This window comes from Panthera tigris, chromosome A3, assembly GCF_018350195.1.
Source record: "Panthera tigris isolate Pti1 chromosome A3, P.tigris_Pti1_mat1.1, whole genome shotgun sequence".
NCBI lineage: Eukaryota > Metazoa > Chordata > Mammalia > Carnivora > Felidae > Panthera > Panthera tigris.
In genome coordinates, this window is record NC_056662.1 from 101,706,224 (window position 1) to 101,767,171 (window position 60,948).

Sequence of the window (60,948 nt, forward strand, 5' to 3'; positions counted from 1 at the left end):
ATTCCACTACTGGGTATTTACTCAAAGAATATGAAAACAGTAATTCAAAAAGATATATGCACCCTTATGTTTATTGCAGCACTATTTACAATAGCCAAATTATGGAAGCAACCCAAGTGTCTATCTATATGAATGGACAAAGAAGATGTGAGGTATAAAGACGCAGACACACACACACACACACACACACACACACACACACATGATTATTACTAAGCCATAAAAAGAATGAGATCTTGCTATTTGCAACAACGTGGATAGATCTAGAGGGTACAATGCTAGGTGAAATGTCAGTGAAAGAAAGGCAAATACAGTATGATTTCACCCATATATGGAATTTAATAAACAAAACAAATTAGCAAAGAAAAAAGAGACAAACCAAAAAATAGACTCTTAACTATAGAGAAAAAAACTGGTGGTTACCAGAATGGAGGGTGGTGGGGAGATGAGTGAAATAGGTAAAGAATATTCAGAGTACACTTACCATGATGAGTATCAAATAATATATAGAATTATTGAATCACCATATTGTACACCTGAAACTAACATAATACGGTATGTTAATTATATTGGATTTTTTTAAAAAGCAGGAAGAAGAAAGAGACTATGCAAAGAGAAGGAAACCTAAAAAAAACTATTATGGATATCCACAGAGTAATAAGATAATAGGCCCATTGGTTGCATTTCTATACACCAAAAATGAAGCAGCAGAAAGAGAAATCAAGGAATTGATCCCATTTACAATTGCACCAAAACGCATAAAATACCTAGGAATAAACCTAACCAAAGAGTTGAAACATCTGTACATTGAAAACTATACAAAGCTTGTGAAAGAAACTGAAGAAGATCCAAAAAAATGGAAAAACATTCCATGCTCATTGATTGGAAGAACAAATATTGTTAAATGTCTATACTACCCAAAGCAGTCTATACATTCAATGCAATCCTATCAAAATAACACCAGCATTTTCCACAGAGCTAGAACAAACAATCCTAAAACTTACATGAAACCAGAAAAGACCCTGAACAGCCAAAGCAATCCTGAAAAAGAAAACCAAAGTTGGAGGTAACACAATTCCAGACTTCAAGCTGTACTACAAAGCTGTAATCATCAAGACAGTACGGTACTGGCACAAAAACAGACACATAGACCAATGGAACAGAACAGAGAACCCAGAAATGGACCCACAAACATATGGCCAACTAATCTTTGACAAAGCAGGAAAGAATATCCAATGAAATAAAGACAGTCTCTTCAGCAAATGGTATTGGGAAAATTGTACTGCAACATACAGAAGAATGAACCGGGACCACTTTCTTACACCATACACAAAAATAAACTCAAAATGGATGAAAGACCCCAATGTAAGACAGGAAAGCCATCAAAATCTAGAGGAGAAAACAGACAACAACCTCTTTGACCTCAGCTGCAGCAACTTCTTATTTGGCATGTCTCCAGAGGCAGGGGAAACAAAAGCAACAATGAAGAATTGGGACCTCATCAAGATAAAAAGCTTCTGCACAGTGAAGGAAACAATCAGCAAAACTAAAGGGCAACCAACAGAATAGGAGAAGATATTTGCAAATGACAAATCAGATAAAGGGTTAGTATCCAAAATCTATAAAGAATTTATCAAAGTCAACAACCAAAACCCAAATAATCCAATGAAGAAATGGGCAAAAGACATGAATAGACACCTTTCCAAAGAAGACATCCAGATGGCCAAAAGACACATGAAAAGATGCTCAACATCACTCATCATCAGGGAAATACAAATCAAAACCACAGTGAGATACCACCTCACACCTGTCAGAATAGCTAAAATTAACAACTCAGGCAACAACAGATGTTGGTGAGGATGCAGAGAAAGAGGAACCCTTTTGCAATGTTGGTGGGAATGCAAACTGGTGTAGCCACTCTGGAAAACAGTATGGAGGTTCCTCAAAAAAATTAAAAATTAGAACTACCCTATGACCCAGAAATTGCACTACTAGGTATTTATCCAAAGGGTAAAAAAATGCTGATTCAAAGAGGCACACACACCCCCATGTTTATAGCAACACTATCAACAATAGCCAAAGTATGGAAAGAGCCCAAGTGTCCATCAACTGATGAATGGATAAAGAAGATGTGCTATATAAACATACAATGTAATATTACTTGGCAATCAAAAAGAATGAAATCTTGCCATTTACAGCAACGTGGATAGAACTGGAGGGTGTTATGGTAAGTGAAACAAGTCAGTCAGAGAAAGATAAATAACATATGATTTCACTCATGTGTGGAATTTAAGTTACAAAATAGATGAACATAAGGGAAGGGAAACAAAAATAATATAAAAACAGAGAGGGAGACAAACCATAAGAGACTCTTTTTTTTATGTTTATTTATTTTTGTTTTTTTTAATTTTTTTTCAATATATGATATTTATTGTCAAATTGGTTTCCATACAACACCCAGTGCTCATCCCAAAAGGTGCCCTCCTCAATACCCATCAACCACCCTCCACTCCCTCCCACCCACCCCCCATCAACCCTCAGTTTGTTCTCAGTTTTTAAGAGTCTCTTATGTTTTGGCTCTCTCCCCCTCTAACCTCTTTTTTTTTTTTTCCTTCCCCTCCCCCATGGGTTTCTGTTACGTTTCTCAGGATCCACATAAGAGTGAAACCATATGGTATCTGTCTTTCTCTGTATGGCTTATTTCACTTAGCATCACACTCTCCAGTTCCATCCACCTTGCTACAAAGGGCCATATTTCGTTCTTTCTCATTGCCACGTAGTACTCCATTGTGTATATAAACCACAATTTCTTTATCCATTCATCAGTTGATGGACATTTAGGCTCTTTCCATAATTTGGCTATTGTTGAGAGAGCTGCTATAAACATTGGGGTACAAGTGCCCCATGCATCAGTACTCCTGTATCCCTTGGGTAAATTCCTAGCAGTGCTATTGCTGGGTCATAGAGTAGATCTATTTTTAATTTTTTGAGGAACCTCCACACTGTTTTCCAGAGCGGCTGCACCAATTTGCATTCCCACCAACAGTGCAAGAGGGTTCCCGTTTCTCCACATCCTCTCCAGCATCTATAGTCTCCTGATTTCTTCATTTTGGCCACTCTGACTGGCGTGAGGTGATATCTGAGTGTGGTTTTGATTTGTATTTCCCTGATAAGGAGTGACATTGAGCATTTATTCATGTGCCTGTTGGCTATCCGGAAGTCTTCTTTAGAAGAGTGTCTATTCATGTTTTCTGCCCATTTCTTCACTGGGTTATTTGTTTTCTGGGTGTGGAGTTTGGTGAGCTCTTTATAGATTCTGGATACTAGCCCTTTGTCCAATATGTCATTTGCAAATATCTTTTCCCATTCCGCTGGTTGCCTTTTAGTTTTGTTGGTTGTTTCCTTTGCTGTGCAGAAGCTTTTTATCCTCATAAGGTCCCGGTAGTTCATTTTTGCTTTTAATTCCCTTGACTTTGGGGATGTGTCAAGTAAGAAATTGCTACGACTGAGGTCAGAGAGGTCTTTTCCTCCTTTCTCCTCTAGGGTTTTGATGGTTTCCTGTCTCACATTCAGGTCCTTTATCCATTTTGAGTTTATTTTTGTGAATGGTGTGAGAAAGTGGTCTAGTTTCAACCTTCTGCATGTTGCTGTCCAGTTCTCCCAGCACCATTTGTGAAAGAGACTGTCTTTTTTCCATTGGATGTTCTTTCCGCTTTGTCAAAGATTAGTTGGCCATACGTTTGTGGGTCTAGTTCTGGGGTTTCTATTCTATTCCATAGGTCTATGTGTCTGTTTTTGTGCCAATACCATGCTGTCTTGATGATGACAGCTTTGTAGTACAGGCTAAAGTCTGGGATTGTGATGCCTCCTGCTTTGGTCTTCTTCTTCAAAATTACTTTGGCTACTCGGGGCCTTTTGTGGTTCCATATGAATTTTAGGATTGCTTGTTCTAGTTTCAAGAAGAATGCTGGTGCAATTTTGATTGGGATTTCATTGAATGTGTAGATAGCTTTGGGCTGTATTGACATTTTGACAATATTTATTCTTCCAATCCATGAGCAGGGAATGTCTTTCCATTTCTTTATATCTTCTTCAATTACCTTCATAAGCTTTCTATAGTTTTCAGCATACAGATCTTTTACATCTTTGGTTAGGATTTACTCCTAGGTATTTTATGCTTCTTGGTGCAATTGTGAATGGGATCAGTTTCCTTATTTGTCTTTCTGTTGCTTCATTGTTAGTGTGTAAGAATGCAACTGATTTCTGTACATTGATTTTGTATCCTGTGACTTTGCTCAATTCATGTATCAGTTCTAGCAGACTTTTGGTGGAGTCTATCGGATTTTCCATGTATAATATCATGTCATCTGCAAAAAGCAAAAGCTTGACTTCATCTTTGCCAATTTTGATGCCTTTGATTTCCTTTTGTTGTCTGATTGCTGATGCTAGAACTTCCAACACTATGTTAAACAACAGCGGTGAGAGTGGACATCCCTGTCGTGTTCCTGATCTCAGGGAAAAAGCTCTCAGTTTTTCCTCACTGAGGATGATGTTAGCTGTGGGCGTTTCATAAATGGCTTTTATGATCTTTAAGTATGTTCCTTCTATCCCGACTTTCTCGAGGGTTTTTATTGAGAAAGGGTGCTGAATTTTGTCAAATGCCTTTTCTGCATTGATTGACAGGATCATATGGTTCTTATCTTTTCTTTTATTAATGTGATGTATCACGTTGATTGATTTGCAAATGTGGAACCAGCCCTGCATCCCAGGAATGAATCCCACTTGATCATGGTGAATAATTCTTTTTATATGCTGTTGAATTCGATTTGCTGGTATCTTATTGAGAATTTCTGCATCCATATTCATCAGGGATATTGGCCTGTAGTTCTCTTTTTTACTGGGTCTCTGTCTGGTTTAGGAATCAAAGTAATACTGGCTTCATAGAATGAGTCTGGAAGTTTTCCTTCCCTTTCTATTTCTTGGAATAGCTTGAGAAGGATAGGTATTATCTCTGCCTTAAACATCTGGTAGAACTCCCCTGGGAAGCCATCTGGTCCTGGACTCTTATTTGTTGGGAGATTTTTGATAACCGATTCAATTTCTTCACTGGTTATGGGTCTGTTCAAGCTTTCTATTTCCTCCTGATACAGTTTTGGAAGAGTGTGGGTGTTTAGGAATTTTTCCATTTCTTCCAGGTTGTCCAATTTGTTGGCATATAATTTTTCATAGTATTCCCTGATAATTGTTTGTATCTCTGAGGGATTGGTTGTAATTATTCCATTTTCATTCATGATTTTATCTATTTGGGTCATCTCCCTTTTCTTTTTGAGAAGCCTGGCTAGAGGTTTGTCAATTTTGTTTATTTTTTCAAAAAACCAACTCTTGGTTTCGTTGATCTGCTCTACAGTTTTTTTAGATTCTATATTGTTTATTTCTGCTCTGATCTTTATTATTTCTCTTCTTCTGCTGGGTTTAGGCTGCCTTTGCTGTTCTGCTTCTATTTCCTTTAGGTGTGCTGTTAGATTTTGTATTTGGGATTTTTCTTGTTTCTTGAGATAGGCCTGGATTGCAATGTATTTTCCTCTCAGGACTGCCTTCACTGTGTCCCAAAGCGTTTGGATTGTTGTATTTCCATTTTCATTTGTTTCCATATTTTTTTTTAATTTCTGCTCTAATTGCCTGGTTGACCCACTCATTGTTTAGTAGGGTGTTCTTTAACCTCCATGTTTTTGGAGGTTTTCCAGACTTTTCCCTGTGGTTGATTTCAAGCTTCATAGCATTGTGGTCTGAAAGTATGCAGGGTATGATTTCAATTCTTGTATACATATGAAGGGCTGTTTTGTGACCCAGTATATGATCTATCTTGGAGAATGTTCCATGTGCACTCGAGAAGAAAGTATATTCTGTTGCTTTGGGATGCAGACTTCTAAATATATCTGTCAAGACCATCTGATCCAATGTATCATTCAGGGCCCTTGTTTCTTTACTGACCGTGTGTCTAGATGATCTATTCATTTCTGTAAGTGGAGTGTTAAAGTCCACTGCAATTACCACATTCTTATCAATAAGGTTGCTTATGTTTGTGAGTAATTGTTTTATATATTTGGGGGCTCCCGTATTCGGCGCATAGACATTTATAATTGTTAGCTCTTCCTGATGGATAGACCCTGTGATTATTATATAATGCCCTTTTTCATCTCTTGTTATAGCCTTTAATTTAAAGTCTAGTTTGTCTGATATAAGTATGGCTACTCCAGCTTTCTTTTGACTTCCAGTAGCATGATAAATAGTTCTCCATCCCCTCACTCTCAATCTGAAGGTGTCCTCAGGTCTAAAATGAGTCTCTTGTACACAGCAAATAGATGGGTCTTGTTTTTTTATCCATTCTGATACCCTATGTCTTTTGGTTGGCGCATTTAGTCCATTTACATTCAGTGTTATTATAGAAAGATATGGGTTTAGAGTCATTGTGATGTCTGTATGATTTATGCTTGTAGCAATGTCTCTGGTACTTTGTCTCACAGGATCCCCCTTAGGATCTCTTGTAGGGCTGGTTTAGTGGTGACAAATTCCTTCAGTTTTTGTTTGTTTGGGAAGACCTTTATCTCTCCTTCTATTCTAAATGACAGACTTGCTGGATAAAGGATTCTCGGCTGCATATTTTTCCTGTTCATAACATTGAAGATCTCGTGCCAATCCTTTCTGGCCTGCCAAGTTTCAGAAGAGAGATCGGTCACAAGTCTTATAGGTCTTCCTTTATATGTTAGAGCACATTTATCCCTCGCTGCTTTCAGAATTTTCTCTTTTTGTATTTTGCCAGTTTCACTATGATATGTCATGCAGAAGATCGATTCAAGTACGTCTGAAGGGAGTTCTTTGTGCCTTTTGGATTTCAATGCCTTTTTCCTTCCCCAGATCAGGGAAGTTCTCAGCTATTATTTCTTCAAGTACACCTTCAGCACCTTTCCCTCTCTCTTCCTCCTCTGGAATACCAATTATGTGTATATTATTTCTCTTTAGTGCATCACTTAGTTCTCTAATTTTCCCCTCATACTCCTGGATTTTTTTCTCTCTCTTTTTCTCAGCTTCTTTTTCCATAATTTTATCTTCTAGTTCACCTATTCTCTCCTCTGCCTCTTCAATCTGAGCCATGGTCATTTCCATTTTATTTTGTAGCTCGTTTATCGCATTTTTTGCTCCTCCTGACAGTTCCTTAGTCCCTTGATCTCTGTAGCATTAGATTCTCTGCTGTCCTCTATACTGTTTTCAAGCCCAGCGATTAATTTTATGACTATTATTCTAAGTTCACTTTCTATTTATATTGTTTAAATCCCTTTTGATCAGTTCGTTAGCTGTTGTTATTTCCTGGAGATTCTTTTGAGGGGAATTCTTCCGTTTGGTTATTTTGGATAGTTCCTGGAGTGGTGCGGAACTGCAGGGCACTCCCCCTGTGCTTGAATAACTCGCGTTGGTGGGTGGGGCCACAGTCAGACCTGATGTCTGCCCCCAGCCCACCGCTGGGGACACAGTCAGACTGGTGTGTGCCTTCTCTTTCCCTCTCCTAGGGGCGGGATTCACTGTGGGGTGGCATGGCCCGTCTGGGCTACTTGCACACTGCCAGGCTTGTGGTGCTGGGGATCTGGCGTATTAGCTGGGGTAGACAGGCAAGGTGCATGGGACGGGAGGGGCAGGCTCAGCTCGCTTCTCCTTGGGTGATCCGCTTCAGGAGGGGCCCTGCAGCAGCAGGAGGGAGTCAGGCCCACCGTCGGAGGTGTGGGTCCGCAGAAGCACAGCATTGGATGTTTGTGCGGTGCCAGCAAGTTCCCTGGCGGGAACTGGTTCCCTTTGGGATTTTGGCTGGGGGATGGGCGAAGGAGATGGCGCTGGCGGGCGCCTTTGTTCCCCGCCAAGCTGAGCTCTGTCATCCGGGGCTCAACAACTCTCCCTCCCATTGTCCTCCAGCCTTCCCGCTCTCTGAGCAGAGCTGTTAACTTATAACCTTCCAGATGTTAAGTCCCGTTCGCTGTCCAAACACACTCCGTCCGGCCCCTCCGCTTTTGCAAGCCAGATTCGGGGTCTCTGCTTGGCCAGCCGCCCCTCCGCCCCGGCTCCCTCCCGCCAGTCCGTGGAGCGTGCACCGCCTCTCCGCCCTTCCTACCCTCTTCCGTGGGCCTCTCGTCTGCGCTTGGCTCCGGAGACTCCGTTCTGCTAGTCTTCTGGCAGTTTTCTGGGTTATTTAGGCAGGTGTAGGTGGAATCTAAGTGATCAGTAGGACGCGGTGAGCCCAGCCATCTTCCCCCTCCTGTTTCAACCATAAGAGACTCTTAAATACAGAGAACAAACTGAGGGTTGCTGGAAGGGTGTTGGGGGAGGGGTGGGCTAATGGGCAATGGGCAGTAAGGAGGACACTTGTTGGGATAAGCACAGGGTGTTATATGTAAGTAATGAATCACTAAATTCAATTCCTGAAATCATTATTACACTATAAGTTAACTTGGATTTAAATTTTCAAAAATAATAAATTTAAAAAATAATACTAAAAAAATAATAATAAGATAATAGACCCAAGAAACAAGAGCAAAATACTATGGGGGAGAGAGGAAGGAGAATATTCAAAGAACAAGAAAATATGATAAGAGAAATGAAAACTTAATAAAAGAGTTGGAGATAATATTAAGCAAATCTCCCAGAAAGTAATCCAAAAGCATAAAGATAGGATAGAACCAATAAGAATATTAGAGGACAGGTTCAAGAGAATAAAAAGGTGAAAATAGAGATTCCAGAGAAAAGGCAAGGATGGAAAAAAACTGAGAGAAAAGGCACTTAATCAAATAATTAACAAAGTTTTCAGAACTTGAAAAACAAGAATTTTCAGATTGTAATGAAATATAGTGAATAATGAATGAAAAAGACCCCCATCATGAGATTTCAGAACACTGGAGATATAAAATATTCCAGATAGAAAACAACAGTCACATGGAAATATTTGGGTATTTGAATGGCATCAGACTTCTCAGCAACAATATTGGAGGCTAGAAGAAAATGAAGCAATGCCTTCAAAATCATAAGGGAAAACTAACTTCAACTTAGAATTCTTTTTTTTTTTTTAATGTTTACTTACTTTTGAGAGAGACAGAGACACAGCGTGAGCAGGGGAGGGGGAGAGAGAGAGGGAGACACAGAATCCAAAGCAGGCTCCAGGCTCTGAGCTGTCAGCACAGAGCCCGATGCAGGGCTCGAACTCACAGACCTGAGCCAAAGTTGGGCACTGAACCGACTGAGCCACCCAAGCCCCCAGCCTAGAATTCTTTGTCCAGCCAAACATTAGCCTGCCATGCACACACATGTGAAGCAAATGTGACAAAACATTGAGGACATTGTCTGAGGAAGATGAGTATGCAGATGTTCATTGTGCTATTCTTTAGACTTATCTGTGTGTTTGAAAATTTTCGTGATAAAATGGATGAGGAGAGGGCAGAAGGAAGAAGAACACAATTTCACACTTAATTCAAAGTTTCTCACCTTCCCCTGCTCAGCCTGACCTATGGCTCTAGGAAGGGAAAAATGTCTATTCCTTCACTCTTTCCTCCTTCCCCTCCATCTTCTACCCTACCTCCCCTGACCCGGAATCTAGGAATAGGCAGTGGGAAATGGAGAAAGCCTTCCATATCTGGGACTTGCCAGAGAGACCAAGCCTCCTCAGGGGGTGGGAGTATCCTGCTGAGGTCTAAGTGGTACTGGTGCTTGGATACAACTTGTCCAAGCAGGTCAGACGAGTGGATGGGGCAAGCAGCAGGAAGTCATTCACTGGCATGAGCTGATCTGTATGCAGGGGTGGGAGAACTTGCAGAGGAATCAGCCATGAGAAAACAGTGTGGCATCCTTCTTTAGTAGATGCCTTTGTTGTGGTGCCTGGGTGGCTCAGTCAGTTAAGTGACCGACTCTTGTTTTCGACTCAGGTCATGATCTCACGGTCACTGAACCCTGCATGGGGCTCTTCTGCACTAACAGCGCCGAGCCTGCTTGGGATTCCGTCTCCCTCTTTGCCCCTTCCCTTCTCTCTCTCTCTCTCTCTCTCTCTCAAAATAAATAAACTTTAAAAAAGCTAAATTTTAGGGGCACCTGGGTGGCTCAGTCAGTTAAGCATCAGACTCCAGCTCAGGTCATGATCTCACAGTTTGTGAGTTTGAGCCCCACATCAGGTGAGCTCAAGCCCTACTTTGGGTGAGCCTCACTTGTCTCTCTCTCTCTCTCCAACCTTCAAGGGTTTGCACTCTCTTTCTCTCTCTCTCTCTGCCCCTTGCTCACTTGTGCCCTCTTAATTAATTTTAGCAGATGTCTTTGCTCAGGCACAGGAAATCACAGAGGAAGGAGGCTTATAGGAGTTATTTCACCAGAGACTCTGTGACCCATGGATGTAAGAGTACCCAGGACACAGAGGAAGGCAGTAGGGATGCATTCTTTCCTCTTCAACACAAACGCAGAATAGCCCTGGTGCCAGTACACCTACACACAGCCCCTCTGGGAGACAGGCCTCTGGTGAAGACATCAGCCTTCTCGGTTGGTCCCTGCAGCAAAGCCAGTGTTGTGCCCAAAGCATCACAGGTAGCTCAAAGCAGCAACAAGGGCGGCACCATGTGAGTACCAGCTGCCAGACTGGTTTATATGTGAGACAGCCTCAGAGAACTCAGCGATAAGCCAGGTAAGATCTGCAGGATGAGCCTCCGAGGTCCTGGTCATAAGGGAACAGGGGCCAGGGAAGCTGGAGCGAACTGTTACTACACTTCCTTTACATCCACACAGTTGTGAGGCCCACAGAGTCTTGTTATTTTTCTATGAATAGTCTTTTAGCAAAAACTGCACAAATTGAAATTGTACGATGTGATCATTGTGACAAAAGCATATACCCATGAATGAACATATCCATTACCCCCAAAAGTTTCCTCATACCCCTGTACAACCTCCCCTCCCCATCCCTGCACCCCAACATCAGACAACTACTAGTGCTTTCTGTCCCATAGATGAGTTTGCATTTTCTAGAATTTCATATAAATGAAATCATACAGTGTGTACTCCTTCATGCCGGGTTTCTTTCAGCATAACTATTTTGAGATTCATCCATATTGTTGCATGTATCATTAGTCCATTCCTTTTTATTGCTGAACAGTATTCCATTGTATGAATGTACCATAGTTTGTTTGTTCATTCACTTGTTGATGACATTGAGTTGTTTCCTTTTTAGTAATGACACATAAAGTTGCCATGAATATTCCTGTAGGAATATTTGCATAAAAACATGCTTTTATTCCTTGTGGGTAAATAAAAACCTGGCAATGGAAGGGCTAGCCCGTATGGTAGCTATATGTTTAACTTTTTAAGAAACTAACAAAGTGGGGGTGCCTGGGTGGCTCAGTCAGTTGGGAGGTCGACTTTAGCTCAGGTCATGATCTCATGATTTGTGAGTTTGAGCCCTGCATCGAGCTCTGTGCTGCTGACAGCTTGGAGCCTGCTTCAGATTCTGTACCTCCCTCTCTCTCTGCCCCTCCCCCGCTCACACTCTTTGTCTGTCTCTCTCAAAAATAAATAAACATTAGAAAAAAATTTTTAAAAAAAGAGGGGCGCCTGGGGGGGCTCAGTCGGTTAAGCGTCTGACTTCGGCTCAGATCATGATCTCACGGTTTGTAAGTTCGAGCCCCATGTCAGGCTCTGTGCTGACAGATCAGAGTCTAGACCGTGCTTCGGATTCTGTGTCTCGTTCTCTCTCTGCCCCTCTCCCACTTGTGCTCTGTCTCTCAAAAATAAATAAATGAAAAAAAAAATTTTTTAATAAAAGAAAAGAAACTATCAAACTATTTCCCAAAGTGTTTGTACCATTTTGCATTCCTACTAGCAGTGTATAAAAGTCCTAGATCTCTTCTATCCTCATCAACACTTGGTATGGTCAGTCTTTCTCATTACAGACACTCTTAGAGGTGTATAAGGAGGCCCAGAGAGTCTAGAGTTACATTGGTATCTTCTTCAGCACCCAGAACAGTGCCAATCATGGAGGAAAAACCTGTTTTTTGATTGATCAGAATTTTACAGTAAATGGAATCAGTTACAAGCTGGTTTGGCCGGGCCTTATCTCTGGAGACAAGCTTGCTGAGGATTTAAAAGAAGAAAAATCTGGTTTACCTCTGCTCCACTAGAGAGCCACTAAGGCCCAATCCATGAGAAGTAGAGGTCAGCCCACCCTGTCCTTTACACCCGAAGTACTTGCAAGTCCACTGTATTTCAGGAGGGCCCGGGGCTCACTGACCCTGCACTGTAGAGAGTGACTAGCTCAATGAGGGGTCTAAGAAGAAACAAGCTGGGTGAGGAACAGGTAGAGAAGACTCAGGGGAGCACATAACAGACGTCTCACATTCCTGAGGGGCTCTCCTACAGTACCAGAACATCTTTGCAACTTTGAGGGCATACCTTGGATAAACAGATGGGACTCACAGAGTAGCTCATAGCTTTTGGTCCACCAGAGGAAGAACATCAGCTCTCCAGCTGCAGAGGGGGCTGCTTCACAAAGTTACAAGAGTCCCCTCTCTCAAATCAGCCTCGTCTTTGCAGAAATGCAACCGACGGTACTCTCATACCCTGAGGAAGAGGTGGGACTAGGAAAATAGCTCCTAAATTCTAGAAAGTAGGTCAGGCTCATACTAGGAGTTTTCTAAAGTCTTCATTTAATGAAACTGAAGAGTTGAAACAGAAAATGCTAAATTAGTCTTTAACAGAGATTGCATTAAGGCAACCCAAGTGGACGGCGATAAAGTTCTAGGGCCTGGCTCAATTATAGTGGTGACAGCTGGGTCAGAAGATTTCCCAGAATATTAAGTAATGCTGAGCATGAGGCCAGCTCAGATGGAGAGAGAAAAACTGGAAGGACTTTGTACAGGGGTCTACTACCCAACAGCCACGAAGGTATCCAATAAAAAGAGAAGCTCACTTCCCACCCTTGCCACCTTCAAGAGTCCAGAAGAGAATATTCCTAAGGCCAGAGGAAGCTCTCTTCATAAAAGTTTCACAGAAAATTGGGAAAGACATTTTTTAAATGTTTTCAATGTTTTTTAAATGTTTGCAACATGTTTTAAATGTTTTGCTTATTGTGACAAAAGTAATATATGTTTGTTGTAGACATTTTTTAAAATAAGGAAGATCACAAATAAGAAAATGAAAACATCTGTGATCCCACTACCAAAATATTTCTGTTGTTGACATACTGGTGGATATAGAACCGGTCTTTTTGGTTTTTATAAAATGGAATCATAACACATATACTGCTCAGTAACTGAAATGCAGACCAAAGTGGAAAAAAAAATATTTACTTCATTTGTGTCAATTGGTTTACATTATTATTTTATGAAGAGCTCTTAAAAGCTAACAATAAAAGTTGAACTCCTTTAATTAAAAAGGTAAAAGTCATTAACAGGAAATTAATGAAATGTTTTTTAGAGTGAAAATAGCCAGCACTGATGGAAGGGTGGAGAAGCAGGCACTTTCACACAATGCTGGTAGCAATGTAAAAAGACACAATCTTCCTGGAGGGCGATTTGGCAATAGGGTACCATACACTTGGGACCCTCAATTCCCCTTTTAGAAATTCATCCTAAGGAAATTTATCCCCAGGATTAGATAAATTTGCTTTTATTTTCTTGTGTTAATTTTATTTCTTTTTTTTCCCCCTATGTTTAAGCCTTTTATTTATTTGGAATTTAATTTGGTATGAAGAAGAAAATGTAATCTTTTAATTTTTTTTATTTTTCCAAATGGTTCACTGGTTCCCAAACACTACTTATTAATCAATCCACACTTTCTGATTTTACATAGCGGAGTTTGGCTTTAAAATGTAATCCACTGCCTCTCGGGCTGCATTTGAGGAAATCCTGTTTCTTCCCTCAGACCCATGAGACAGTGAATATGTCACTTCCCCTTTTTTCACTTTGTTTCTACGAATTCCTTCTTTCCAAAGTCTGCGAGGCCACTAGTTCAGTTCTCTAGAAATTTCCAGGGCCCGAACAAAGCAGAACTAACTAATATGGGGAAATCTGGGAAATGTTTACCTATTCAGTTAAGTTTATCCTATATGGTGACTCAAACTATCCACAGACTAAATCATCCTTTTCCTCCCCAAACCATTTCCTCCTCTAGATTTCTCTATTTCTATTGTCTCGATGTCATCCTAGAGTCTTCTTTCTGCTCTCCTGAGCACCCAGGACGTATCACATCAGTTCTTCCTTTCCCGTACGGGCCTCTCAGGTCCATTCCCTCTGTGGCACCCCATAGCTGCTTCCCTCAGCCCAGGCTCTCCTCGGAGTCTGTCACCAGGAGGAGCAGACCAATCTTCCAGATTCACTCATTTCCTGGACTAATCCATTAAGCTCACCACAGTGAGAATCTTTAGCATCACGTCAGTACTCTGCTCAAAACACTCGAGGTGTTCCTTGTTGCTCATAAATGAAAGTCTAGACATCACACACTAGGCGAGGCCCACTGCAATTTGATCCCACCCCACCTACCTCTCCAATCTTTTCCTATTCCAACATAGCGTTCCGTCTCTTAAATATTACACTAAATGTTTCTTTCCTCTTCTATTTCTAGTCTGAACAGGGTTTAAGGATATTTATTCAAGTATTGAACAAAGTGTTATACTGCCTGATCTTAATTTTGTAAATTGTAAATCTCATTGCACCTTAATGCCCACGCATTTGCTTTTCTCAGTGGGTCAGCAGTGCTCCTAAAAGCAAAATTCCCAGGCCCAAAGTAAAGCCATGCTTTTTTCCAAGCTCATCTTTTAAAAGACATAAATATCTGCAAGTTGCGCCACATTAAGTCCTGGAAATTTTGCATCAAAGATTTACCAGATCACTTTCCTCCAAGTCAAGAAGGATCTGGGGGCACAACAGGACACTGGATGATTCAAAATAAAGTGCTGAAACAAGGTCAGAAGAAGCTGGAAGGAGCAACGAGGTGAGCCCCAAGTGAGCCAGCCATGTTCCTGGCTGCACTGGCAAGGGTGCACCACACCAACTGCATCTCCACATGGATGGACCAGCGCAGTCAGCTGTCTTGACTCCCAGGACACCACATTCCACATTTCTTCCCGACATGCCTGGCCTCTTCCCGGTCACCCTGACTGCCACTCCTGGGTGCACACATGCTGACTGGTGGGTGTGCTTCACTTCCACACCCAGCCCTGGGCCTCTCACCGACTCCCAAGATGTCCATGCCTCTTCCAAGCTCCAAATTCATGCATGTAGGTCCCATGGGATTTGCCTCATGGGATCCTCACAAGCCACACCATTTTCTCCAATTCTGCCAGCATTTCTCTCAGAAAATTGTGCTTCAGTATTCCTCATTGCTGCTTCCAGGATACATAGAACTTAAATATCCATCTAAGGGGGTGCACTTTTCTTTGAGCCGTCTATATTCCTCATGCCCCACCTCTAACCAATCACCAAGTTGTGATGATTCCACACTTCTCATAATTCCAATGTATCCACTCCCCTCCATCTCCACTGCCACAAGTCCAAAGCCATCCTCATTTCTCACCCAGACAGTTCATTAGCCTTCTCCCCAGATTTGCTCTCTCCTCTTTAGAATCCAGACAGATCTTTTTATTTGTTTTAAGTTATCTATTTATTTATTTTGAGAGAGAGAAAGAGAGGGAGAGCACAAATGGGGGGGAGGGAGGGAGGGGGAGAGAGAGAGAGAGAGAGAATTCCAAGCAGGCTCCACACTGTAGTGCATAACCGAATGTGGGGCTCGAACCCACGAACCACAATATCATGACCTGAGCCGAATCCAAGAGTCAGATGTTTAATCGACTGATCCACCCAGGTGCCCCTCCAGACAGATCTTTTAAAAACACAAAACTAAGTTTGCCACTTCCCTGCTTAAAACACTTCAAAACTGCCTTCGGAATAAATCCAATGTCCTTAATCTGTTTACAGGTTGCCTATGACCCAGCTATGCCTACCTCTTGAGCAGTACCTCCTACCATTTTGCCCCTCAGTCTCTAGGCTTCTGCCACACTGGCCCTTTTTAGTTTCTCTAATACCACCAATAAACTACCTTTGGGGCCTATGCACATGCAGCTCTCATTGACTGAGACACAAATCTCTTTCCCTACATCTACCTGCACCTTCATCTGGCTAAATCTTACCCTTCCCATCCATGATGTTGCTTTCTCAGAGAGACTCATTGTGACCTTTCAGACTAGATTAGGTTCTCCTCCCTGCCTCCACCCCCCGCGTATATCTCTACAGCATCCCACACTACCCTTTTCTTAAAAACCACCACAACTATGATTATATGTGCTTCTCCACTAGCACAGATGTTCTGTGAGGTTCAGAACTGGTTTGTCTCAATCACCACTCAGTTCTTGGCTCCAAGAATGTTTCTGGATCAAGGAGCACCATCTTCTATGAATGACTGCGTGAACTGATAATCCTTAATAATTATTCCAGTCTCATATAACCACTACAGACAAGCTTTCATTCTACTTAGAATTCCTTTAACTATAACCTGATTTTTGGTTAGCCACATTTGAAATTGCCTGCAGCAAATCTGTTTTTCGTTCTATGCCAAGGAGGGGCCTGGACCAGCAGAGTAAAGAAAGGTCTAAATTCCAAAGATAGCAGAGAGGGGATAAATCCCAAAGGGGACACAGTCTAAGCAAAGATATAGAATCAGGAGAATGTTGGACATTTGCGGAGAAAGGAAACTAACACTAAATTAAACACTCTCACAAACACAACCTCATTTAATCCTTCCTAAACCCTATGGAGTAAGAATCATTAGTCCAGCTTTATAGATGAGGCAACCAAAGTTCTAAAAGCTAAGCAACTTGCCCAAGGCCACACAATAGGAGACACTGACATGAAATGCTATGCCTTATGCCTTTACTCATCCTATTTCCTCAGCCTGGAATATCCATTCTCCACTATCTCTTCAAACCTACCTCTTCAAGTCACACCTAAAATGCAATCTCCATGAATTCCTCCCTAATTCTCTGTGTTAGCTTTAGCCACTCGCTTCCCATCTGTCTGTTCTGCCTCTATTATAGGACTTTGCCCTACAGTCATCTGCACAGATCTTCCCCACAAGTTGAAAGCTTATTAAGGGTAAGTGAGGTTCTTTGCCACCTCCCTCCCACGGCTTCTAACACAATGCCTCACAGTGAAGCAGATTCCCAAGCTGGCTTCAGGAAGGTTTCATTCAACTCTGCTCTGTGGGAACTCCTGCTCTCCTCTGCACCCCAGGTCCTGAGTCCAGGCCCTCTCAGTCTGCTCTTCCTCTCCCAGGGGAGCTACAGTGCCTTTGAGCAATGCTGAGGGGGATATGATGACCTACTGGGAACTGCACTAAGATCCCATGGAGGGCAGAGTGCAAAAACAAGAAAGTTAAGATCACGTTTCTTCCTCGGATGTTCTTTTTTTTTTTTCATCAAAATACTCCAAAACTGGTCTAGCCTCTTGACTCTTAAGGGTAATCAAGGCCCCAGATGATCCTTTATCTACATCAAGCCTGAGTCCTCATCAATGGAGTAAAACTGTCATTTCCTTCTAATTTATCAGCAACTGTTATATATTTCTGTATTAGAAATGGAACTTGTTTCTATTTATACTCAGAGTGACAAATCAAATTGGCCAGTGAAGTAATGAAAAAGCATGTACTCATTTGTAACGCAACTATACATGTGACAGAGAAAGACTCTACAAAAGAATAGTAAGGAATGAATCTAGGAAGGTCCTTATGTAACCAAACATAACACTTCAGGAGCACAGAGGTAGCATTGAAAGGGCGGGCCTACGACGGCCGACTCCATCTTGTTCTGTGTCCTTCACCTTGACCACACCTCCTCCCCTTGAGTAACTCCCCCCCCCCCCTCACCTGCCTAACAGGACTCGGACCCTTCCCCAGCCAATCGGCTGAGGCCATAGCCATTACCTCACCAACTGCCCCTAGGCCCCAATAAAACCTTTGTCCTTTTGAAACGCGCTCTCTCCCCGGTATCTCACCGCTGCGTCGGTGCAGGTACGGGATTGAGCTCGAGCTAGCTCGAATAAAGGCTCTTTTGCTTTTGCATCGGACTCGGCTCCCTGGCGGTATTTGGGGATCACGAATTCTGGGCATAACAGCATGAAGCAGACCATGGTCATGTTCGGGGTAGTCATGAAGTATGGAATGAACAGCAACAGCTGGAAAAATCCCAGTAGTCATCCAGTCCAACCTCTTCTTCTCTTTATAGACAAGGAAAGCTCTGAGACATGTAATAATGTCATAGGTCACACAACAAGTGGTTAGGGTCAAAGCCAGATCCAAGTCTCTTGCTTTTCTTGCTTTTCCAACCACCCTGTGTGCCACACTTGCCATTTCCTGCCCTGTGCCACAGTTGCTCTAATTAGGGGCCCATCCTCCCAGCAGCCAGGAATTCATACCAAAAGGAGGGAGGAGAGAACCATGCATACGCTTTGCTATTGATTATTTGTATGCAAATAAGTCAGCTTCACATTATAATGATGTTTATATTGATGCTTATTAAAAAATGCTTCAAAAAACTATAAAGCACCATATAAATGTTAGATGTTTAATGTAATTGTTATGAGATTTCTATCTGGGATGTTAGCTCAACAGTTTATCACTGGCCGTTTTATTTTCACAGCTAACATATCTTTCTATCTGGAAGCAGAATTTGGCCAAAATGAAAGCATCTGATTAGGTTCTTGATTCACCTTATCTGAAAATTCATCTCCCAGAGAGTGGAGAATGTTATAAGAGGACTACCAATCCAGACACATTTCTGTACAAGAAGGAATCAATTCTGTGAAAGAGGAATTTTGAGATAAAGTGCATGTCACCTTGGAGTCTGTAATAGAGAAGGGAAAGATAGTTATTCATAGTAGTAGTCACAATAGGTCAGGTTATACCACAGTAACAAATTCTGATATCTCAGTGACTTCACACAATTAAGGATCTGTTTCTCATTCATGCAAAGTCAAATGCAGGTTGTTCTAGTCTCTTGCATTTGCAACCACACCTCATCCATTTGTAGCCACACCGTCTGGGATATGTGACTTCCAAAATTGCTGCATCAAAGGAAGTTGGAGATGACAGAAGCACTCACTGGCCCTTGATTGCATAAGCCTAGAAGTAAAACACATCACGTAGCACTTCCTGCTCACAGTGCTTTGGCCAAAAAAATCACGTGTCCCTAATCCAACTGCAAGGGAGACTAGGAAATGACGACAGATATTTACCAAGTAATCCCACAAATGGATTTTTGGTAAGTAGAGCCTACCACATACATGTTCCCCAGATTTTAGCAAAGCAAGTACTGAAATGCTCAGAGTATCCCATTTGTATAAAAACAAGTGTATATATGCCTTGAAAAAAGAAAGAATGAAAGAAAATACATCAAAATAGTAATAGTGAATACCTCTGCTTATTTAATTATTTATGGGTTTTATTTTCTTTTTATATTCTGTATATTTCCCTAGCAATATTTAATAATCATGTTTTAGAATCCAAAACAAGTAATCCAAGTTTGTTTTTTTTTAATTGTGAAACAAGTTCAGACCAGAAACAATTATGACTCCATGAGGAAAAAGACTCAAAAGAAAAGGGAATTTCTTTACAGTGCCCTTCTGATTAGACAATCACAATTAGCCAGCAAGAAGAATAAAGTGAGACGGGCATGGACTTGACACAGGAAGCACTCTGATGAACTCTGATTTTAAAGTGCACCTGTGAAGGGGCACCTGGGTGGCTCAGTCGGTTAAGCGGCCGACTTCGGCTCAGGTCATGATCTCACGGTCCGTGAGTTCGAGCCCCGCGTCAGGCTCTGTGCTGACAGCTCAGAGCCTGGAGCCTGTTTCGGAGTCTGTGTCTCCCTCTCTCTGACCCTCCCCCATTCATGCTCTGTCTCTCCCCGTCTCAAAAATAAAACGTTAAAAAATAATAATAACTAAATAAAGTGCATCTGTGAAAGACCAAAAGAAGGGCACAGTGCCAACGGAGAAGGCAAAGAGGGGGCACAGCCCTATGGGCCACCATCCCAAGAGAAAAGAGAAAGGGACTTTAGAAACAACAACAACAACAACAAAGCACATAAATTAGGGAACAAAACAGCTAAGGCAAAGAGAGGGAATCACAGCCTAATGGGGATTTGGCAGCTCAACATGAAGCTGTCCCTTCCTGCTACAGGTTTGTGCCAACTTGAATTCCTCTATTACAGCCACAACCATCCTCTGCTCCCTGAGTTGCCAGAGCACTTGTCCAAAGTTTACCCAAAGTTGAATGGGTAAAGACCTTAGTGAGCTCTACACAGGACCCTGATTGTCTAGCTCTTACCGCCCTTCCCATCCTCATCTTGCCACTTCCACTGCCCCTGCCTCTCTGAGCTCCAGCCTCAAAGCTCTACTTTCACTTATTTGACCCCACAACCTTTGCTCAGCCTAGAATTTTCCCTCCTCCCTCCCCACTGAACTGCCCACTCCCAGTCTAAGACTAGCTTCTTTGTTCATGGCCTTACTAAACTTATCTCAGCTTATCTGCTTATTTAGGGGATTATTGTTGAATGCTTTCACTGGTTGTGTTCACTTGAATGAGGTTTCATTCTTTTTAGCTCCTTTTTTTACTTTTAGGTGAGAAGTCATGGGAGACCTTGTTTCTTCAGCTTTCCCCTCTTTACTGAGAAGCCAGTGTCACTAGGTAGTCTGGCATTTTGAACTAGAAATTACGAAATGGAGTTTTCATCTTCATTCCCACACTCACACAAACTCTCCATGTGACCTTGCAGCCCTGACACTTCCTCTCTCTCAGCCTGTTTGCACTTTTATAACGTAAGAGTTTAACCTAGATAGTGTCTCCGGTGCATCCCTCAATATATCTTTCTAGGTCCTTCAATAGACTAACAAGACAAGGCAGAAAAACTTAGAAATTAAAAAGAGCAAAGAAAAGGAAGATGTCACACTAAAAAAAAAGAGACAGCCCATAGTTGCTTGAGTCAAGGCTCTGAATCTCATTTCTGCAATTTGGTAACCTCGAAATCTTACACAGATTGGTTGGTTAATCTCCCTGGACTTTGACTTCCTCTTCTGTAAAATGTGATAAGAATACCTACCTCACAGGTTTGATGAGAGGATTAAATGAGATACTGTATTATAATACCAGAAGGCTATGTTATATGTTAGGTCCTTTCCTCCTGCTTACTGTCATGGAATTTAAAAGCAGGTTATAATTAAATAGGCCATGAGTTAAGACAAAAGGCTCAATTGCTTCTGTACATAATGGTTTATGCATACTTTATTCCTCTGAAGAGGCTTTCTACAACCTAAAAACAAATCACTGCATCCCCTGAAAATTCACAGGGAAGAGTCATGCTTATTTTTTCATTCAAGCAATTCTGTCAGATGCAACTACCTGCAATGATTTTAAAGTTGGTCCCAAAGATGTTTATAGATGTTTCTTATCTTCATGGTACAATGGCAAGAACATGGCTAAAGTCCATATCCAGACTCCACCACTGACCATGTGCTCAACTATGTTGATCACTTTCACCGTTTTCCTATATGTCACAGAACCAAATACGTCTCATTGGAGGAGAAGGGGAGAGGGCCAGGAGATATTTCAAACCATTTCTTTTTTCATCTTTTTTTTCTTTGAAACGAAAAAATCTTAGAATCAATAAATTACAGGGTGTTTGAGGCTGGAAAGACCTTTAAAGATGATCTTTTTCAGCCCCATTGCTTGGTGTTTGGTGGAAGTAAGAGGGATGAGCACCTAAATGCCGTGGAAAGAGAAGACTGGACTTGGAACAGAAAAGTGAGTTAGAGTGCTGGCTCTGCCTGTTTTGTGACTGTAGGTTGGCCACTCAACCTTTTCAGGGCCCTCAACTGTGAAAAGGGACAGTAATCACTACATCTGTGGGTAAAGTGTGGGGCCAATGAGACAACGCAAGTGAGAGCTCTTTGTGAAGTATAAAACAGTTTTCAAATGAAAAGCACCACCATGACTCTTTGGACTCACAGACTCCAGGCTTCTAAAACGTATCCACTCACCTGCCAAAAGATATCATCTCATCTTGCATACTTAATTTTGTGAATCCTGGAAGAAAAATGCTGATCTAACAAAGACTCTGGCACAGAATAAGTACAGAATAAATTTCTTTTTTCTGAATGATGTAAGTGAAAATGACTAAAGAAGAGTTTTTGAAGCCTCCTCAGGGTCAAGAGATGGGTACTTAAAGCCCCAAGGTCCCCGTCACAGGACAGCCCCCCTAAACTCCCAGGCTCCCTCCCTAGGAGGATGATCTGGTGGTCAGACTTACTTACAAGTCAGTCTTGGTACACGCAAACAGAAAAGTAAGTTCCCCCCAAAAAGTGAGGACTTCTTACTCTCTAAACCTCACCCACTTTGTTCTTCCTTTAAAAGCCAGTTTCCGGGGCGCCTGGGTGGCTCGGTCGGTTACGCGTCCGACTCCGGCTCAGGTCATGATCTCGTGGTCCATGAGTTTGAGCCCCGCGTCGGGCTCTGTGCGGACAATTCAGAGCCTGGAGCCTGTTTCAGATTCTGTGTCTCCCTCTCTCTCTGCCCCTCCCCTGTTCATGCTCTGTCTCTCTCTGTCTCAAAAATAAATAAACGTTAAAAGAAAAAAAAAATTTTTTTTAAATAAATAAATAAAAGCCAGTTTCCAAAAAAGGTCATAGGAAGGAAAAAGTTAAGTGAAACTTCAATCTGAATTGGCTGTCTAGAAACTGGGCCATTCTCATTGTCTACAACAGAGGAGGGGCATAGGACAGGATGGGCGTTACCACTAATGGTAGAACCAAGGATGTTTTCCTGGATTACCAAACAAGTGCTATACGTTACTCCCAGAAACTAAATATCTGCAGGGTTTCAAGCGAGGTCTTCACCTGAAAATGTCCTCCCTGTTGAAGTTTTCAAGCCAATATTTTCATAAGAACTATATTTCCTTCAGTGAACGAAAGCGTTACAATGATGACTATACAGCTTCCCAAATGACAGAGCCATCATTAACATTGTTACTATTTTTGTTTAGTTGCATCTCCATAGCAGTCCACACTCACAGTGTGCTTTGCAATTGTTTCTTAGTAATAGTCCTCACAAGATCTCCAGGAGGCAGAGGGAATAACCAGGACTGTGTTGCCTGAAGGAGAACCACAGATGTAGAGAATTGGCTACCGTCACCATTCAAAGAAGGATCCATCCTGAGACACCCAAGATCTGCCCCAGTCTGGTCCTAAATTTACATTGCCTACATCCAGGACACATCAGTTCTGTGGCTCTTGTTTATAGCTATTGTGACACCGGGTCTATGACCAAGAGGATCTGGACAGGCAATAGAATCAGAATCAGAGATTCTGCACTTAGGATAGACCTTAATGATCATGTAAACCAACTCCATTACTTACCATGAAACGAGACCAGAGAAAACATTTTATCCAACTCACACAAGCCACCTTCCTCCCAGTTCTGAGCTGTTTTGCCTTTTCATGCCACGTTACTTGGCAGTGCCTCGTCTTTCTCTCTTTACCTTTTGCTCCCCTTCTCTACCCTCTTTTTCCATCCATTTTCTTTATTTAAAACTTACATGGCTTGGGGCGCCTGGGTGGCTCAGTCTGTTGAGCGTCCGACTTCAGCTCAGGTCATGATCTTGTGGTCTGTGGGTTCGAGCCCAGCGTCGGCCTTTGTGCTGACAGCTCAGAGCCTGGAGCCTGCTTCGGATTCTGTGTCTTCCTCTCTCTCTGACCCTCCCCTGTTCGTGCTCTGTCTCTCTCTGTCTCAAAAATAAATAAACGTTTAAAAAACAAAACAAAACAAAATAAAACAAAACTTACATGGCTTAAGCTCCAACCAGGATACCTTCAACATTTATCTGCCAAGAATGTGGTGTTCTATCACCTGAACCGGGCCAGTCTCAGGATACCCGAAAAGTCTTTGATAATAACAGCCAGGCAACACTGATGTAGTGTCGTAGCTGAGTCCCCTCCCCTTCCCTCAACCTCCATTCTCAAATCCAGCCACCAGCTTTTGGCCGGGGCCTTGCCCATATTTCCTGAGTCACACTCCTTAGGTTAATTCTAGAAAAGATCAAACTTCTCTTTGGGCCCTGATGGAGGGGCACTTTGCTATAACATGGCCAGTGCAGAGAGTTCTCTCCTAAAGCTGTCACTTTGGTAGGAAATGGGTTAACGGTATTCAGAGGAGTAAGAAGATTAAGACTTCTGTGGGTATCATTTTTCTCTCCCCTACCCTGCCCCAACCAGGAGGCTGTCTCCTGACACTGAGAATGATTTATGCCTATTCAACCAAACCTCCCTCTCCAGAAGAGACAGATCATCTTCTCTCAGAGCCAACCCTCATCTGCCAGAGGCTGCCAAGCATTCCATCAATTCATACTCAGCCCTGAGGTACAAAAAAACAAATTTAGCTAAAACACAAGCCACAGCTCCCAAGCTCCTTTCCAACTCCAGCCATCTAGAAGTCTGATTTTAGGAGTTCTCCCCTCCTCCCCACCGTACGTTTTTACATTTCCTGCCCTTCTTCCCTTTTTCTAAGACCGCATGCTTACAACTGTTCAGAACAAAGCAATAAATAAATGAAACTTATTAGTTTCATTGAATTAGTTCAATAAATGAAACTTCTCTAACTTAAACCAAGTTAGAAACTCCCGGAATCTCTACAAGCAACACTACTACCAAGTACGCAGTGTGTCAGTATTTTGGCCAGTTTCCCGTTAAAGGAACATAAAAAACATACAAAACAATTCTTCCCTGTAAATTCCCCGGGTGACGCACACAGACCACGCCTACTTCAAGAAGACAAAAGGCCAAGAAGCCTGACAAGGGCCAAGTCTCCAGGCAGAGAGGGAGTCATTTCATTGGCGCTTGAATCAGCAAAGGTATTGTCCTTATCACATCTTTGACTTTTAAAATATAGTTTGCTTTTCTTCTTGGCTGTTGTCTCTCAAACCGCCTTCTCTGAAGATTAAGCCTCTTCCTTCCTTTCTTCCTTGGTTTGGTGTGTGAGTTAGAATCACAGTCAGATTTCAGAGAAGAATTCTTCCTGTTGATGGGGAACTGAGGGAATTGGCTTCATATGAGGGCACTGGTGAGAACAGCTGAGCCTTCCTTTGGAGGGAATCTGGACTACCAAACTATTAGGAGAAAACTGGAAATTTCCAACTCTCTCTCTTGCATCTATGCAAGGCAAATACCTCATTCTTGTGGGGGGTTTTTCTTTAATTTATCCAAGTTTTCATTGAATGCCTACTGTGTACAGTGTATTGGGTTGGGCACATAAAACTACCAAGTTTCTAAAAGAAGTTAATAATCCAGTAGAGGAGGCAGATACGTTTGCAAATAACTCAAGGGAGTGAAAAGAAGAATGGGGAAAATGCTGACTGTGGGCTAAGTCATTCATTAGGTTTCTCAAGAAGCACAAAGCACAGGTGGCTCCCTTTTCTGGCATTTGGTTCAGTGGCTGCTAGGCTGACGGCCACTGGTATTCTCTGTTGCAGAAGTCAAGATGGCCAAAGTTCCTGACCTCTTTGAAGACCTGAAGAACTGTTACAGGTAGGAAATCAATTCTATCTCTTATGATTTAATGAAGGGATCCAGGTACATGAGAATCCACCTCAGAGTTAACAGTAAGTAGCATGGAGCCCGACTGGCAAAAGTATAGAGATGTGTCCTACTGCTGAAGTCAGGGCAGGTTCAGTGAAGATCCAGAAACAGTAGGTACCCCACATGTTAAACTAAGATGGCACTAACAGGGAGGCCACCTTTTCAGAAAAACTATTTTTACAGTCTGCTGTGTCTTAGTGAATTTCAACATCTACTTAGACACAGCCTCAGTCAAGTTCACATGCTCTGATACAGTATTGGGTTTTCATGGACTGCCAGAGAGAAAAACCATTCTCAGGAAAACTTCTGGATCTCAATCTGGAACAGGCAATGGCTAAACAGCAATTTTAGCATGTGAATGCACATACACAGTCTAACCTCATTCAGACATAAGAGTAGGGTAAGTGAATAAAATTTAAAGAATACTTTAAACAAACATGGTATTCCCATTACCTGTTAATATACACTAACACAAACTAGGCTATCAAAATGTTGCTATACTAGTTCCCAAGTATAAACTATTAAATTTATTTTAGTGAACACATGAAAGCAATGTGTAACACATGACCTATTTGGCTAAAATTAAAATAAGGTGCCTCGAAAGCATTTCTTTTTTGAGGAGGTTAACATTTTTCCCTGAAATTCAACTAGAACTCTTCAATTTGTTAGCCAAGGCCCATTTTTATAGACAAAGTTCAAGGCCTGTCCCGATGATTACTAATTCCAAATTAGTGAGTCACAAATTACTGTATACATGTACGTAAATGTATAGAAGTCCTTAATTTTCTTAGATGACAGTAATGACCAGGTGTCTGTTACCCAAAGCTAATGTGGTCATTAAAATACATTGCCTGGTGACTGCAGTGATGTAAAACACAGAATTACATTCTCATTATCTTGTTTGGCAGTGAAAATGAAGAATACAATTCTGAAGTTGACCATCTCACTCTGAATCAGGTAAGAAAATGATGTAATTCTTATGGGATTGCTATTCTTTTTTTTTAAGTTTATTTATTTTTGTTTTGTGTGTGTGAGAGAGAGAGACAGAGAGAGAGAGAGCAGGGGAGGAGCAGAGAGAGAGAGAAACCATCCCAGAAAATAAAAATAGATCATACTAAGAGTTAACCACTGCCACCACTATGGTATGTTCCTTAAAGTCTCTTCTAGGTACATACACACATAAGAACAATTATTAGGATTATATCATATATAATTTTATATTCAGCTTTTTTCACTAGCAATACATCAAGGGCATTCCAGAGTACCGTGAACTATGAGATCACGACCTGAGTCAAAACCAAGAGCTGGAGGCTTAACCAGCTGAGCCACCCAGATGGCTCACAGGATTGCCATTCTTATGCAGTATTTTTTCTACCAGAACAAAACAGCAATAACTTGAATCCTCGATGTTTTGGTTTCACCCTTACTAGAGGTTCAGAGACCTGCAACTCTCCCTCCTAAGTGAGATCAACTGCCTCTCTACACTGACAGTTGATGGCACTGTCCATTCTCAACAGACTTTCCTAGGGAAAGGTGGGAGGGAGGTAGAAAAAGAGGAGAGTTTGGGGAGGGAGGGAAGAAGAGAGGGAAGCGGGGAGAAGACTGATGAAATAGAGACCCTTCCACCAAGTCTACTGAATACAACTTCTACTGAAAGGGATCTCATCCTATGACCATATGCAGCCCCTCAGTTTCCATGTTCCTTCCTCATAGAAATCCTTCTATGATGCAAGCTATGACCCACTTCATGAGGACTGTACAGATAAATTTATGTCTCCGAGTACTTCTGAAACCTCCAAGACATCCCAGCTTACCCTCAAGGAGAGTGTAGTGATGGTGGTAGCCAATGGGAAGATTCTGAAGAAGAGGCGGTTGAGTTTAAATCAATTCCTCACTGCTGATGACCTGGAAGCCATTGCAAACGAAGTAGAAGAAGGTAAGAAGTCAAGTGCAAATAATATCTTTGTTTTCCATTTTTAAGAACCTGGAGACAACAGAGCACAGGAGAAAATAAAACCTAGAATCAGTAACAAGAGGGCAACCAGGCATTAGTCTGGTAACTACAAGGAAGGAGAAGATACTTTCATCCTTCTCCAGTAGGGAGGGAGCAGCAGTGGTCTGAGTCTATAGAATACTTCCTCATGGGCTTATAGATAAAGGTCATGTAGCTTTTATCCTTATGGCAGAAAGCTGTCATATACTGTTAGTAGGTGACTATTTACAAGCTACATTCCTCCAGATAATAACTCTGCCCCCATTGGGCAAGTCACTTAACCTTTCTGTGCTTCAGTTTCCTCTACTGTAAAATGGAGATGATCAGAGTCCCTACTTGTTAAAATTAAATGAGTCAATACTTGCAAGCTGCTGGACTAGAATAATGCCTGGCATGGAAATACCCACTAAATGTTAGGTATTGCCATTACCCCTACTCCTATTCCTCCTACTTACTACTACCTTTGTTAATACTACCAATACTGCTAATTGATTAATGGCTGCATTATCTCTACACTTTATGACAATCTTACATTCTCGTTTGACAGATGAGGAAACTAAGCTCAGTTAGGTAAGTCACACAGTGTGTAAGCGGGAGAGCTTTAAACCAAATTCAGTTCTGATTATAACACTTAGGACTATTCTCCCACGCGTCTACTATACAAACCTCTACATGAAACATCAGCCCAATATTTTTCAGATAATAGCTTTTTAAGATAACAGGTAAACCCTAATACACATTCAGCCAGAAAACTGGAAGATACAAGAAAATGTAAAACAGAAAATAAAAATAGTTCATGCTAAGAGTTTACCACTGCCACCACTATGGTATGTTCCTTAAAGTCTCTCCTAGGTACATACACACATATGAACAATTATTAGGATTATATCATATACAATTTTATATCCAGCTTTTTTCACTTAGCAATATATCAAGGGCATTCTAGAGTACCAATTTTTCAACATTATAAGTAATATAACAATGAACATCCATATCGATAAATCGTCATTTTTTTTTTTACTTTTTTTAAAAAAGTTTACTTATTTATTTGGAGAGAGAGAGAGCAGGGGAGGGGCAGAGAGAGGGAGAAAGAGAGAATCCCAAGCGGGCTCTGTGCTGTCAGCACAGAACCCGACATGGGGCTCAAACTCATGAACCATGAAATAATAACCTGAGCCGAAACAGTTGGATGCTTAACTGACTAAGCCACCCAGAAGCCCCAGTAAATCTTTGTTTTTATCACTATTTATTTCCTTGGAATAGATTACTAGATGTAAACTTACTCAGAGCCATGAGGATTTGTGAAGCTACTGATATATCCACTATTCAGAAAGGGGGGTAGACATTTAGACCTGCATGTCCAGTGACATAGAATTCTTAACATATTCATTTTTTCTCAGAGTATATTCATTTGAAAAATATAGATGGTGAATGTTAGCAGTCTTCCTGGTTTCTTAGAAACCTCCAAACAACCAAAATGAAAATACTTCACAAATGATCTCTTTTTAAAAAAAAACACTGCCTAAGGAGTTGAAGTTTAAAAAGAAATAAGTAATCACAAAGATAATCCTAGAACCAACTCCGCTGACTGGGTGGCTTCACTTCTCTCTGTTTCTTCATCTGGATTGGAATATTCTTAATGTCTCTTCCATAGCTACTTTTGATGCTTGTATTAGAGTAGAAATATCATCTGTGTTTGTACAAAGACATCAATCTGAGCTTGTGATAATGGTTTTAGAAATCATGAAGCCCAGATCAGTAGCACCCAACTTCTATAGCAGTGAAAAATACAACTATCAGAAGATCATCAAATCCCAATTCATCCTGAATGACAACCTCAGTCAAAGTGTAATTCGAAAAGCAGGGGGAAAATACCTCGCAGCCGCTGCATTACAGAATCTGGATGATGCAGGTAAGTGGGCACTGAGTAGTAAGCTTTCTGATGTAGTATCTCTTAGATAGTCTTCTCCTCAGTTTTAAAGATAAGGAAACTGACTCCCAGAAATATGAAATGACTTACCCACAGTTACCCAGAAGCCAATGAGGGGCAATCACTCTCCATTAGAAAGCCTGCTGATCAAACTGAGAAATAAGCACCAACTAAAAAGAGTCATCATCTCTGATAACATAACTGTGAAGCGAAACATCCAATAAGCTGGGAATATTTTGGGGAGGATGAAACTTAGTGTCCAAGAAACTTAGCCACACAAATCCAATTTCCATGTTGTACATATTTTAGCTTCAGGACATGTCATCGGCATACAAAATTATTTTCAGAGCTCCACACGGGCTACTTGGCAATAAACAAACGGGGCTCCTTCTAATTGGACATACTTCAGAAAACATACTTTCCACTCAGACATTTACAAATTATTTTGTGTTCTATTTTCCTACTTAATATTATCTCATGTAATCTTCCCACATATTGAAATAGTATATATATTTGCCATTTTAATGGCACTGGAATATTCAATCATGTTGCTATGCTGGTCCCTTAGGTTTGCTCCAAGTAATTCTATTGCAAAGATTATTGTATATATAATTTTTCCCTAGGAGGTTATTTCTTTGGAGCATATCCCAAAAAAGGAACTCTTAGGTTCCTAGGGGTGAATAATTATCCAACTCTTATTAAGCACTGTTCTCTGAGGAAAACAACTACTTTTCACTAGCACTAGTAACATGATCGTATCAGCTTCCTCAAACCCCTCCACTTTAGGTTATAATGAACTCATGGGCTCACAAGTTGAAGGGTCTTGTCCCTCTAATGTAATTACAAGAGATTCAACAAATAGCCCCCAAGCATTCATTCAACATAGAAAATTCTGAAGACATCAACCAAGTATTTACCTGTCCAGTAAAAGCGGCAGACATTGTGAAGGATACAAAGATCTATGGAATTTCATTCTGGTGTTTACATCAGAGTTGGGGACCTAACTACACACACACACACACACACACACACACACACACACACACACACACATACACACACACACACAATTTACATAACATGGGATTTTATTCAAGTACAATGGATTTACTTTCTTTTTTGGCTTTTTTCTTTGCCAGTGAAATTTGACATGGGGGCTTATACATCAAAAGAAGATTCTAAACTTCCTGTGACTCTCAGAATCTCAAAAACTCGACTGTTTGTGAGTGCTCAAAATGAAGATGAGCCTGTATTGCTAAAGGTCAGTCGTCCTCAGTCTCCAATTGACCTCCATTTACATCCCATATGTTTGTGACTGATTCCAATAGACAGACACCCCTAGCACGGTGGCACAGTCCTCTTCTCTTCCTACCACAGTTTCCACCTGTCCACCTGCCCCTACCTGCTACTTCTCACCTATCCCCAGAGGCGCTTCTACGCAGGCCTTATGAGAAGGTAAAAATGGCAAGAGTGAATAAAAGGGAAATTACCTTCTTCCTTCTTTTTCCTTACCCTACCTGATCCTAGTCACTTCCCATCCCAGGGCATCCATTTATTCTATCCATCTTGAACTCTACCATCTGAGCTATATGATGGTAGGCCTTAGGACAATGGGGCCTGCTTCTAAGAAACTCAAAAAAGCCAACTAGGAGCAGACAGTATGAATCACCTGCCATTGGGCACAAGCAAAAATCTGGGAGCCAAGACTGAAACCCTGGCCTTTGACTCTATTGCCTCTCTCTCTTCATGGGTGCCAGCATTATCCCTCATCCCAGCCCCATCTCCACTACCACCTTTCCCTCAAGCATACAGACACACACACACCCACGATAGCCTTTAGATGTTTTCTCCACTGATAAGAGGTGACTCTTATTTAGTAAATGTATAATGCAAACCCCCAACTCCAACCAGGATTTTTGTGGGTGCATGTATTTCTCCACGTGGGTTAAGTGAGGTAAAAATGATATCTACAGACGAGGGCAGTATCTTCCTTCATGAATTCATTCAACAGGCATCATTTATTGAGAGCCTTCTATTTTTCAAACATAGTGCCAACAGCTACGTAGACCGTGGTGAGCCAAAATCCCTAGCCTTATAGAAGTTGGTCTTCTGGGGGACACAGACAGTAGACAAGCCAAAAAAACAGCAAAAAGTAAAAGATGCTGTAAAGCAAATGAAAAGGGTGCTGAGATAGAGAAAAATGGGAGAGTACTCTTTACATAGGGAGGCAAGAGCAGAGCTCCCTGTGAGATCTGATAGGAGCATGCCTTGCAAGGGGGCAGGTAAACATGGGCATTCTAAACAGAGGGATCTGAGTGCATCTGGGCTCTATACCTTCAAGAGTTTAAAGGCCACCTTCAGAGACCAGAAGGAACATTGTAGAACTGAGGCACTGTGAGAAGGAGGAAAGATAAGCGGAGGCTAGTGTTTGTGGAGCCTTGCATTTGGGTTTCATTTGAGGTACAATGAAAAGTCATTAAAAGGTTTCAAATAGGGAAGTGTCCCGACCTCACTTATATTTTCTAAACTAGAGAATAGATCACCAAGAAGGCAATGAAGAAAGCACAAAGCTCAAATAGGAGGTAATAATAACAATCATGGAACTGGGGGTGGTGAGGCAGATAAAAAGAAGTAGACAGAAACGGTTATGTTTCAGAGATAGAAGCAACAGGAGGTAGGAGAGAAAATACATTTACTTAGATGGGGAAAAAGTAGGAGAGGAATGGGTTTGGGAAATAAATTCCTTGTTGGCATTGAAAACCCCAAGGAAACCTCAAAAGGATAATCGGTTGCTTTATTTTTTTTTTAATGTTTTATTTATTTTTGAGACAGAGAGAGACAAAGCATGAATGGGGGAGGGGCAGATAGAGAGGGAGACACAGAACCGGAAGCAGGCTCCAGTCTCCGAGCCATCAGCCCAGAACCCGACGCGGGGCTCGAACTCAAGGTCGGTGAGATCGTGACCTGAGCTGAAGTCGGACGCTTAACTGACTGAGCCACCCAGGTGCCCCAATATAATCGGTTGCTTTAGATTAAAAAGAGCACAGAAGAAGCATATCAAGTTGAAATTTGAATTTTACTTTTCCATGAAAGTATTATTAGATTCTATTCATACTCGCAAGAATAGTACAGTCTAAAGAGATCGCAATTGTCATGGAGTTAGTTGCTGTTACACTTGGAAATGTGTGTGTGTGTGTGTGTGTGTGTGTGTGTGTGTGTGTGTGTGTGTTTTGGGTTTTTTAAACTTTTAATTGTTAGCTTAAATATGGAGATAAACATCTCTAATAATAAATTATTTTCCCAAAGATATGATCAGCACACTTAGAGGTCAAAATGTTTAGAGGTCTCAGAATTGCTAGTGCTCAGATTTTATGCAAAATGCCTTATGCTTATGTTGAAGGCAGGACAAGAACAATGTTCTACCCTACCTTCCAGGAAACAGTAAGACACGACTGTCATTGGCAATCCTCATGAATAATTTGGATTTCTCTCCAGTTACTTAAGGAAGTTAGCTATTAAGTGTGTATATGGTGTAGACTGGCCATACATCTAACAGGCATGTAATAGATGCTTGCTGAATGAACAAATGAGTGAAGAACCTATATCATCACATTACAGAGTCACAGTCCTAAAGTGCTATATTTCTTACAAAGGCCAAATGTCAAGGGATTGCACTTCAGTTCTTTGTCTAGAATCTTGTTTTCTAACATATCTCTGTTCTCCTAATTACAGGAGATGCCTGAGACACCCAAAACCATCAGAGATGAGACCAACCTTCTCTTCTTCTGGGAACGTCATGGCAGTAAGAACTACTTCAAATCAGTTGCCCATCCAAAGTTGTTCATTGCCACACGGGAAGAAAAACTGGTGCACATGGCAAGAGGGCTACCCTCTGTCACTGACTTTCAGATACTGGAAACCCAGTCTTGACTCTGGAGTCTACTTACTTGTGAAGTGTTTACAGTCCATATGTACTATGTACATGGAGGAGTCAAATCTTTTACTCTTAGTCACTTGATGAGCATGTGCTGAGCCTTTGTAATTCTAAATGAATGTTTACTCTCTTTGTAAGAGAGTGAGCAAGCTCTAATGGAACCAACATCAACATATAACGTTGTTTGTTATTTAAAGAATACCCTATACTTGAAATACAAATCAAAACCACCATGAGATACCACCTGACACCAGTCAGAATGGCTAACATGAACAACTCAGGCAACGACAGATGTTGGCGAGGATGCGGGGAAAGAGGATCTCTTTTGCATTGTTGGTGGGAATGCAATCTGGTGCAGCCACTCTGGAAACAGTATGGAGGGTCCTCAAAAAACTAAAAATAGAACTACCCTACGACCCAGCAACTGCACTACTAGGCATTTATCCAAGGGATACAGGTGTGCTGTTTCAAAGGGACACATGCATCCCCATGTTTATAGCAGCACTATCGACAATAGCCAACGTATGGAAAGAGCCCAAATGTCCATCGATGGATGAATGGATAAAGAAAATGTGGTGTATATATATACAATGGAGTATTATTTGGCAATCAAAAAAAATGAAACCTTGCCATTTGCAACTACGTGGATGGAACTGGAGGGTATTATGCTAAGTGAAATTAGTCAGTCAGAGAAGGACAAACATTTTTGCCTTCACTCATATGAGGACTTTAAGAGACAAAACAGATGAACATAAGGGAAGGGAAACAAAAAGAATATAAAAACAGGGAGGGGGACAAAACAGAAGAGACTCATAAATATGGAGAACAAACAGAGGGTTACTGGAGGGGTTGTGGGAAGGGGGATGGGCTAAATGGGTAAGGGGCACTAAGGAATCTACTCCTGAAATCATTGTTGCACTATATGCTAACTAATTTGGATGTAAATTAAAAAAAAAAAAAAAAAAAAGAACACCCTATACTTTGCAAACCACCAATCAATTTAATTATTCTTCTTCATAACAATCTTGGGAGAACTAGGGCTACTTGATATGGCTACCAAAAAGACTCTACCCATATTACATATGGGTTAAGTAAGTGAGGCATAAGAAATACCCACACAGCAGTTGGAATGAGAAGCCATTTGCCCAGGATTTCATTCCAACTGCTTGCCTTTAAATTGCTGATGGACCCTTAATCAAATACTATAAGTTTCTGGGACTTAGTTTGGTTATCTTCAAAATGGAGGGGGTGATACTTATACCTTTCCTGCCTCAACAGTATTTTATGCCAATCAATGAGATCAGTTTAGTAAAATGCTTTTTGAATGAAAATTTTGAGCCTCAAGAAGTCAAGTGTAAAGTATTTATTATTTATGTACATATATATTTATGAATATATTTTTAAGATAATTATAACATGTTATTTTATTTATGGCAATTATTTGTATTCTTGGAGTATGACTGATCATCCTTAACAACAGTAAAGAATGTTTTTCAGGCTAAATAGTTTTATTTATTCACACTAAGGCACTTTGGTCTAAGTCTTGCTTTTTGTAGTACCTGGAAGCTCTATAATTATGATAATAAATTTATATTAATATCTTGTGCTGATCATTGACAATCTTTCAATCCTCTACTTTTAAACTTGCTTAGCATGCTTGTGTCATTCAATTTCACCTGCTATCAAGTCCTACTAGCTAAAGAGGGATAAACTTAACTTTGGTGACCACGAGACAACTGTTAATCTAAACTTTCTTTTCCGGAATGTAAGCAATGTTCCTTCAACAAGGTTCTACAAGTTGTGATCAAACTATAGTGTTAAATTTCTATCAAAAATAAGGACTGATCCATTATTATAAATCATAATTGAATAAAACTTACAAAAACATAAGTCTGACACAATTATTTACTGTCTTAATCATTATTTTAATGCATGGTAATTAGGAACAAATGATAAAACTTCACATAAATAACCCTAATTAGTGTTACTTTATAAAACCAAACCAAGTTTTATGGTTTTTCTCTCCCCTTTGTTAGCTTGCCACTATGCACAAATGGTACTTAGAATGATAATATTCCCAGGGCGCATGGGTGGCTCAGACTAACACAGCCTGTAAGTGGGATCTTGTCCTTCCTATTTTAGATATCATGGTTTTGTTAGAAATTGACATTAGCTGTTGGAAAGCAAGTGACATTGTTGATTCAGTGTTTGTAGGCAATTCATACCTATAGGTCCTCAACCTAAATTCAAAACTTTAAATGTATCCCTGTTAAAATTATTCTTGTTAATTTAGCTTGTTCTTTCTAGATTGTTCCAGATTCTAATTTTTTTAATATACTGGCTCTTCCTCTTAGCTTTGTGACATTTGTAACAGACATTTGTGACATTTGGTGAGATTTTTGTTTATAGTATATTGCGGAGTATAAACAATAGGTTATGAACATTTTCACAGTGTGATCCTATTTTCATTTAAAATACCTACAATCTGTATTTAAATAATTATGGAAAGGTATACATCAATTTATATACACCGCATTATATAAAATGTTTCCTTTATCCATTGATGGACATTTCGGTTGTTTCCATATCCTGGCTATTGTAAATAATGCTGCAATAAATATGAAAGTGCAGATTATCTCTTTGATATCTTGTTTCATTTCCTTTAGCTTTTTACCTAGAAATGGAAGTCCTGGATCACACGGTAGTTTTATTTTTAGTTTTTTGAGGAACCTCTATACGGGTTTCTATAGCAGCTGAAGCAATTTATATTCCCAACAGCATGGCACAAGAGTTCCCTTTTCTCCATATCCTTGCCAACCTCTTGCTTTCTCTTGTCTTTTTTTTTTAATGTTTATTTTTCACTATCTGAGAGGGGAGGACGCAAGCAGGAGGGGGGCAGAGGGAGAGGGAGGGGTAGAGAGAGAGGGAGAGAGAGAATCCCAAGCAGGCTGAGTGCTGTCAGCACAGAGCTTGATCTTACAGAACTGTGAGACCATGACCTGAGCCAAAATCAACAGATGCCTAACGAACGAGCCACCCAGATGCCCCTCTCTTGTCTTTTTGATGACAGCCATGCTAACAGCTGTGAGGTTGATGTCTCTTTGTGGTTTTGATTTGCATTTCCCTGATGATTGGTGATGTTGAGCATCTTTTCACGTTCTGTTCACCATATGTATATCTTCTTTGGAAAAGTGTCTATTCAGTTGCTCTGCCCATTTAATTGGAATGTTTGGTTTTTTGCTATTGAGTTGTATGTGCTCTATATATTTTAAATATCAACCCTTTATCAGGTAGATGGTTCACAAATATTTCCTCCCATTCTGTCAGCTGCCTTTTCATTTTATTGATGGTTTCTTTAGCTGTGCAGTTTTAGTTTGATGTAGTCTCACTTGTTTATTTTTGCTTTTGCTGCCTCTGCTTTAGTGCCATATCCAAAAAGTTATTTCCAACACTGATGCCAAAGAACTTAACTTCCTGTTTTCCTGTTTTCTTTTAGGAGTGTTACAGTTACAGGTCTTAAATTTAAGTATTTAATTCATTTTGAGTTGATTTTCATTTATGGCATAGGATAGGGGTCTAGTTTCCCAACACCAGGTATTAAAAAGACTGTCCTTTCCCCATTGTATATTCTTGGCTCCTTTCTCAAAAAGTAATTGGCCATATATGTATGGGTTTATTTCTGGGTTCTCAGTTTTTTTGTATTGGTCTATATGTTTTTATACCACTACCATACTGTTTTGATTACTATAGCTTTGTATTGTAGTCTGAAATGAAAATGTGAAACTTTACAATATTAATTCTTCCAATCTATGAATATGGGATATCTTTCTACTTATTTGTGTCTTCTTCAATTTCTTTTATCAATGTCTTACAGTTTTCAGTGTACAGATCTTTCACCGCCTTCATTAAATTTATTCCTATTTTACTCTTTTTAAAAGAAAAAAAGCGGGGGATTATTGGGGTGCCTGGGTGGCTCATTCAGTTGAGCATCCAACTTTGGCTCAGTTCATGATCTCATGGTTCATGGGTTCAAGCCCCGCATCGGGCTCTGTGCTTACAGCTCAGAGCCTGGATCCTGCTTCGGGTTCTGTGTCTCCTTCTCTCTCTGCCCCTCCCCTGCTCATGCTCTGTTTCTCTCTGTCTCTTGAAAAATGAATAAACATTAAAAAAAATTTTTTTAAGGGTTCATTTATTCTTTTTGAGAGAGGAAGAGATATCAGAGTAAGGGCAAAGAGAGAGGGAGACAGACAATCCCAAGCAGGCTCTGCACTGTCAGCACAGAGCCCAACACAAGGCTCACACTCACAAATTGTGATAACATGATCTGACCCAAAATCAAAAGTTGGACACTTAACCAACTGAGTCACCCAGGTACCCCATTGATGCTATTGTAAATGGAACTGTTTTCTTAATTTATCTTTCTGATAGTTCATTGTTAGTATATAGAAATGCAAATGATTTATGTATATTGATTTTTATGCTGTAAATTTACTGAATTCATCTATTGTTTCTAACAGTTTTCTTGGTAGAGTCTTTAGAGTTTTCTATATATAATATCATGTCATCTGCAAATAGAGACCATTTTATTTCTTCCTTTGTGACATGGATGCCTTTTATTTATGCTTCATTGTTCTGGCTAGGGCTTCTGATACTATGTTGAATAAAAATGAGAGTGGGCATCCTTGTCTTGTTCCTGATCTTAGAGGGAACGCTTTCAGCTTTTCACCACTGAGTATGATGTTATACTTGTATGATTTGGGCTTGTCATTTATTATGTTGAGATACACTTCTATACCCAGTTTGTTGAGATTTTTTAGCATGAATGGATATTGAAGTTTGTCAAATGCTTTTTCTGCATCTATCGAGATGATCATATGAGTTTTATACTTCTTTTTGTTACTGTGGTATATCACATTAGTTTATTTGAAGATGTTGAACCATCCTTGCATCCCTGGAATAAATCCTACTTGATCATGGCTTATGATCCTTTTAATGTACTGTTGAAATCAGTTTGCTAATATTTTGTCGAGGATTTTTGCATCTATGTTCATCAGGGATATTGGCCTGTAATTTTATTTTCTTCTAGTGCCCTTGTCTGGTTTTGATATCAGGGGAATGCTGGCCTCATAAAATGAGTTTGGAAGTGTTCCATCCTCTTGTATCTTCCAGAAGAGTCTGAGAAGGATTGGTATTAATTCTTCTTTAAATGTTTGGTAGAATTCACCAGTGAAGCCATCTGGTCTTAGACTTTTTTCTTTTTTTTTTTGGTGTTGGGCAGGGGGGAGGCGGATTTAATAATTGATTTAATCTCCTCACTAGGAATTGATCTGTTCAGAATTTCTATTTCTTCATGATTCAGTCTTGATATATTGTCTATTTTCTAGGAATCTATCCATTTCTCTTAGTTGCTCAATTTATTGGCATGTAATTGTTCTTTTGTTTTTCTGCCGTATCAGTTGTAATGTCTCCTCTTCACTTCTTAATAATTTTTTTTTTTTGAGAGAAAGAGAACATGCAAAGGGGGCAGGGGGTGGACAGAGGGAGAGAGAGAGAATCATAAGCAGGCTCCATGCCCAGCACAGACCCTGACAGGGGGCTCAATCTCACAATGATAAGATCATGACCTGAGCCAAAATCAAGAGTCAGACGCTTAACTGATTGAGCCACCAAGGAGCCCCTCCTCTTCACTTACATTTTCATTTATTTGAGTCCTCTCTCTCTCTCTCTCTCTCTCTCTCTCTTTCAGTAAGCCTAGCTAATAGTTTTTCTATTTCATTTATCTCAGTATGTATGATTTAAAAACATGAACTATACATAAAATGTATTTTGGTATATGCAAATTATGCCTTAATAAAAAGGCTAGTTTTATTTTTCATTTACAAAAGGAAAAAGTATCCCTATTCCATTTCTTCCTTTGTGCAAGCCAAGTATCTTATTTTTGGTACCCTCTCTCAACCCTGGCCTTGACATGTTCACTTATTTGAAATTGTTCTATAAGGTCATTTATCTTTCTTGTGGATAAATTTCTTGCCTCCCTCCCCGTTCCCCCAGCTACTTCTACATAGTATGGTTACTATACTGAAAGTCTTTCCTTTTTAAGTAATCTCTACCCCCAACATGGGGCTCAAACTCATTACCCCAAGATCAAGGGTCACATGCCCTACCAACTGAACCAGCCAGGCACCCCTGTATTGAAAGTCTTTAAAGGGAGAAAGCTCTATTCATTCAATAGATAATTATTTAGTTCCTATTTGGTGCCAGGCACAATAGCTATAATGGTCTGCTCTCATAAAACTTACACACTAGCAGGGAGAAAGATAAACAAATAATCAAGCTAATTACCAAGGGAAACTCAGGAAAACTTCCTTGAAAAAGGTATGTCTTGCCTGAGACTAAAGGATGATAAAGAGTTAACTAAAAGATAATAAAAAGACAAATGACCCAACTGAAAAATGCACAAAGATCTAAACAGACATTTCTCCAAAGAAGATCTACAAAAGGCCAATAAGCACATGAAAAGATGTTCAACATCAATAAGCCATCAGGGAAATACAAATAAAAACCACAATAAGATGCCACTTCACATCCACTAGGATGGTTACAATCAAACAGATGGACAATAACTAGTTAGTTAGGATGTGAAGAAACTGGAACCCTTATACACTGCTTGTGGGAATGTAAAATGGTGCAGCTGCTTTTGGAAAACAAGTCTGGCAGTCCCTCAAATGGTTAAACATAGAGGTACCATATGACCTAGTAATTGCACTGCTAAGGCATATACCCAAGAGTATTGAAAATATATGTCCACAATATAAACATGGATGTTCATAGCAGCATTACTCTTTTTTTTTTATGTTTACTTATTTTTGAAAGAGAGAGAGAGAGAGAGCAGGGGAGAGGCAGAGACAAGAGGACCCAAAGCAGGCTCTTCGCTCACAGCAGATTCCAATGTGGAACTCGAACCCATGAGCCACAAGATCAAGACCTGAGCCCGAGTCGGACACTTAACGGACTGAGCCACCCAGGTGCCCCGCAGCAGCATTATTCTTAATAGCCGAAAAGTGGTATATTATTCATACAGTGGAATGTTATCCAGTCATAAAAAAGAATGAAGTACTGACACATGCTACAACATGGATGAACCTTTAAAATATTACACTAAGTGAAAGAAGCCTATCATAGACCAGATACTGTATAATTCCATGCATATGAAATGTCCAGAACAGGCAAATCTATAGAGATAAGAAGTAGACTAGCACTTTCCAGGGACTAGGAAGAGGGAAGAATGATGGAGAGTGACTGCTAATTGTTATGGGGCTTCTTTAGGGGGGGATGAAAATGTTCTAAAATTGAATTGTATACTCTAAGTGGATGAATCATACGGTATGTGAATATCCCAACAAAGCTGTTATGGTAACAGTAATAAGAAGAAACCAGGGGAAAATGGGAGGAAGAGTTCAGCTCCCAGACAGGAAAATATGGAAAGGAAACGAAGGGGAAAAAAGCAGTGTGACCAAACTACAGTGAGCAAGGAGAGAGCAGTATGAATTGAAACTGAAGAAGTAGACAAAGGCCAGGCCCTTCGGGAGCTTGTAGGACTTTAGTGTGAGAGCAATGAGAAGCCATTAAAGCCACAAGGAGAACTACAGTGGATATGTTGCCTGATAAGTTGAAAATTGCTAAACCTATTTAGCTTTCTTTCCACACTTTGTGTTCCACCGAATATTCCCTCAACTATCCAAAGAATGTAGAAAAGGGTGCAGAACTGGCCTATGTTGCTCCAAAGAACTAGGACCGATGAGCAAGAGGCTTACTTGAGCTCATTTTATAATTATATTTTTTTAATATTTCTTTATTTTGAGAGAGAGAGAGCACACAAGCAGGGGAGCGGCAGAGAGAGGGAGAGAGAGAATCCCAAGCAGGCTCTGCCCTCTCAGCACAGAGCCTGACACAGGGCTCAAACTCACAAACCATGAGATCAGGACCTGAGCCCAAATCAAGAGTCGGACGCTTAACCAACTGAGCCACTCAGGCGCCCCCTGAGCCCATTTTAAAGAAAGTTTCATAATAATCAGGGCTTTCCAATAACATAAGGTGGCTCCCTGACACCAGCAGGGTTCCTGCAAAGATGCAATACCTACATGGGATCTGTAGGATACTCTAGCCCTGAGTAGAGATCAGTCAAGATAACAGGAGCCCCTTTCTTACTCATTAACCACAAACGCTCCTGCCCAGCTGCTAGAGTTAACCATTAGGTGGACTCATGGTCCTAGACAAAGAGTCCAGAATTTTCACTAAAATAATTGATAGGTGTCCTATTTTAAGCATATTTGTATACAGGTAATATAAATGTCAAAATGCATAAATCCAGGAACCCCAGTATGGCTCCCTGCTAAACTCCCCATTTGTGGTCAAAGAACTGCTGCAATCGCTTCATGCCCAGCTGAGTACCCAACCGGTGAAGCAAACATGGCAAACAGGGGCCCAGACATAGCTGTCTCTCTTTACCCATAGCTGGCCCAGAACATTTCACCAGCATCCAGGAAAGAGGAACCCTGACATGCAGAATGTCAGAAACATTCCCCAGGTTGCTTCATGAAACCAGGGAATAGTCAAAACAGGGGGCAGGCTTTGAAGGAAAATGTTTTAGGGCTGAAATAAGAAGAATGAGGTATGTCTAATGCCTCAGGAAGACTGGGCCTGCCCCCCTCATCCCTTTCTCGGTTAGGCATATACCCAGCTGATGAGGTCAAATAAAAAATATATAATAAAAAGCAGCCACCTTGAAAGCGGTATGGCGCTTCCCCCAAAGTTAAAAATAGAATTACCATATAATCCAACAATATTGCTTCCCCCAGAGAAGTGAAAGCAGAAATTTCCACAGGCAGCTGCACCCCCATGTTCATAGCAGCGATATTCACAACAGCTAAGGGGTGGAAGCAACCCACAGATGAATGGATAAACGAAACTTGGTACACCCAACGCATACAATGGAATATTATCCAGCCTTAGAAAGGAAAGAATTTGGGGAGGAATTCTTCCACATGCTACGACATGGATGAACCTTGAGGATTTAATGCTAAGTGAAATAAGCCACAGAAACACAAGTACCGGACGATTCCACTTAAATGGGGTTCCTAGAGTAACCAGAATCACATAGACAGTGAAATGGTACTTGCCAGGGCCTGAGGGGAGGAGGCAAGGGGGAGTTCCCATTTCATGGGTATTGTGCTTCTATTTGGGAGGATGACCAACTTCAGGACGTGGACGGTGGTGAGGGTTGTACAACATTGTGAATGTACTTAATGCCATCGGACTGTACACTTAAAAAGGGTTAAAATGGTAACTTCTGTGACGGATATTTTACCAGTTAAAAACAGCAGCCACCCTGCAGTACTAAGAACTTAGGGCTTTTAAATGCATGAGAACTTTCACACGTAGAGCTAATATACTGGTGTGGACCCCCGAATTCATCAGATTTGGGGTTTACCTTGTTTTTTCAGAGCTCCTGTGAACCTTAGGGTCTGAGAGGAGTAGGGCGGTCCTGTCTACGCGGGCCAAGCAGGTTTCCGTGACTGACTCCACAACCGCCCCTCCCACCACTCCTCCGAAAGGACCAGCCAGTGTGTCGCAGGTCCCACCAGCCGTCTTTTATGCCCCGGGAGCTGCACGTTCTTCCAATCAAAGGGAAGAGCCAACCGCAAGGCGTCTATTTCCTTTTGTCCCGCCCTCCCCTGCTTCCGACTGGCGGGTTTCAAACCCACGGGAGCCAATGAGAGCGAGCGGACGCGCTGTGTTCCAGCCGTAGCTCCAGGCGCGGGTTTTGAAGAAAAACTGTCGCGGAGGAGTCATGGTGCCACCTCGACCGTCCGCAGCTGCCGGTGAGTATGACCGTGTACCCTCGCGTCTCCCAGGCGCTCAAGCAAGGGCGGGGAAGAAAGGAGGCCACCAAGTGAGTTATTTTCGCGGATGGAAACACTCGCCTGTCTGCCTCGGTCTCCGCTTGGGTGTTTCCAGTCCAGGGAGAGCTGACGGGAGCCCAGGCCCTGGCCCAGGGTGAGACATCTGGCCGGGGCTAGAGGAGAGGGGATGCGGGGCCAGATGCCTCAGAGGCATCTTGCCAGTAATTCCTGTAGCAGCTCTGCAAGGAGATGTCATTGTCACCTCGTTTAGGTAGAGAACCTGAGGCCCCTTTCCCGGGTCGCACTTCCAGAAGGAAGCCAACCGCTCCTGCCGCGATCCAGATTTGGATCCAGAGCCTGGGCGTGGTCCTCTGTGCTGCGTCCTGAGCTTTGACAGCTACCAAGAGGCTGGGTCTGACCCTAACAGGAGGCACTGGGAGTTGATGGTTAAATTTGCACTGAGAGCTGAGGGTCCTGGGTTCCCTGATCTCTTAAATGTACCTAGAGGCCTTAGCTATCTTTCCAAATACTACTCAGACACCACCTGCTCCCCAGTGCAGACAGTGTTTTGATAGTTTCAGTAATAATACCTATTGACTGTCTGCTAGGTCCTGGGCACTGACCTAGGTGCTTTACATAATAGCTCTTTTAAAGTTGGGCATTTCTGTCTCCATTTTTATAGGTCCAGAGGCAGCAAGGTTTGCTAACTTGCTAGAAGTCACAGAGCTGGGTTTCCAACCTCGTCTGTCAGTCCCTGCTCTCTACACTGCCTGGCATGGCGTAAAATGCTTAATTCTCAAAGCTGTCTCCTAGGGAGTCATCAGAGCCAGATATCAAAACACACAGCACTGCAGTTTAGATCAAATTAAGAGTAATTTTGCACCCTTATAGCCTTTTTTTGCCATTATTTTTTTAAATTTCTTTTTAACGTTTATTTATTTTTGAAGGAGAGAAAGATAGTGTGAGCAGGGGAGGGAGACACAGAATCCGAGGCAGGCTCCAGGCTCTGAGCTGTCAGCACAGAGCCCAACACCAGCCCAAACCCGCAAGCCTTGAGATCATGCATGACCTGAGCCCAAGTTGGAAACTTAAACAACTGAGCCACCCAGGCACCCCTTCTTTTTGCCATTATTAAATTTTAGCCTTTTCCAACCACCTATTCCCCTCACTCAGTCCCTGCCTCTGAAATCCCATAATTCTTTCTTTGACGCTTTCTTATGGTACCTAGTTTTTGCCTTACATTGTAATTATTGTTGTGTTTATTTTATCCCCATACTACATTGAAACTTCTTCAAGACAGAAATACTGAATTTTCATCCCCTCACAAATGCCTTGCTTATTAGAAAGTCAGCCATACAATCGATGTTTTCCATGAACCCCCCTAACCTGGCCTATTTTGGCCTGAGGCCCAAAGGAAACCACGTAAGGGTTTGTGGGCAAAATTCATCATCCCTGTCAGAAAAAACATAATTAATAAGACCAAGCCTGGTTCACCAGCTCAGGTGAGCCAGTAATAGATTTCTTCATGTAAAGCATAATATTTTGTAGCTGGAACAGTGGCCGTGAGCAAGGGCTCTGACACTGGATAAACCTAGTTTCAGATCCTAGCTTTGCTACATACTGGCTGGGTAACTTTGGGCATATCATTTACCCTCTTTAGATTTCAGACTGTAAAATACCTAAGAAAATTGTTGTGCGGATTAAAGAAAGCAATGTAAGTGTGAAGAGCTCAGTGTAGGACGCAGCATACAAATGATGTTGTTGATGTGGACATTAACTTAGAGGCAAACTTATGGGACTAGAGACTTTATCATATATGATCCAAAGCCAAAAGCACTATAGAAAAGTACCATCTTTTAGAAGATAGATGACCTGGTTAAAATCTCCAGCTAAAGTTCTGTTGTTGTTGGCTTGCCTGTTTTGCAGAAGAGCGGCAGAGAAAGCTCCAGGAGTACCTAGCAGCCAAGGGAAAACTGAAGTGCCAAAACACCAAGTGAGTGTGTCTCACCCAGTTATGCAAGTTTTGTTGCCCTGGTTGCTCATAGCAATTTAAAGCCTTTCAAAACATTGCCCTTTTGTGTGTGGTCTACTCAGACTGCACTGAGATCCTATGATAACTCAGGAAAGGGTATGTTGGTCCAGACATGACAAAAACCCTGGCCAGTATCTAGTACACTGGCAAGACTAAAGCACTATTATTGTGGCAGTCTCTAAAGGGAAGAGGAGAAGGTCCACAGTATTACCTACAATACTTTTTCTGTCCCTGTCCTTGCTTTTTTTTTCCCCCCTGGGAAAGTGGTTCTCATGAAGGCTAAAAAAGGTCGAAGAGTTGCGTGACCGTGGTTCTGTTGTTCCTTGCTAAAGCAGGAGAGCCAGTTATAATCAGTCCTCCATAGCTGCACGCCAGCATCCTCCAGCCTGACCTCTGTGGTCATTCTCTTAGCACTTACTCTTGAGGTGGACAGAATAGGACTGTTCACTTTTGTCTTTTGTCAACATCTTGCTACTGTAGTGGTGTTACTAGTCCCTCTTGCTTAGCATTGATATATTCTCCCCGTGGCGTGTTGCTAAATTTTTATTTGGAAATGAATCTTTACAAAGCTAGCTTGGACTCTATATTTTAGTTTCCTTTTACTTTGGGGTTTTAACTCTGTTTCCTCGATTAAATAAATCTGATTCATTTATTCAACAAATACTTATTTAATACCTGTAATGTATCAGTCACTCTTGGTTCTGGAGATCTGGTGCTTAACAAAACAAAGAGGTCCCTGCATCTCCAGGGTTTATGTTCAAGATGGGGGAAACTAACAGCAAGTCATGATCAAAGTCCTTGTTAGTGTGAATTATTTTTGATCCATGCAGATTGAATCATTCTAAATTCTCCTCTATTTTCCTATGCCTTTTTACATTTTCTGTCTCACTGGCTAGATTTCATATGTGCTCCTGTTTTTTTAGTTGTATCTCTTTTTTCACTTCTGAATATTCATTATCTGAAGACACTTAAACTTTTTAAAGAAACTGTTAATTACCTTATTTGACATTGTATCTCTAGTGCCTGGCACATTGCACTTGTTCAAGGATTGTAGTTCGAATGAACAAGACTATGCAAATATGAAGAAAACACCTACATTTCATTAATCTAGTTAGAATGCTATATTTATGCGTGGGACATCTCTGAAAATGATTACCAAAACATGGGTAAGAGTGGTGTGGTCTGAGGAATAGAATAGTGGGACTAACGAAGGGATAATGAGACTATTGGATATAATTTTGAAATATTTTACTATCTACAGAAATTCCAATGATTTAAAATTCTAATCATAATAAATTTAAAAAAAAAATTTTTTTTAATGTTTATTTTTGAGACAGAGAGACAGAGCATGAACAGGGGAGGGTCAGAGAGAGAGGGAGACACAGAATCCGAAGCAGGCTCCAGGCTCTGAGCTGTTAGCACAGAGCCCGACGCGAGGCTTGAACTCACGGACCATGAGATCATGACCTGAGCCGAAGTCGGACGCTTAACCGACTGAGCCACCCAGACGCCCCATAATCATAATAAATTTTAATTACTATACTTCCCAAGCCTTGCTGATCCTTCTGGACTAAGAATTAATCTTATTTTGTCTTTCACAGGCCTTACCTAAAAGCCAAGAATAATTGTCTGAATCCTCCACCTTCTAAATCTGTAAGTAGAAATTAGTCTTTTAAATAATAATCATTTTAGATGATTAATAATAAAAACAACAAAGATGTTTGCAACCTAAAGACTATGTTATGCAAAGATATTTCTCATAAATAAAAGATCAATTTGGTTTAGTAAGAGACAGAACCACTTTTTGAAAAGTACAGCATATTATAGTTCTGCTTTGTTAATCAAAAAAAATTCTCAAGTGCACATTGGTCCTCTTAATAACTAACATTAATGGAATATTTACTATGCATCTAGCATTACATTAACTCATTGAGTCCTTACAACCTTATGAGGTAGGTACTTAGTAGCCCCATATTACAGATGAGGGAACTGAGTCACAGAAAGGTTGAGTAACTCCCCAAGGTCACATAGTTATTACATGACAGAGTGAGAGCCTGTGATCTTAACCACTTTGGTATGCTGCCATGAAGTTAAATGGCTCTGTAGTCATTAAAAGGGATCATCTTATTGTATCTTCCAAGCTACTTAACAAGATATGCTTCCCAAACAGTTCAATGCAGCTAGGTTATGGATAGAATAGTAAAGTATTCTCAAATTTCCAAGGTTTAAATGGGAGAATTTAGCCTTCTGAAAAGCTGCGTATAACATCATTAGACCCTGTGAAGGAAAGAAAATGTATATAAGGCAAAATTGGTACATCATGATGTGAACAGTTGGGAGTCACTGGGTTAGACTTCTACTTTATGCAGATTGGGTTAGTGTAGCATGCAAATCTTAAAGGAAAAACAAAACAAAACAAAAAACCTCATTCAGAGTTCCCAGAGGCTTCTCTAGAAGCTGACAATACTGTATACCTAACTATCTTTTTTACCCAGCCGTGAAGATAAAAATTAAGTGGGAAAGGCAATTATGAAATAGGAGAAGCTAAAAGGACTAGGCAAATAATAGTCATCATGACAATTGTATAATGCCTTACAATTTATAAAACATGTTTATACCTAATTGTAATAGCTAACATTTGAGTGCTTATTATCCAGATACTGGGCAAGATACTTTATACACAACATCGTAAGTAATAATCAAAACAACCCTATAAGAAAGGTGGCCTTATGATTTAATGTCCATTTACCTTTGAGAGTAAAAGGAGGTACTGTTATGTTGGACCAACAGCCATAAATAAAAACTATCTTGTGAAAACCAGGACGTTATGACACCCTTCCCAGAAGATACATATCATTATTGTTATTCTCATTTTACAAATGAGAGGACTGAGGCTCAAGGAGATGGAGTACTTTGCCAAAATGATATAACCGGTAAGAGTCAGACTTAAGACTTGAACAAAGTTTTTCCGGCACACTCTTACTGCAGTGCTTCTACTTAAAGAAACACACAAGGTTTTTCATTTTCTGTTCGTCTCTGGCAGTTCTAACATATTGAACCAAGATTTGAAAGGATTCCTTGGAGCCATGCTCTTAAATTTACTGAGAAATAGTAATGTATAATTGTTAAAAACTGCCTAGGTCCAAATGCTAACTCCTTCATTTTCCAGCTAAATGACCTTGGGCAAATTATTGAACTTTGTCTGTAAAATGGAAATAATAGGAGATATCTCATAGAGTTGTTTGAAGAGATTGAGTTAGTATACATTGAAATACATTGAGAAATGTCTACAGACTGGGATATATGTTCCTCTGGAGGTACATAAAGTATCTCCAATGGGTTCACAGTTTAACAGAATCAGCTTCCAGGTCCTCAACTTCCACATACACTTTTGCCTAAAATTGATTTGTAGAATGTGCCTCACATACAGTTTCTCCTCTCCCACCTCCCTTGTCAATATCATCCTTCTACCATTTTTCAGTTCTTTCTTTCTCTGCTGTTTTAGACAAACCACTCACCCTTCATCCCTAATCTCAATATGATGCTTTGCCCTGAGATGGGAATGCCTACAGAGTACAACGTCAAGGGACAATAGTGAAATAATGCTGTCGATGTTGAGAAAGTCTTTCAATTCAGGTGGCTTCCAGTTTTTTACACTCAACATTGTCATCTAGTAGAACATTAAAAATAATTTTTTGCTGAGAGATCACTGTGATTTTTAGCATATGCCTCTAGATGAGTTCAAAGAATTGACTACTACTTACTGGCTGTGACAAAACATCTTCTATTCTCATGAACTTATTTTTTAAATTTTAATTCCAGTATAGTTAATATACAGTGTTAAATTAGTTTCAGGTATGCAATGTAGTGATTCAGCCATTCTATATATTACTCAGTGCTCATTAAGCCAAGTGTACTCTTAATCTTCACCTATTTCACCCATTCCCTCCTTACACCGTCCTCCCGTCATTAACCGTCTGTTTGCTGTCTGTAGTTAAGAGTCTGGTTTTTTTGGTTTGTCTTTTTTTTCCTTTGTGTTGTTTCTTAAATTCCACATATGAGTGAAATCAGATGGCATTTGTCTTTCTCTGACTGACTTATTTTGCTTAGCATTATACTCTCTAGATCCATCCATGTTGCAAATGGCAAGATCTCTTTCTTTTTTATGGCTGCATTATATTTATATACACTTCTTTATCCATTCGTCTATTGATGGACACTGGACTGCTTCCATAATTTGGCTTTGGAATTTATGCTGCAATAAACATAGGGGTGCATATATCCTATTGAATTAGTGGTTTCATATTCTTTGAGTAAATACCCAGTTGTGTGATTACTGGATCATATGGTAATTCTATTTTTAATTTTTTGAGGAACCTCTGTACTGACTTCCACAGTGGCTGCACCAGTTTGCATTCCCACCAACAGTGTATGAAGTTTCCTTTCTTTCCACATCCTCACCAACACTTGTTGTTTGTTGTGTTTTGTTTTGTTTTGTTTTGTTTTGGTTTTGTTTTATGTTAGCCATTCTGACAGGTTGCGATGATATCTCACTGTGGCTTTGATTTGCATTTCCCTGATGATGAGTGATATTGAACATCTTTTCATGTGTCTGTTGGCCATGTGTCTTCTTTGGAGAAATGTCTGTTCATACCTTCTGCCCATTTTTTTTAATTGGAATATTTGTTTTTTGATGTTGAGTTGTAAATGTTCTTTATGTATTCTGGATACTAACCCATCTACTTAGTAATGTGAATAAATTTTCTCAATGTTTTTATTTAAAAAGAAAAAGGAATAAAATTGATGCAGACCTCTGTCTCATTCCAGCAACAAATGTCTCCCAATGAATACATAAACTAATTATAGGGATGGGGAGGTCCAAGCAACTCATTAAGAGATACATTTCTATTTCTTTATGAAAAAATATTTTCCTTTTCATGTTTAATGATTAGTGATCAGGGTGCCTGGGTGAGTCAGTTGAGGGTCTGACTCTTGGTTTCAGCTCACGTCGTGATCTCATGGTTGTGAGTTCAAGCCCCACATTGGACTCTGTGCTGACAGCATGAAGCTTGCTTGGGATTCTCCATCTCCCTCTCTCTCTCTCTGCCCCTCCCTGACACACGCTCTCTCTCTCTTTCTCTCTTAAAATAAATAAACTTTTAAAAAATAATAATAATAATAATTAGTGGTCAAAATCAGTAACATTTATCTTCTTTTGCTGAATTAGTTCTAGTTATGGCAAATACAAATAAGATAAATTTATAAACATATGCATATTTGTTGAGAAGTATGATAGGGTAATGAACTATATACTGCCAAGCACAAAAATCTAGGAAAGAAATTTTGTGGTGAACTGGAATGAAAATATACCAAAAGAATAAAGGAAACGTGTTACATTTTCAATTTTAAAGAAGTATGTTTGTACAATTTTTTAAAGGGATTATAGTATCAAATTTCATTTTATCTTAAGATGTCAATATTGACAGTGTGCCTGAAATTGCATCTTTTGCAACTATTTAAACTAACAATGAAAAACTTTAGATGTTAACTCTAAAAAGTATGAAAGGGTACAGAGTTTGTCAAAATTATTTTGGGGGGCACCTGGGTGGCTCGGTCGGTTGGGCGTCCGACTTCGGCTCAGGTCACGATCTCACGGTCCGTGAGTTCGAGCCCCGCGTCGGGCTCTGTGCGGACAATTCAGAGCCTGGAGCCTGTTTCAGATTCTGTGTCTCCCTCTCTCTCTGCCCCTCCCCTGTTCATGCTCTGTCTCTCTCTGTCTCAAAAATAAATAAACGTTAAAAAAAAATTTTTTTTTTAATTATTTTGGGCATGTATGAACAAAAATGCTTGAAAAACACTGATGAGATAAGCTCTACAATTTCTCCCAGCCCTACAATAGCCCTTATTTCATCATATCATCATTTTTTGTGCGTGTATCTTTTCTATTAGCACTCCTCAGGGACAGGTGTCTTCTCCTCTCATCTTTGCATCCCCTTAGAGTCTGGCACTGTGCCTAGTATACATTCATAAGTCTGTCTTGATTTAAACCCTTGTCATATATTGTATGTTGTATATTTTCTCCCTCCCCTGGCTTCATATGTCCAGAATAAAGTGACCAAATTCAATTTGAATCGATTGTTCCTTCTTGTACATTCTTTAATTTTTTTATCATTTTGATCCATCAATTCTGAAGTAAGTTGTCAGAGACCAGGAGTTAAGACACTGAAGTTCTAGCTCCAGCACTGCCTCTAACACCCTGCCTGACCTTGGGCAACTCACTTTCCCTCTCAAGTGAAGGGGCTCAACTTAATGATCTCTAAAATTCCAACCTTGGGGGCACCTGGCTGGCTCAGTCGGTAGAACATGATACTCTTGATGTCAGGGTTATAGGTTCAAGCCTCATAGTGGGTGCGGACACGACCTAAAAATAAAATCTTAAAAATAATAATAATAAAGTAAAATTCTGACCTTAATGGTCTGTATTTGCATACTGATTGCTGGCTCTTCTGTCAGCCAGATGACTCTTCTAAGCCTAGATTTTCTCTCAGTGTAGTACTTAAAACTGCAGACCAGTTCTACCACTTACAATAAATTAGCAAGGCCAAGCTAATCTAAAATAAAGATATAAAATCTGAACAAAAGAGAAAATACTTGCAAGTCATATATATGATAAGGACCTACTATCCAGGATATATAACAAACTCTTGCAGCTCAACAATTAAAAAACAACCCAACTTTAAAATGGACAAAGGATAATCATAATAATAATCATAATAATAATAACATGGACAAAAGATCCAAATGGACATTTCTCCAAAGAAGATATACAAATGGCCAATAAGGACATGAAGAGATGCTCCATATCATTACCATGAGGGAAATGCAAATAAAAACCACAATGAAATACCACTGCATACTTACTAGGATGGGCATAAATCAAAAAAGGCATAACACTGGGGCGCCTGGGTGGCTCGGTCGGTTAAGCGTCCGACTTCGGCTCAGGTCACGATCTCACGGTCCGTGGGTTCGAGCCCCGCATCGGGCTCTGTGCTGACAGCTCAGAGCCTGGAGCCTGTTTCAGATTCTGTGTCTCCTTCTCTCTGTGACCCTCCCCCGTTCATGCTCTGTCTCTCTCTGTCTCAAAAATAAATAAACGTTAAAAAAAAAAAAAAAAAAAGGCTTAACAAGGATTAGGGAGGATGTGGAGACATTAGAACCCTTATACAATGTTAGTGGAATGTAAAATGCGACAGCCACTTTGGAAAACATCTTAGAAGTTCCTCAGAAGTTAAACACAGGAGTTACCATAGGACCCAGCAATTTCATTCCTAGGTATATACCCAAGAGAATTGAAAACACATGTTCACACAAAAGCTTATAACAAATGTTGATAGCAACATTTTTTTATAATAAATAAACTGTAAAAAAAAAAGATTTTAAAAAATAAATAATAAAGTTTATTATTGAAAAATAAAGTGGCAAAGACTGATACATCCTACAATATGGGTAAGTCCCAAAAACATTATGCTAAGTGAAAGAAGCCAGAAACAAAAGGCCACATGTTGTATGATCCCATTACATGAAATGTCCAAAATAGGCAATCTATAGAAACAGAAAGGAGATTTTAGTGTTTGCCACAGTTTGTAGGGAGAGGGAAATGAGGAGTGACTTTTAACAGGTATAGGATTTCTTTCTGGGGTAATGAAAATATTCTGGAACTAGACAGTGATGATGGTTATACAGCCTTGTGAATATACTAAAACCCACTGAATTATACACTTTAAAATGGTGAATTCTAGGATCACCTGGGTGGCTCAGTCAATCGAGTGTCCAACTCTCAATTTCAGCTCAGGTTATGATCCCAGTATCATGGAATCAAGCCCCACATCAGGCTCTGTGCTGAGCATGGAGCCTGCTTAAGATCCTCTCTCTCTCCCTCTGCTCTTTTTCCCCTCGCTTGCTCTCTCAAATGAATGAATGAATGAATGAATGAATGAATAAAAATGATGAATTCTAGGGGATGCAAATTATATCTCAATTAAAAAAAAGAGAACAACTAAGGAATAGCATATGTTTGGAAACATTGATACCATATCCCTGCCTCTTCAGTAAGCAATAATGGAGAGATCAGGGGTGGATGTAATTGTTGGGGCTCAAGGAGTAACCCAGCTATAGCCATGTGCATATACCATCCATCTCTCTGGCTCCCACTTCCAACCCTCCCCTATTTCACCCCAGCAACACTGCCCTACACATACCATTCTAGAGTGAACATCTCTTTGCCCTTAATGCCACATGGTTCTGGTTACAGACTTTCTTTACACACTCACAAAAGTTCACATAGTAATTCTCAACAATATTACCAAATCAAAAATAAAGAGTGGTGGGGTGCCTGGGTGGCGCAGTCGGCTAAGCGTCCGACTTCAGCCAGGTCACGATCTCGCGGTCCGTGAGTTCGAGCCCCGCGTCAGGCTCTGGGCTGATGGCTCAGAGCCTGGAGCCTGTTTCCGATTCTGTGTCTCCCTCTCTCTCTGCCCCTCCCCCGTTCATGCTCTGTCTCTCTCTGTGCCAAAAATAAATAAAAAACGTTGAAAAAAAAAATTAAAAAAAAAAAAAAATTAAAAAATAAAGAGTGGTAACTCTATCACTCCCATATCTTCCCCTAGAGAAGTATAATCTACAAATCTCTGCCAAATTCTCCTTTCTGAATACTTGTTTTCAATGCAAATACTCTAGAATCCACAGTGGCTTGCTCCTATTATCTATCATATCAATTCTTTAATTTTTTTTTTTACATTCATTTAGTTTTGAGAGACAGAGACAGAGCACAAGTGGGAGAGGAGCAGAGAGAGAATGAGAAACAAAATCCAAAGCAGGCTCCAGACTCTGAGCTGTTAGCACAGAGCCCAGAGTGGGGCTCGAACTTACAAACCATGAGATCATGACCTGAGCCGAAGTCGGATGCTTAACCAACTAAGCTACCCAGGCGCCCCACCATATCAATTCTAAACTCCCCTCCCTTGTTTTTGAAGTTCTCTATAATCTATCCCTGCCTTTCTTATCCAGGATTAAATCACATGGCTGAAACATTTACTTGTTAATAATGTAGAATCTAACCTTAAAACCCTGTCCTGACTTTACAAATATGACTTTCTACTGAGATGAGAGATTTAATTGAAAACTGTTCCAAAGTGTCTCCGGCCTCCCAGCATCTACCACTTACCTATCCTTGCCACTGATATCCAGGGACAAAACAAAGGTTCTTGAGTAACACTGTGACCTTTACAAAGGCAATGTTGTTTAAAAAAAAAATAAAAGTATAGCAATACACTCTACTACTAGGAGGAAGTTGAGAGACACCCTAACATAAGTTTATTATGTATGTATTTTTCCAGAGTCCCTAGAAGGACACTTCATTTGAGACATAATGAGCATTCAGCAAGTACTTGTTCAATTGAGGCAAATTTGTTTTTTAAACAGCAATTTTTGTATGTTCACTGCATCTCTGCTTAATTCTATCAAGCTAAAATATTCTGATATATTTCTAATAGGAGTTCAAATTATAAAGATCATCTGTTAGCTAGACTATATTTCCCAGATTCAGCTTTCTTCAATGAAATTCTAAGTAAAATAACTATTTTTTTTTTAATTTTAAAAGCAATGAACTATTGTTATAAAATTTACTTTTTGATATTTTTCTTTGTCTTTTTAGACTATTGTACCCAAAAAGAATGTTACCAAGTATGTTGCTTTGCCTGTCAAAGCTACAAGACCCATCAGCACTGAACTCCAGCCCCGACCTACCAAAGGCCCAGGATCCCAGAAGCCAAAGTTGGAGCCACCAAAACTTCTGGGCAAAAGGCTGACTTCAGGATGTGTTTCTTCTAACTTAAACTGTAAGCCTTCCAGCAATAGTCAACAATACCATGAAGAGGGATCATCCACTACTGGTGAACTGCCTACAGAAACTATGGGGTCACTTAATATACAGGAACTGAAAACTGCAAAGCAGCAGGTAGCAGATCAAGGAAATACTAAGTGTGCAGACTCTGTGGACTGTAACCATGTTGAAAATGAATCCTTAGATAGCTTTCTAAAAGAGATAAACAAAGAAAACTTGCCCCAAACCTTACTAGACTCTGAAAGGAAGTCAAATCCTGAATTATGGACAATATGTAAGCCAAAGACTAATTCTTATAATCAAACCAAGAGCAGTTTGGCTCCTAAACAAGCCTTGGGCAAAAGTTCTGGGAATAGTGCTTTTCTGAAAGACCGAGTTAATAAACAATTTGTTGGAAAAACACAAATTAGGATTCCACCAGTAAAGTCACAGCAACTCTCTAGAGGAACAAACCTTGCAAGACCAGGAGAAAAGCTCCCAAAGACGGCTCCCTGTCACTACGTTCAGACCCTTAGTAGGACTCAAACATCAAGGAAACCAGTGGTCAAGGACATAAAGGATATAAAGGTTAATAGGGATAAATACGAAAGACCAACAAATGAAACTAAGGTACAGTCACACACTGTTACTGAACAGAAAGTAAAACACACCAAACCCCAGACATGCCCTAGCGTGCTTCCGGGAGGCTGTAACAACAGACATCCAAACACTAGGCAAGATCAGAAATCCACTCAACCTTGTTGTAGATCTCGGACATCATGTGCACTACAAAAATCAAAAGCCATAAGTCAAAGGCCTAATTTGATAGTTGGCAGTTTTAATTCAGTCGTTCCAAGCACCCCTAACATAACAGCAAATGGAACCAATGGGAATAAATGCAGCAACAGCTGTCAACAAAAAGCACAGATTTTGGACACCAAGTTGAAAAAGACTCTTCCCCAGAACCATTTTCTCAATAAGACAGCTCCCAAAACTCAAGCTGGTAACAAAACCATACATGGAGGAAGAGTCCCAAATGGGACCCAAACTAATCCAAATATTAAGAAGAAGATCACAGCAGAGGACCGAAGGTACTTTGCTTTATGTCCATGATTTTGCAGTTTTAGATGATTAAGCATATTGACCATCAGGAATACTCAGTCAGGACATAGGCCATAAATAATGGCTTCTGAGTAATTGTTAGCTACAACCCTACAAAAAAGATTAGAAGCAAATACAACAAGTACTAAGACTTGGTAGAGCTGGGTGGTATAGACAGGTGTTATAAATTATTCTCTGTAATTTTTTGTATACTTGAAAATAATTTATTTTTTAAAAAGATATTGAAACAAAATGGTTGAATAAGAAATAGGAGTTGCAGGGGCACCTGGGTGGCTCAGTTGGTTAAACCTCCAACTTCGGCTCAGGTCAGGATCTGATGGTCCATGGGTTCAAGCCCCGCATCAGGCTCTGTGCTGACAGCTCAGAGCCTGGAGCCTGCTTTGGATTCTGTGTCTCCCTCTCTCTCTCTCTCTCTGCCCCGCATCACACTCTGTCTTTCAAAAATAAACATTTTTTTTTAATTTTTTTTAACTTTATTTAGTTTTTTGACAGAGAGAGACAGAGCATAAATGGGGGAGGGTCAGAGAGAGGGAGACACAGAATCTGAAACAGGCTCCAGGCTCTGAGCTATCAGCACAGAGCCCGACATGGGGCTCGAACTCACGGACCACGAGATCATGACCTGAGCCGAAGTCGGCCATTTAACCGACTGAGCCACCCAGGCGCCCCAAAAATAAACATTAAATAATTTAAAAATTAAAAAAAAAAGAAAGAAAGAAATAGGAATTGCAGATGTAGCCTACTCAACAAGTAGCCTGCAGGGACTGAACAACAATAGAAGAGGGCAAAATAGGAGGAGCCTGAGTAGTGAGTTTACATAGCTAGGAAGTGGGGAGTTGGTAGTCCCTTCTGAAGCAGACCAGTGGTTAAATCCAGAAAAGTTATCAGGGAAGAAGGAACAGGAAACTTCCATGAGTGTGAGCAGGCCAAGTTTTGGAAAGTAAGCTAAGACAAAGAAGAAAATCAGTTCACATACAGAAATCAGTATCTCTGGGTGCTGGGGGTTAACATCAACATGCATGATGCTTGAAACCAAGCCAAAGGATTTCACACTTCCTGCCCAGGACCAGACATAGTCTCATAATGTGGTGACCCTCCCAGGAGAAGCACCTATGTATTGGAGTAGACTTCAACTTGGTTGGAGTAGAAAATAGGGAGATTCCTGACTGACAAGGGTGAAAAGAACATGTAAAATTAGATGGTAGCCAAAGAGTACAGCAGGGTAAAGTGAGGGCAGGATCTGTTCTCTGAATACAGCCCTGAACACCACCAACAAGCTCTCTGCCCTCCTGAAGAGACAGAAAATAAACAGCTTAATTTAGGATGATGCGATTGAGAGAGACTGGGCTGACTTCTTTAGATAGAAGAGAAGGGTTAGGGAGGTACTTTTCAACAATGACGTCTGGTCTAGGAAAAGGATAGTGACAAAAAGAAGAAGGATGACCCTTCTAAGCAAAAAGAAAACTGAGTACAAAGACCCCAAGCTGGTGAATGAGGAAGTCACGGTCCCTCCCATGCAGTTCGTAGTCTAGACCAGACAATAGATGATGGGTCTTAAGACAGTGTGTGGAATGCTGACCACATTTGATTATACAAGAGGAATCTGTGGAGAGCGATAGATCACTCACTCATTGCTGGAGTGTTCCTTGAGCACCTACCATGTGCTGGGCATTGGGAGATACAGTGGTGACCACACAGTCACAAGTCTACCTTAATGGAGCTTTTTCTCTGATGTATCTATGGAAAGTGCTAGAATAATAAAATCATAGCATTGAGGTCCTGGGAATAAGTTGACTTTAGAAAAGGTAAGTTCCCTGTTCATTCGTGATTGGGAGGAAGGCTGAGATCGGAAGAATGCCAGGAGCATAAGGGAAGCACATGCCAAACATCTCAGCTTCTGTCATTAAGTAGGTGGTTCGCATGTAGGTGAAGCGGGGCAGTTGGAGCTGAAACAAACACTATGAATTGTGCTCTGGAGTCAAGGAAACAAGAAGGTTAATTAGTTATTGACATTTGGGAAAAACAAAACCATAAGGTCAGAAAACAGATTGGTGGTTACCAGGAGCTGGGCATGAAGAGCAGGGTTGACTACCAAGGAGCATGAGGACATTTTTGAAGGTAGTATATCTTCATTGTTGCTATGTTTACATGACCATATGCATTTGTCAGAACTCGCAGAACTGTACATTTAAAAAGGTGAATTTTACTGTATGTTACTGAACACTTGTGTGTTCTAGACATTGCGCTAGGCACTGGGACATCCAAGGTTTCTGCCTTCATGGAACTTGCATTCTAGTGGAGAAGACAGAAAATCAACACATTGATGAAACAGACAGAGTAATTACAGATAATTACCTCTTCAAGAAGGTGTCATTTGAGCAGAGGACTGAATAAAAATGATACTACAAGACCTTGAGGCAGGCATGAGCATGGGTCAGGTAACTGAAGGGTTACCAGAGCTCCTGGAGGGGAAGAGTAAGAGGGAAAGTGGTATGACATGAGTTCGGAGAGGCACGGAAAGCATGTTTAATTTTATTCCAAGAGGCGTAGGAAGTTCCTGGCTGTGACTCAGTCTGCTTCACACTTTCAAGATCACTCTGGCTACTGTGCACACGATGTATTTGATAAGGGCCGGAGTGGAAGCAAGGACATGAGTTAAGAAGGAGGCTGCTATAGCCTTTCAGGCAAAAGGTTAAAGTGATATGAACTAGGATGATAGTAGTAGAGCTAGAAGCCTGTACCATGATGTGTCAGGTGTGGGGAAGAAAGGACCACTCAAAGACCACTCCTAGTTTTGGGTCCTAGCAGCTGGGCAGATTGGGGCACTGTTTATCAATGTAGAAAAGACTGTTCAGGAATAGGTTTGGAGATGACAATCAAGAGCTTTGTTTTGGACAGCATTAAATTTGAAATGCGTGCCAGACCTCAAATACAAAATAGCAACTAGGCACTGGGTTTTACAAAGCTTGGGGCTCTTTGTAAACCTCTGGGCTGAAATGTACATCTGTGAGTTATAAACATGTAGTAATGTAAAGAAGCTGAAGAGCCTACATTCAAATGCTTAAGTCTAAGGTCTTGGTGCCTCCCCCAACAGCAGTCTGTTGGCTGCTTAGAAGCGGGAGCAGAGAATGTGGAGAGTGAAGGAGAGCAAGGATTCAGACATGGCACCATCGGAGACTAGCTACTTAAGAGTCCTGAAATTAGTGATCTTGTTTAGGAACAAAGGGGTTATGTGCGGTGATCTTGTTTAGGAACAAAGGGGGCTAAGGAACTGGGCAAAGTGGGTCACTCTGGCCAAGACCCTACTGAGGGCAGAGTGCAGGTTTGGTGGGTCAGGTTGAGTGGCTGATAGAGAGCTTATGGTGAGAGAAATGGAGTGCTGAGTTCATCATCTCAGAGCTAGAGGGATGTCTTAGTGCCAGAGGTAATATACAGGAGAAATGAAAATTTCTAGAGAAAACTAATGAAAATGAAAAAAAAGAAAAAGAATGAAGAATAATCATGAAGTTGAGGAATTTGAAGACTGAGATACTAGCCACCAGTAATCCTAGTAATCCCTCTGCAGTCTGCCTTCTGAAGGGTAGGAGCAACCAATGCTGCCATTACCCCTTTGGAAATTGTTTTTAATTCCATTCTCCTGACTCTGTATGTTGTTGAAGGTATGTAGTGGTACTCCATTCATGCATACCTTATACTCTGGAAGTGTGACTATATACAAAAAGAAACCTAAAGCATTTTCCCACTCCACTCCACCCCACCCCTTTAATTTTATGACAGGAGACAACTGGAAGAATGGCAGAAATCTAAGGGGAAAATCTATAAACGGCCTCCTATGGAACTTAAAACAAAAAGAAAAATAATAGAGGAAATGAATATTTCGTTCTGGAAGAGTATGGAAAAAGAAGATGAAGAAAAGAAAGTACAACTTGAACTGTCCAATAAAATTAACAACACTCTGACAGAATGTCTGCAGTTCATTGAAAGGGTGAGTATAAGTAAGCTCCCAAAGCTTGGCCGGCAGTCTTAGAGTTTTTAAACATTTTTCTTAAATACGGTGTAAGAGAGATAACCTCCGTCTAAGTAGAAATTCAGCTGCTCTTTTTATATAGAAGAAGAATAGCACTAATAATAATGGCATGCATTTAAACAATAGCTCTTGTATGCCGGGCACTGTTCTAACACTTTACTTATATTATCTCATACAATTATCATAATAACTATTACCATGCCCACTTTACAAATGAAACTGAGGCACAAAGAAGTTGGAAAACGAACCCAAGCAGTCTGCCTCTGGAGGGATCCAAAGGAGTTTTGCCTTTTTTCGCCATCAAGGTCAAAAAAGTAAATATTTGACATTTGGATATGAAGCTGAAGTCAAAGTCAAGGTCATGTGTAAAATTAGATTATCCTAAAGACTGGGTGGCTGTAAATGGCATTGAAATTATATCTTGGATTCTGCGATAAGGATAAAGGAGA

The 60,948-nt window shown here is 40.6% G+C and overlaps 2 protein-coding genes and 1 long non-coding RNA gene across 5 annotated transcripts; 2 read left to right on the top strand and 1 right to left on the bottom strand.

The window, feature by feature from the left end:
- Window positions 1–23,790: 23,790 nt before the first annotated feature.
- LOC122237379 lies at window positions 23,791–43,118 on the bottom strand. Its single transcript, XR_006215881.1, has 3 exons — window positions 43,027–43,118; window positions 27,494–27,663; window positions 23,791–23,830 (listed from the first exon to the last, which is right to left on the bottom strand). It is a non-coding gene; the product is annotated as an uncharacterized LOC122237379 (long non-coding RNA).
- On the top strand, window positions 24,828–33,747 carry IL1A (interleukin 1 alpha). Of its 2 annotated transcripts, XM_007082338.3 has the most exons (7): window positions 24,828–24,955; window positions 25,574–25,628; window positions 26,588–26,636; window positions 27,393–27,615; window positions 29,411–29,584; window positions 30,742–30,863; window positions 33,335–33,747. In XM_007082338.3, the coding sequence occupies exons 2-7, from the start codon at window positions 25,582–25,584 to the stop codon at window positions 33,530–33,532; spliced, it is 813 nt and encodes a 270-aa protein (XP_007082400.1). In that variant the 5' UTR covers window positions 24,828–24,955; window positions 25,574–25,581; the 3' UTR covers window positions 33,533–33,747. The 2 variants fall into 2 exon arrangements, with proteins under 2 accessions (XP_007082400.1, XP_015393102.1); XM_015537616.2 differs by lacking the exon at window positions 29,411–29,584.
- CKAP2L (cytoskeleton associated protein 2 like) lies at window positions 43,093–60,323 on the top strand. 2 transcript variants are annotated; one of them, XM_042981988.1, is made up of 5 exons: window positions 43,099–43,417; window positions 45,365–45,431; window positions 47,072–47,123; window positions 55,183–55,366; window positions 60,250–60,323. In XM_042981988.1, coding segments are annotated over exons 1-5 (336 nt in total). In that variant the 5' UTR covers window positions 43,099–43,386; the 3' UTR covers window positions 60,252–60,323. The 2 variants fall into 2 exon arrangements, with proteins under 2 accessions (XP_042837923.1, XP_042837922.1); XM_042981989.1 differs by lacking the exons at window positions 55,183–55,366; window positions 60,250–60,323 and adding an exon at window positions 48,976–49,101 and having other exon boundaries at window positions 43,093–43,417.
- Window positions 60,324–60,948: the final 625 nt, after the last annotated feature.

Coding starts and splice junctions, on each gene's coding strand:
- CKAP2L (XM_042981988.1), top strand. CDS start 43,387: ATGGTGCCACCTCGACCGTCCGCAGCTGCCG. Junction 43,418..45,364: donor TCGACCGTCCGCAGCTGCCG/GTGAGTATGACC, acceptor CCTGTTTTGCAG/AAGAGCGGCAGAGAAAGCTC. Junction 45,432..47,071: donor CTGAAGTGCCAAAACACCAA/GTGAGTGTGTCT, acceptor TGTCTTTCACAG/GCCTTACCTAAAAGCCAAGA.
- IL1A (XM_007082338.3), top strand. CDS start 25,582: ATGGCCAAAGTTCCTGACCTCTTTGAAGACCTGAAGAACTGTTACAG. Junction 27,616..29,410: donor TGCAAACGAAGTAGAAGAAG/GTAAGAAGTCAA, acceptor TAATGGTTTTAG/AAATCATGAAGCCCAGATCA. Junction 29,585..30,741: donor ACAGAATCTGGATGATGCAG/GTAAGTGGGCAC, acceptor TTTCTTTGCCAG/TGAAATTTGACATGGGGGCT.